We start from the raw sequence: 72,089 nt of genomic DNA on the forward strand, positions 1-72,089 counted from the left end.
GTATCTATAATTATGTGACAGCACCCATGGTGTTAATTTAACACCCTTGTTTTTGCAGTGAGGCAACCAACTGCAGTGCATGTTCCATGACCACTTTGGTAGCACATGAGTAACTTTTCAAACCAAGTCATGCGATCACCAAGAACGAAAATGTGAACATTATTATGTGAATGGATTCACTTCTTGGAAACTGGTTGCCTGTAAATTGAATTCAGTGACATGACCCTCACATTTTCGGTTGGTTTCGAAATAGGAAGATAACGACACCTGGAAAGTTAAGTTTAAAAAAAAATGGTAGATGCTGCTACATAAATCACCGTATTTTTTTTAAGTTTTGCATTTTATGCACATTTTAAAATCACTACTGTCTCAATGTCGATATTGGAGAGGTAGGTGGACACCAGTACTGGTGGACACCTTCTAACAGTTCCCATAGACGCCATCTTTACGGGCAACTTAGGGTTTGGGCTGAAAAGTGCGGGGTAAACTCCAGGAATGAAATAAATGCACACGTTGTTTTCAAATAATTTATGACTATTGACCTTCTTTTGGTGACAACAAACCGCCTTGGTTGGCATGAACGGCCGAATGTTACAAAAAACACTCAATCGTATTACCAGACAATTTTACCAAATGTAACATTTTCTGCAAATTTTCAATTATCTAAATTACCTCCCATAACTAGTTGTTTTGTTTTCAACACAATGTTTGAATATTTTTGTAACTTTGTTTTTGATTTCTTCTTATGGCTTTCCATAGTTTTCCAACCTGGGTTGGCAAAAACTCGGGCTGTGATGTTCCAAAAGAAAGGTCTGTATAATTGCCCATAAAGATGGCCGACTCAACATCGTGTGACGTCATGGGAACTATCTAAAAGATGGCGAACCAATCTCTAAGCATTACGATGACCAATGGACATCCAAACCCATTAGCTCATTCAGCTCCTTATTGTACGGCCTATAGTACTCTCGAAGTTTAGCAAGCGTCTCCTCATTTATTTCAGGGTGAAGGCGCCCTTTCGAATGTTTCATGCAATTATTCGCTATGGGTTTATTGAGACAGAAGAAGCCCTTCAGCCTGTCGAAGTAAAAGTGGTCCCTTTTAAAATGATCCCTAATATTCAAGAATTTCTCAACTGCCTTGACAGTTGGGTAAGGGTCGCTGACGAACCGGTTACCGTCCAGTGGTAGAATCCTGTCACGTTTAAAATACTTCAGGTACCGTTTGAAATCCTCCACGTAGACTCCTTTTGAAATGAGCTGATTGGACGCCAACACCTTCCCGTCCGGACCAATCACGGACTTCTCGAATGTGTCTTCAATGAAGTACCCGGAGCTCGTATAGCATATGGTTGAGTTGGTGGTAACGTTGGGGCAGTTCTTGGCGATGATGACTTTTATATGGACAAAGTCTGACACTGCTCTCTCGATAGGGTCTCGCATGATCATGATGAGCTTGGTGTTGGGTAAGGTCTCATTGATCATCGAAGGTACCTTCGGGTAGTGACAATACTCCGGTGTCTTCTCCATTGATATCTGCTTCGTGGTCGAGTAGATCATTTGACTCTTGTAGTATTCCAACCCTTTTTGGTACTCGGTACGGGATGTGAAGAACTTCAACTCTTTCTGGGTGAAGGCGATATCTGGATGGTAGCTGATGAAATCTCGCAAGGTGGTTGTCCCGCCCTTTTTAACACCAAATATCATGGCGTCGGGAAGGCGTTGTTGGCAGCCATTTTCTATAAGTGTTGATGCTGGATGCATTTTAACGATTCCTCTTTCAATTGTTGTATAACTGTAGCAGCATCTTTCGCATGAGCCATTTACTAGTGGCATAGGTGGCCTTTTCATCAGTTTGCGAACAATTTTGGTCCCGTTGCGCTCAGCTTTGTGTTTGTTTTTGATTGGTTTCTTTTTATCCGCGTGAAACAAAACTTTGTCAGTTTTGTGTGCAACGATACCCTGTTTGGAACCTTTATTTGCAGCGCCCCCATTGATAAGGTTGTTTGAAACGTCATCGTTCATCAACTTCATGGGATAAGCTTGAAAGTGTCTCTGACCAGCAAGGTTGTAGCCTGACTCCTCTGACTGGTACCCGGTACGAGGCCCCAGCCAGTTGGTAACCCGGAGCAAGGATTCACTTTTACCGTACATCCCCAATGAGAACAGCACCGTAAGTGACAGAAGACCCATGAGGAGAAAGTTCCTACGAAACAAACGACGTCTCAGTGAAACAATGGCATCCATTATTGGTTTGATAAAAGAGGGTGTGGCTATACTGCCTCGCTTCTCGAGATGTAAATCTCCTCCTGTACGTGGTCAGCTTCCAATAAGATTGTAACCTTTGGCAAGGGCGTGAATGGTTTTTCTGTCCATACCAAACCGGAATACACTGTACAGCTGATGTACTGGTATGGTTCCTCGACGAATGAGATTACACTGCTTTGCTGTGGGAGAAAGACAGGTATACATTACATTAGTTTATTTTGTTAAAACCGTAGTTTGTCTAATTTCGAGTTCCTCAAAAGCCACACCAAATGGTGATTTAGATCCAAACCGGACCTTCCTCAGAGGCATAAAACAAGTACAAACGAATACATATCCATATATATTATATTTATTGACCAAACAAACAACGGACGAGCCGCCAATTACAGGAAAGGATAATACACAAATTAAAAATATTCATATAGACTATATAAAATAATATGTATGTACAAAGATAACAATTAAAATAGAAAACATTAAAATTAAATTTAAAATGTACGTATGTTTAATAATGAAGCTATAGAGATGGTTTAGAAAATCTGAGTAGCCCTATGGCGGTCTCCCTATTTTGTCAGAAGCCATCTGTAGCAGTATGCCAATAGCAGACTGATACAAGTCTTTATTTCTCACCATGCATCACCTTACAACACGGCTGCTCACATCTTGAATAAAGCTCGACTATAGCCTCTAACATAATAAGATGTTTTATATTCTTTACATTACAACTGCTAGCTGCGGTGTAGCCAGGTATCACATCCAGATGTACGTTGCAACTGTGGTAAGACATCTGCTCTAGCAATACAAAGGTCGAGGGTTCAACTCCAAATTGCCTGTGGATTTGTTTTCCACAGAAAGGAAAGTACTAAATACATACACATCGGTGTAAGGGTAAAAACAAATACAGTTTAAGGTAACCAGCCAAAAATACAAACTCTTATGTACAATTGTGTGACTGGTGTCCTGTTGATTGGTGCTCTGCTGAGCAGTAGTAATCAATAATTCATGTACGGAGCTCGATGAAATCATAGCAGATTTGCAGTTCTAACTTACCACCGAATAAGACAAGAAATAAACATCGGACGCAAGCAGCAAATCAAATGGCAGCCAGTCTCTTCAAAGTTTGTCTGTATACTACACGATACACTACAACTCAGATTGTCGTATCCGATTCATACATCGGCAACTTAGGCCTTGTACATTGTACTTTTCCCAACATGGCGACTTGGTGTTTGTATTGCATCAAAATAAACAACTGATGACGCCAAACTATTCCCTACAATTGCCTTGGATCCACAGTAACTGATAGTGGTACATTTTTCGACGGGTGGCGACTTTGTACGTTGCAAGGTCAGGAGCTACAATTTAATATCAATGTTTTTGTATCGATTGTAAGCACTGTGTATTCAACGCACCTTATATAACGAATACGCCAAGTTGTTTTCTTTAAAGGTGAGGGTCATAAAACAACAAGAAAGTATACTCAAAAATTAATAACCATAAAAACTTACTCGAAGAGGCACGTTGACAGAATGAACTATTTTGAGAAAGGATTCCCATCAAAGTATTTGGATAATTGTTGACCCCAGGACATTTGAACTCTGAGATCTGCGACCAGGGATGCAGTTGGTACCCGCTGTTTTCACAGCAAGTAGACAGCAAGTATTCAGCGGAAACGTTCACATCTAACTCTTTATAATTTATGCCAATATCTTGGCATGAAGTTGACAAGAAAAATAAAATACGGCCTTAAAGGACCTACCTTTAAACAGTTCAAACTGTCGACAAATGCAGTGCTTCTGGTCTTCGACAATTACCAAGTGTCCAGGAGTGGATTTCTTCATATTGAGATATCGCACGAGCTACTCGCCCTAACTAACTAGCCTTAAGTTTTTAATATCTCCTTAAAATTAAGAGTAAAAGGACTGCTACTACGTTTATAAGGACAATCTTTGTTAAATCGACAACATCAGTGCCATTAAGAGGTAGGGGGTCATACTTGGGTCAGACACGGGGAAAGGTGTAGGTCTTTAGATACTGTTTGGAAGTTCACATTTTTCGTTGATGTTCACTAACACGTGAATGGATTCAACAGTCCTGGTGGATGAAAATACCCTGACTCAGCTTTTGCGGTTTTCCCAAGTAACAAGTAGCAAAGAAAAAAAACTGCAGTGCCCAAACAAAAGTATGGGGATACGTCTGTCCCGCCAACAAAGAACTAATTAATTACTTATTACATAGGCATAGTCTGCTGGCATCGGTGATGTTTTGACCTTTTCAGGAGACAGACACCTCTAACCCTCGATGATAATATTCTAAACTAACTGGCGAAGTGAACATAGAAGAAGAAACACTAAAAAGCGGTTTTAAAAAGGTTGGTTTTAATATTACATTTTAATATAGGTGAGTTTCTATTTGCTACGTATGTGAAACGGTAGCGCGCTGCCACAGAAAAAGCCCTATCACCAAGTTAACGTTTGAGTCAACCAGAAGGATAATCATCGAAAGGACCATTATTCCCTGACCTAAGTTTATATGAAGATACTTTCTGGATGGAAACAAGATCCTGTAAATACATGGAGAAAGACCATGAAGAGCTTTAAATGAACAACAGGATTTTGAAATTAATCTCAGGCAGAATTATGTTGGCAACAAACAATCTGTGACCCTACATTACACAGAACATATTTGCCAGCCCCCCTTAAAAACCCCAAACACAAAAGACACACACAAACCCAAATAAATAAATGAATGAATTAAAAACAACGAATCGAGATAAATCAAAACACGAATTAACTTTTTTTAACCGAGAGCTCATAACCAGTAGCAACCAGTAATGACCCTTGAAGAATGACGTCACAAGCTGAAAGGCGCCCTCTCTAAGGTCAGGAGATTGGCTAAATAAACAAAAATACGGGACCACAAAAACAACACACACACACAAAGAAAACCACTGATTCAAATGGTCTAACCCCGATAACCCAGATGTTTATTGATATAATGTACATTGTATTTCCTGAACCCCATTATAATACACACTGAAAGGTCTAGTGACCTGGTTGACTGTTATTTAGGGAACACGTTGCCTTGGATCGGACGAGTTGGTCTACAAAAAGCGTCTTTAACCGTTTGTTATAAAATGCATAGTTTTGGACTCCCACAAATGGACGACCGTGTTAGTTCGCAGAGTAAAAGGAAAACCACGCAATTTCGAGGCAAATTTGTTTGGATAATTGTATTCTACTTTTAAAGGATCTTTCTATCCATATGCATTTTATAACAAACGGTTACAAACGCTTTTTATAGACCAACTCGTCCGATCCAAGGCAACGTGTCCCTTTAAAAAAATAAGACAAAGTCAATGGGCAGGCCAACTGCAAGGAAAACAAAGACCATGTAACGAAAGTACACACCAGAAGGCACTTCCTATCAGACACGGAAACCAAGTTGCAAGAAAATGATTCGTATAAGAATTGGGCCTATCATTATTCAACATGGAGTTCAACATTTCTAGTTCACCAAACTCATTAGAAAGATTTGTGGGTTCTTGCAGACTGTCTGGGCCGTGACCGATCATAGTTATTGGTTCAACACAACCGCCTCCTGGCCGCTCAGGGGTTCACCTCATTAAAGGAACATTACATAATTGGTTTTTGCTAACAAAACAGGTGCTGGCAGTGTTAGCACTTTATGTAATCCATCATATACATAAACTGACAAACCTGTAGAAAGTTGAGATCGATTGGCCATCTGGGTCACGAGAAGCTAAAAATAAATCATATTTGGAATACACAATCTGAGAAACATTTCTGACCACATTTCTCAAATTCAAATTTGGGGGGATAAAAGTATTATGCTTTCCATAACCACATTACTTTGAAGTGAAATTATTCCCAAAATGCTTTATATTATCGAAAGCTGCTGTACTTCTTACAAAGTTGTTATTGCCACTAATCACTCTTCTTTTAAAATTAATGGCAATACAAACTTACTTAGTAAGAAGCACAGGAGCTTTCGCAAGTCATTTTGAGAGGGAGAGAGAAAACAAAAAGTAAAGTAAGGAGTGGTTACTTTCCCTTCAAGTTCATTAAACACACAACCACACCGTGATCGTGCATGTTAATTTCCTGTCTGCCGTTGATCTTTATTTTCCTTCATGAAAGGTTTGTGAACTCACGATCAACATTGTTGTTTGAGACAATTGTGATCGGCGCGACCGTTGTTCCAAAGTTTAGCTTTGGTATGTGTGCTCAATGTACGTGTGAATTTAATGCGAAACTCCGTGAGAAATGAATGGGAGGTCAAAGGTTAGCAGGATCCGGCCATCCGGTCAAGCTGGTATCTGGAGCTATTCATGAGCCCTGTAGTGTGACGTCAGATGTTCAGGCTTACTTTTCATTGGTTGAGAGTTCGCGTTTTAATTATTTTGACCTCAGTGATCATGGCGGCCATTGCAATGCAAGGTTGTGTTAGAGACTTATTGTGAGAGTTGCAACAACTTTTGCCCCAAAATGCATGGGTGAACATATGGTGCCAGACTAGGTTTGTACTTATTGATCTCGAGAGATCAAAGGTTGTATTGCATTTGGAGACAAAATAGCGTCCAGCAACCACGTGACAGAAGAAAACTGGTACCTCTATGTCACTCAATACAATAGCCTCGGTGCCAGACTAGTCTGCCCATTTGGTTGTACTAATTGATCTCTAGAGATCAAAGGTTACTGCATTTGGCGACCAAATGGCGTCCAGCAGCGCAACCACGTGACAGAAGAAAACTGGTACCTCCATGTCACAACTGTCTCGATACACAGCCTTGGGGTGTGTACTAAAACGAGCTTTTAACACACGTTCGCACTATTGACCCCTTGCAAGCACTGACGTCACAAGAAGCGTAGGGTATAAACGCCACGTCGCCTACAATACAAATAAAATGCAAACTGGCCCAACACATGGGGATACTAGAGAGGTTTCGCAAGCGTACGGATACAGATACAGATACGGATAAGATAACCGTATCCGTTCACGTCAGCCACATGTTGGACATTGTTTCGCAAACTATAGGTATGTTTCACTTGAGTGCGTTCGCATGTGTTTTCTGACAAACATGACCGATAGAGACACCGTGCTTTATACACTGCATTTTCTCATCGTTTTGCTTGCAAATGACTAGCAATTTTCGACATGTATCAAGCACGATACAAGTGAAAGCAATTCCGTAGGAAATGTTTTTGATCTGGGACGAAAATACAATTAAAAGTCTGCAAAACAGTATCCGTTTTTCTACGACGTGTATGAGCTCCCGTATCCGTTGGTAACGTGTATGCAAATTACTATAGTCGCGGATACGCGTCACGTGAACACACAAAGTGTCGACGTATCAGTATCTGTATCTGTATCCGACGCTTGCGAAACATCTCTATTAACTCTCCAAATGCACAACCAATGTGTGATTGTCATGATGACGTCATGTGAATTTGGGTCAATTGCAGAATACTTTTGATAAACTGCCACGTAACGTTGACCGTTTATTCGAGCTGTGTGTTATTTGGCCTTGGCCTTGACCGAGGCGTTTGAGTTTTATTTCCATTTATTTATTTGTTTTTAGATTATTTTGTTTTCCCTTGGTGCTATGCGCTGTTGCGCTACACACCGAGCTATGTGTGCAGTCCTTGTGTGCACACGACGTCTCCACAGGGATGTAACAAAAAAGAATGTGTGTAGTTACGCAGTGCGTGTGTGGTGGGCGTGTCTACTATTGATAACCGAGGACATTAACAAAAGGGATCCCGGGAAAAGTCACACCGGGGACAGTCCTCGGTAGATTTTGTGTACATAACCAATTGGGACGTCTGAAAAATAAAAACTATGTCGATACAAAGAGAAGTCCACGGTCTGCACCATAAACATGCCTGGGTGTTTGAGACGATGTACACGTGTACTCTGACGGCCATGCGGACGGACAGTAAAAGGATTTTGGAACGTTTTGTATTCCAAGACACAATGTCCACAGATTAACATTAAACTTACACGGTTTGAAGATAATGATAGTAGAAAGCTTACCTTTGAAAATATTAGTTGGAAATGAGTAAACTATGTTACGAAAATCCGTTTTACATGCTAAAATAATTTTCGTCTTCTGAGACGAAAATTAATTTCGTGACTTGTTTTACTGTTACTCATTTCTCAAAAACTACAGCACCTCAGCAAGTAGTACTTTAAGGGAAGCTTTCTTCCATCATTATCTTCAAACTGTGTGAATCTGTTGTCAACGTGTTTTGTAAAGTACCTAGCCCCTATAAATAAGAGTGCGGATGACCTAATACGCACATTGGTTGTCGTGCTGAGTGTGCTGCACAATGTACAGTGCATCAACGCCTCGTCGAGCGTCGAACGCCTTGAGCAAGACTACGAAGGTCTAGGTCCGTTAAATTCCCTGCCCCAGTACCCTTGGGTGGTAGAGTACAATGTCATCTGCATGTCATACATCTAGTCGCTACCTAATTCTAATAAAATATATTCATTATTTTTTATCCACGAATTATTTCCAAATCGATTATGCGTCTGTCGAGTGATTTATATCAAATTGGCTAAATTATCCTTTTAAAACACCCCAAATGCAGCGTTATAAATGACCCTCACATCCTCGGCTTAATTTGAGTTCGTGACATTTTTATCGCCCCGCAATGAAACGTCGGGTCAGATCGGGTCAGGTTTCACGGTTAGAGTACGAGGCACCCACCCACATGGGGTCGAGAATTCATGAATTTACCGAATAAACATTACTCACTGTTGTATGGACGCGCAAGCGCTTTACTCACTGTTGTATGGACGCGCAAGCGCTTGGCAACACTTAAGAGTATATTATCCGATTTCAACTATTTTCCAAAAACTTTGTACTTTGTCAAACGACCTTTGGTCACATTTCCATTTTGCAAAATTTTCAGGCATATTTTATAGTGCTTGCATTATAGAGTGCATGCTTTGATCGGCTTACAATTATGTGTTTACTGAAGTAAACTACTGAGCAGGAAAACGTTTTTGGAAACTGAAAATAAAACATGTTTTTAGCTGTGTTCTGCACACCATGTTACCTTTCAATTTGAAAGACAGTCATTTCAAGTTGAACTATCACTTTAGTTTATGATAAAACTACAGTCAAGTATAGATTCGTTACGAAAGTACAGTTTTAAGTGTAGATAATAAAACAAATAAAGTTTTTAAATGCCATCATTTTTTGGTTTTGTGGTATTTTTGTCTTGTATACCCAATCCCTTGTGTATGTATTTTAACTAAACAAATTAAATTGTAATATTTTTATTCTTTGTCTATGCATCCGCCCTTCGGCTTTTTGACAGCCATGTTTGCATTTTTGATAAAACGAATATAAATTGCTTAACAAAATAAATCATGCGGGCGGTGATCACGATCGAGTGCCTAAAAATTACCTCTGGGTCGCCGTACTAAAACGTCTTGTGACCCGCTGGTTTAGAGATTATTTCCGCAGTCACGAAGCCAGAACGTGTTTTCTTTAAACACAAACCCTTTCACATGGGGTGCAAACAAAGAGCACAGTTACATGTTTGGAAATGTATTGAACATAATATTACATGTACCTTACGCAGCTAAAGGTTAGCCAGAATGTTTTTCACACATGTTGAACTTTTACTCTGTGCCATTAAAGCCAACTTTGCGTGCCTCATCACAGCATGTGCTTCGACCATAAGCCAAAACCATAGAGATTAATTTATTTCCTCAAGCAGTGCGGGGAAAAAAATTCTTTAGAAAATGAAGCAGATATTAGTCAGTGCTTGCTGAGAAAAGAAAAGGTCTTAGACAGGATTTGGGTGAATGGTGGCAAATTTGCGTGAAATTTATAAAGTTTTCAATACTGTGTCTAAATTAAAAGCAGGGTGTTAAAAAGACATACAGACACCCTTCTGGCTAACACTATGCCAAGGCCCTTCATTTTGGAAGAAGTCACTAAGTTTAAAATGAAAATAAATGACGTCAGTGTTTATAAAGCGAGCTAGGCCCTTGAACATTTTTCAACACGATCTAAATGTGAGATGTCTCTCTTTCAAGCCACCGTATAACATAATTCCCATTTTGCCATGATGTCATCCTTTTGGATTGTGAAGGGCTTTAATTTGCTTTCGAATGCCTCGCAAAGGCAACAGAATCGAATGTGTTTTTCTTACGACGACGTTCGTCATAAAATTAACAACTTAATTTCCGCTGTTCTTCGTTTAACACAATTGAACCACTTCCCTTTTTACCATTCATTAGTGCATGCTTGAATTGACATCCAATAATAACAACCAACTGCCTTTCCTACGATTGTGCGCCCTTTTTTTTAAAAAGAAAGAGAAGGCCTACAATTTCTTTTACGAAAACCCACAGCTACGGTTTCATTTTGTTATCTTCATCCAATACAAATAATTAAATTGCCTTCAATATTGAGCCCCTTTCCAAAACAAAAAAGATAACGATTGTTTTCTCTGATAACTCAAAGTAGGCCTACAGTTCAGTTTGACGAAATTTCACAGTTGCAGCTTTTATTTTTTGACAGAACAGGAGTTTCAAAGATTTCTTGATGTCGAGACTGCGGGAGGTGGACTCGAGGGTTATATACAGAAGCAGCGAGTCCACGGCCAAGTCTACTTTTAAAGGCACTGGACACGTTTGGTAGTTACCAAAGACCAGTATTTTCACTTTGTGTATCCCAACATGTATAAAATGTGAAAAATTAAAGAAAAAAAACCCCACTGTTCCACAAAAAATGTGTGTGCTTCCACCTGCCAATAATAAAAGGATTTAGCTGGGGTCTTTTAATATTTGAGTGAGAAATAACCTTTTTCTCATATAAAATAACGTATCTTCAGAGGGAGCCGTTTCTCACAATGTGTTAAACTATATATCAACAGCTCTCCATTGCTCGTTATCGAGCAAGTTTGTACGCCCACAAATAATTTAAGTAATTAGCAATAGTATCCGATGCCTTTAAAGACCCATCCATATGGGGACTTATTGGCTTCTTGGTTTTGGGGTGGGGGGGGGGGGGGAGGGGTTGATTTGCCCGCAAGTTTACACAGATCAAATTAATAAAAATAGTCTCTATTATTTCGAAGCCACTACCAAAGCCGTCAAGTTGAACGTGGCCCATCATCGTTTTTTGAAATAATACTTTAGGCCATTGACGAGGATTCTCATTCGTTTTTAACGCACACTTGACGAAAATTCAAGTTAACTATATTTTTATCAACTGATCCATTACACTGCACTTTCTTTTACACTCAATTAAAAAAGCTGTAGTAAAATCCCCAAAGACAAGTTCATTATGCTAGTCGGTTAGGTCTTATTAATATTATTTTGACCAAAATAAACAAAACACATATTCGCCTAAATACAATAATGGGTTCCCTTTTTACAAAGGACCAAATACAAGATGACTAAAGAAGTAAACCAGACAAGGGTGTAGTAAACATAACAATTTGTCCAGGTAGGAATAGTAACTTAAAGACACTGGACACCTTTGGTAGTTGTCAAAGACCAGTATTCTCACTTGGTGTCTCATGGAGGTGGTGTATCTCAACGTTCAACATATGCAAAAAAAAAAAAAAAAAAGTTGTGAGCGATTAATGGATTAAGAAAAAAACACCCTTGTCTCACAAATTGTGTGCTTTCAGATGCTTGATTTCGAGACCTCAGCTGAAATCAATTAAAACATTTTAGTGAGACATGGCTACTTCTTTCTCGAAAACTACGTAACTTTAGAGGGAGCCGTTTCTAACAATGTTTTATACTCTCAACAGCACTCCATTGCTCGTTACCAAATAATGCTAATAATAATAATAATAATAATAATAAACGGTTTTTATATAGCGTCCTACACCCCAAAAGGGTCACGAGGCGCTTCACAGAGGTTAACAATATTAAGCAAAAACATACCAATTTAAGGAAAAACCAAAAACCAAAAACCAAATGCTAACATTTATTTTCAATAATTCCCAATCTAGTGCCTTAGACCAATGCACTAATATGAATACCAAGATGGGAATGTACGGAACAGGGATTTTTTTTTTTCTAGCATCGATTCCATTTAGAGGTTATAGTCACAATCCTTCATGAATGATGCATGAATAGGTTTCAATATAGAGGATTCAATAAGCCTTTGTACCTCGTCAGGGAACTATGCGCCCCAGCACGTACATTTTTAAAAGGAAAGAAGTTACAGGCTTCAAAGGTTCACTTGTTATTCCACAGTATCAACAAAACAAAGACATTATCACTCAAGACAGTAAGATATGTCAAGATGAAAATATGACACTGCAGAGGTACTCATTTTAGAAGTTGTAGGCAATGGTCCCTAAAGACATGCATCTACATTGAGACAAAATCCTTACCTCAAAAATCACAGCAAAATGACATCTATTTACACAGCTACTCAAAATGGTGGGACAATCCAGTGCGTCCTAGTAGTAGTGTGCTATGGGCTCTCTGGCCCTGTTGCATTCCTCCTTCCGAACGTGGCGGTGTTGTCTGCCGGACCAAACTGGTATGGAGGCCTGTAAATTCACAAATATTGGTGTGGCTGGACACTTCTGCTGCGGTTTTGACGTGCCAGTCGATTAATATCCAAATAACTGGGACTGGGTCACATAGGCTGGTAGGATCGTAGACTTGATTTCAAGTCTGATATCGCAGTTGAATTGTCATCATCATCATCCACTCAGAACTTACCTAAAAGGCCCATACGGAAGATAATCCACAGTTCAAGAGGGCGATAATTGGGTAGACTAAAAGCCCCTATCACGGACTTGGAACCAAGTCTAGTAGGATCGTCTCCCACCGTGACAAACATTAACGACTTGTCCACAAGTCTACTCTTATACCAGTCACACCGGGGACAAGAGTACATGTACATGTACGTGTACGTATGTATCAAATCATACAAGGAAGACGGGTTATTGGCAAGGCTCTATCGTAAGCTTGCTTTGCCAAATTAAAGGGACATACTGGCTTATTGGTATCTTTGTGATGTGGAATCACAATTATGTTGTTATAGATGAATTGTTCTTAAAAGAACCCATCATAAACTCACGGAATTAGAATGAAAGGGTGCACCCCGCTAAATAAGGAGGAAACGAGAGCGTCAAGCTCATTGTTAGATGTTTGTAGGCCCTCAGCATATTTTATATATTTTAGACAGAGTTTGAGAACCCCTCAAAGCTATAGGGCCTACATTTTGCCAAATAGTGACTGCTCTATATTCCGACACCCCTGTGTTCCGACACCCCTATGTTCCGACAACTCACCTTATTTTCAGACACCCCTATGTTCCGACATCCCTTTATTCCGGACACCCCTATGTTCCGACACCCCTGTACTCCGACAGCCCAAACACCCCTATGTTCCGACACCCCTATATTCTGACAGCCGATGTTCCGACAACCTGCACCAACATTTTGTATATTTCATTGTCAGCTTACTCGGGTAGCCATACGTGATGTTTACAACCACACAACAAAATGAAATTGATGCCTTAAAAGGCAACACATTCATGTGTGATTCGATTATCTAAACTTGATTACATTGCTATAAGAAAATAGTACAAACTCAACTTATGAATGTCCAAACTTATTCCCAGGCCGAAATTCGCCGGGAAACCTGTAATACAAGTTGTGTTTTTGTTATTGTTCAACAGAGTAATAATGTGCGAAAAAAATTTGTGGAACATAGGGGTGTCGGAATATAGGGGTGTCGGAATATAGGGGTGTCGGAATATAGGTTCAGTTGTCGGAACATAGGGGTGTCGGAATATAGGGGTGTCGGAATATAGGGGTGTCGGAATATAGGTTCAGTTGTCGGAACATAGGGGTGTCGGAATATAGGGGTGTCATAATATCATGGGTGTCGGAACATATGGATGTTGGAATATGAGCTGAGTTGTCGGAACATAGGGGTGTCGGAACATAGGGGTGTCGGAACATAGGAGTGTCGGGATATAGTTCAGTTGTCGGAACATAGGGGTGTCGGAATATAGGGGTGTCGGAATATAGGTTCAGGTGTCGGAACATAGGGGTGCGGAATATATGGGTGTCATAATATCATGGGTGTCGGAATATAGGGATGTCGGAATATGGGCTGAGTTGTCGGAACATAGGGGTGTCGGAACATAGGAGTGTCGGAACATAGGCGTGTCGGAATATAGTTCAGTTGTCGGAACATAGGGGTGTCAGAACATAGGGGTGTCGGAATATAGGGGTGTCGGAATATAGGTTCAGTTGTCGGAACATAGGGGTGTCGGAATATAGGGGTGTCATAATATCATGGGTGTCGGAACATATGGATGTTGGAATATGGGCTGAGTTGTCGGAACATAGGGGTGTCGGAACATAGGGGTGTCGGAACATAGGAGTGTCGGGATATAGTTCAGTTGTCGGAACATAGGGGTGTCGGAATATAGGGTTGTCGGAATATAGGTTCAGATGTCGGAACATAGGGGTGTCGGAATATATGGGTGTCATAATATCATGGGTGTCGGAACCTAGGGATGTCGGAATATGGGCTGAGTTGTCGGAACATAGGGGTGTCGGAACATAGGAGTGTCGGAACATAGGAGTGTCGGAACATAGGAGTGTCGGAATATAGTTCAGTTGTCGGAACATAGGGGTGTCAGAACATAGGGGTGTCGGAATATAGGGGTGTCGGAATATAGGTTCAGATATCGGAACATACGGGTGTCGGAATATAGGGGTGTCATAATATCATGGGTGTCGGAACATATGGATGTCAGAATATGGGCTGAGTTGTTGGAACATAGGGGTGTCGGAACATAGGGGTGTCCGAACATAGGAGTGTCGGGATATAGTTCAGTTGTCGGAACATAAGGGTGTCGGAATATAGGGGTGTCGGAATATAGGTTCTGATGTCGGAACATAGGGGTGTCGGAATATATGGGTGTCATAATATCATGGGTGTCGGAACATAGGTGTGGTGATTTTACATGTTATTGTAATAGCGCCCTCTCTTGGCAGACTTTAGACAGTTAAAACATGGCTACCTAGTTACAGACATGTAGCAGTTCATGAATAAATATAATCAAAGAATAATCCTTGCCATCCGTGTAATCCCACTTCTGACACCATGTTTTGATTTGAGATTACACGGATGGCAAGGATTATTCTTTGATTATATTTATTCATGAACTGCTACATGTCTGTAATCTCAAATCAAAACAATAGGGATGTCGGAATATGGGCTGAGTTGTCGGAACATAGGGGTGTCGGAACATAGGAGTGTCGGAACAAAGGAGTGTCGGAATATAGTTCAGTTGTCGGAACATAGGGGTGTCAGAACATAGGGGTGTCGGAATATAGGGGTGTCGGAATATAGGTTCAGATGCTGGAACATAGGGGTGTCGGAATATATGGGTGTCATAATATCATGGGTGTCGGAACATAGGGATGTCGGAATAAGGGCTGAGTTGTCGGAACATAGGGGTGTCGGAACATAGGAGTGTCGGAACATAGGAGTGTCGGAATATAGTTCAGTTGTCGGAACATAGGGGTGTCAGAACATAGGGGTGTCGGAATATAGGGGTGTCGGAATATAGGTTCAGATATCGGAACATACGGGTGTCGGAATATAGGGGTGTCATAATATCATGGGTGTCGGAACATAGGGATGTCGGAATATGGGCTGAGTTGTCGGAACATAGGGGTGTCGGAACATAGGAGTGTCGGAACAAAGGAGTGTCGGAATATAGTTCAGTTGTCGGAACATAGGGGTGTCAGAACATAGGGGTGTCGGAATATAGGGGTGTCGGAATATAGGTTCAGATGCTGGAACATAGGGGTGTCGGAATATATGGGTGTCATAATATCATGGGTGTCGGAACATAGGGATGTCGGAATAAGGGCTGAGTTGTCGGAACATAGGGGTGTCGGAACATAGGAGTGTCGGAACATAGGAGTGTCGGAATATAGTTCAGTTGTCGGAACATAGGGGTGTCAGAACATAGGGGTGTCGGAATATAGGGGTGTCGGAATATAGGTTCAGATATCGGAACATACGGGTGTCGGAATATAGGGGTGTCATAATATCATGGGTGTCGGAACATAGGGATGTCGGAATATGGGCTGAGTTGTTGGAACATAGGGGTGTCGGAATATAGGCGTGTAACCATAGGGATATTTTTCAAGATTGATGCTCGGACATTTGAACAAATACTGATTTAGGGCGGGTTTTTGGGGGAGGGTGAATAACTCGACGGCACTGGGACTCCCAATATTAAATCGAGCACTGGATCAAAGTTTAAGAGTCAATGAAAAATTTGCCCTTTTGTACAAAGCTGTGAGACTTCTAAGTATATTTCGTATATTAAAAAAAATATAAATTCTTTGGCATTTTACACTGCATGCTATGGGAGATTTTTTTGTATAGTGGGTGCACCCAGCAGTGCTCCGACTGGGAGTCGTGCTTGCGCCCTCTACCGGTCGATTAGCAGCCACTCCTACCATTTTATGAAGATTATTAATATTTGCAAGAAATTGCAAGAGAAATATGGAAGAAAAACACATGTTGGACAAAATGTATGCTTTCAGTTGCATAAAAAAATGCTTCAGGCCTTGGAATCTGTAAATATTTGAGGGAGAAATTACTTCTTTCTCAAAAACTACGTTCCAGAGAGCCGTTTCTCACATTGTTTGAAACTATCATTAGCTCTCCATTGCTCGTTAAATAGAAGTGTTTCTAATGTCAAAAATTATACTGATAGTCGTTATCTAATAAATGACAATAAAAACCACCCAAATCCAGCTGTTGGGACTATTCAACATGATAATGGTCTTGTAACATGAATAATTCACCGATACAAACTAAAGACGTTTTATAACGTGATGGTCAATACTTTCTGGAATATCTGTGCAACTGTTAACTTTCGGGTGCTTTTTAATGAGGTGCTGTTCATATTCTTTTGACCAACAACGTTACCCAACCTGATGGTCCAACATTTTGTAGTTAAAACAACACCCTTTTAATCTATACGAATATTCATCATGCTGAGAATTTAGTCCACCTTCTTACCGTTGGTGGCGTGCTCTCCCTTAGTCTTCCAAACTCTGGACGAAGACGGAGAAACATCATTTCATCTTGTCGTCCATCTTCTTCTATTTTCAGGTAACTGATTTGTCGTTGTATAAGTCCTACTCTTTCCCCATTTATTCATAGACGCAAATCATTTTATAATCTTAATTTAATTGATCTTATGAGAGGAGACTTTCTCTGAGTAAGTTAAAGACACTGGACACTATACGAGAAACAGTTTAGCTTTTTCAACATCGTACCACGGGGAGCTATAAACCATAAAACATGCTCCTCTCCTTGTACAAATATTACGTTTCTTAAAGAACGACAATATTTTTTTATTGTGTAAAAGTGGTAAACACAATTTATTGATTGGCTGATAAAAGAACTTTACAAAGTGTCAATACTTCGTCAGAAAGGTTAACATTAATATTCATATTCTTGATATATTTGCATGACCCGTCATATTTCAAAGAAGAATGTTTTAAAGACACTGGACACTATTGTCGAAGACCAGTACTGTCGAAGACCAGTCTTCTCACTCGGTGTATCTCAACATATTCACAAAACAACATAACTGTGAACATTTGAGCTCAATTAGTCGTCAAAGTTGCGAGACAGTAAAGGAAGAAACGTTACTTCAGAGAAAGCCGTTTCTATGTTTTGTTGAGGAAATCAATGTGTGGTGAAGAGGTTTTCAACTAGTGGTTTAATCCCAACGAGGCCTGGTTCTTGATAATTTTACCGAGACGAAGTCGAGGTAAACTATTAAGAACCAGGCCTCGGCGGGTTTAAACCACTAGTTGAAAACCGATTCAACACCCTTTGATCCCGTTCATAAATACCCTTTCGGTCAAAAAACATCAACATTTTTGCTCAAAAAGTAAAATAAATGCAAAAATTGTAATTGTTCAATGATTTCTTTTAACACAACACCCCTCCAGCTATGAAATGGTAAGGCCCTCCACCGCCCTCGGGTAAACAACTCCTTATAAGGGAATGATGTGGGCGTCGCGCGTTTCGCGTGATGTGGCACTTACTGTGTCGGCAGCATAGATATACATGTAGTATACAAATATTGACTGCTTCGAGTGCTATGGTTAAAACTATGACTCCCTCGGTGACCCCCGGAGCGTTCTATTTTCCCGAGGCGAAGCCGAGGGAAAATAGAACGCTACGGGGATCACCGAGGGAGTCATAGTTTCTAACCATTGCACGAGTAAAAGCAGTCAATATTTGTTTTATAGCACCCCAAACATTTCTAAATACTGTACTATTATTATTAAGTTACAGACCTGAATGCTACAATCCACGGACGACGCGAATACAGATTGCAAACATTTTTACTGTGGTGCATGTAGTGTCGTGCAATCCGAAATGGTTACAGACTATTAATTTATCATCCTCGTACACGCAACGGATGTCTGGGTACTGCACGCCGTGTGACATTTAGCGCGTCAAAGGCCTATCTCCCGTGTTCATTTTCCGCACGTCGCCTTTCGAACGTGACATTTTTACCGCGTCCATGGCGAACCAAAAGTTTTTCTACACAGGCAATGGCGCGTATGTACGCACGGCCGATCTAGTTATTTTAATTCTACATCTATGGTCGGCCGTTGCTCTCGACCAATATGAATGAATAAACTGTCGTATAAGCACAGGTGCAAGCAGGCGTGTTACGCCCATGTTTCAACACTTTTTACCGGTCATAAACAAAGGTTTATACACACCCACGTGACGCGCTCTCCACCAATAGGAATAGCGAAACTGTCTGAGGTATTTATGAATATACCATTAACCTCTCCCCATTACTCGTTACCAAGTAAGGTTTAATGCTTTTAATTATTTTAATACTACCAGTAGTGTCCACTGCCTTTAACTATGTTATAATGACCTGTGTTACAAAGTACAAAAGGACAAGGGCACCAAGGCATTTTCTCCTTGGTAAAGGGCACCCTATAAGGAAGTTGTAAATTTCTACCGGAGCATTTCAAGGGCACCGAGGCAATGACCAGGCGGCATGGAGGCAATCGCCTTCATTGCCTCCGTGAAGTATCAGGCCCGAGAACAAAACTGTCTATCGGAGGGTTAGACTAATGCAAGAAACTCTGCGACTCTGAGACCTTATGGCCCTCTCAGATAATGGAATGGGCCAGTAAAGGTCATCCAGGACTATTGACCCCCAAGTCATTGCACTTACGAGAAAACAGTGAAATAAATAAATTGTACCATGATTTATTATTTCTTCTTGGAAACATGAGTATCACATGGGTTAAACATTTCCAGGTAATGGTCGACATTTTCATAAAACTGAAAAAAATATATACATAATTGGATGTTAACACATTTTGAACTCCCTGGTGTACGGTTTGTACATTAAAAATAATGTTAATAATATTAAGCTAACCTATTTTAGTATCATACAAATTTACTAAATTCGACTCTCTCGGACTGGCTAAGTTGCCTCTTAAAGGAACGTTGTTATAAGAGGACAGCAAAACAAAGGAACACAAAGCAGAAATGAGATTCGGGACTTAATTTTTTAAAAGCAGGACCTCTTCTTAACAGTGCTCTTTACTTTACGAGGGTTGACTGTAATAAAACAAACAAAACACACGGCAAAGTTAACGCGCATGCGTTACTATGTGTTTTATGTGAGCAAAAAGGCCAAAGGAATTTCCCATACAGGGACAATAAAGTTTTATTATATTGTATTGCATGCACGAGGTTAGTATCCATGGTCATGGAAAGGACCGTACCCTGGGAACGGGGTTCGACAAACGCCCTCTACCAGTCGTCTTCCGTACTGTCTTCCGTATCATGAAAGAAACTGCGCCAAATAAATAATTAAACTTATTGCAAAAAATGATTCACTAGTCATACGACAACGAAAATAAATATTTATGACATGAAATTGCTGTCAATTCCAGCAAAATAAATTGTAACCAATACATGATTATATAAATAATTATTCAATTTAGAAATGCATACCCGGTGGACATCAAAACCTGAGATCGATACGCGATATAAACAAAGAAAGAAACAGGTTTCCAAACAACTGAGAACAAACAACAACAATGCGGTATAATGTTTAGAAATTATAGATTTGGTTTGCAGTAACACCATGTTAACAGATTAGTCAGCCTCCTGACGATGGCTAGAGCGAGCTAGTGAAAAAGTTGAGGGCAATTTCAGAACTCACTCCGCGTTAGTGAAGTTTCGATCCTATAAGCTAAAGAAGTAATCTACTCAGCTAGCGGTAGTAGAATATAGCAAGACAGTTCGATGAAGAACAAAATTTACCCAATTAGATACACACATAATGCTGTTACCACAAACCAAATATATATTGACTGATACCTCACCATACAATGCATCAAACAGTTTGAAAATGAAAAGCACAAAATAATTCAAAACAATAAATAGAAAAGGACTATCGAAAACTAGCATTACGATGACCAGTTAAAGTCCACATTCATCAGGTCATTCAGCGCCTTGTTATACGGCCGGTAGTACTCTCGAAGTTTAGCTAGAGTCTCTTCGCTTATATCCGGATGAGGGCGCCCTTTCGACGGGTTCATGCAATTGTTTGGTATCGGCTTTGTAAGACAGAAGAAGCCCTTCTGAACGTCGAAGTAGAAATGTTCTCTGGTGAAATAATCCCGGATGCCAAGAAAGCTCTCTACTTTCTTGACGGTGGGGTAAGGATCATTGATAAAGGCATTTCCATCCAGCGCCAGGATTTGGTCTGCTTTAAAGTACTTCAGGTAACGCCTGATGTCCTTTACGTAAACACCTTTAGAGACGAGCTGATTGGTGTATCTTATCGCACCGTCCAGGCCTATTACTGAGTTCTCAAAGGTATCAGAGATAAAGTACTTGCTGTTGTTAAAGCATGCCGCGCCTAGAGACACAGGCCCCCGGGCGTCGTTGCCAACAACTGGGTGCAGGTTTATCTCCGGACATTGTTGAGCCATAGTGACTTGCAGATGCACAAAGTCCGATACGGCTCGTTCTACTGGGTCTCTCATGATAATGATAAGTTTAACATTAGGCAGGGTTCTGCTGATAAGCGCAGGAACCTTTGGGTAGTGTGAATAGGCCGGGGTCTTCTCCATAGAGACCTGACCTGGTGTCGAGTAGACCATTTTACTCTTGTAGTACTGTAAACCTTTCTGGACCTCAGTGGTTGATGTGAAGTAGTGCAACTCGCTCTGCGTGAAGGCAATGTCAGGGTGGTAACTAATGAAGTTCTTTAGGGTAGTGGTGCCGCCCTTTTTCACGCCAAATATCAAGGCGTCTGGAAGTCTTTGCTGGCAACCCTTTTCTGCGAGTTCTTCCTCGGACGCCATTTCTACAATCCCTTTATTGATTGTGACGTAATGATAACAGCACGTGTCACACGTCTCATTGATCCTATCAGCTTTAGGATCAATTCCTGTCGCCTCCTCCTTATCTTCTAACGGAAACAAATCATCATCGAGAAACCATTGCAGTGCAGATTCTTGAGTAGAGCCACTGCTGGTATGCAGAGCGCCCCCTATCGAGTCTGCATTGGACTGTTCGTAAACTCTGCTAGACCGGTACCCGTCACCCGTTGGTGCCCGTTGCTGATCTCCGTACATCATGAACAGTACAGTAGCTGCTAGAATAATGCAACATGACAACACGGCCTTCTTCCAGCTTAGTGAGAAACCTAATTTTTCCATTGTCTGGTCGCCGCCTCCTTGGTATCTCTATAGGTGTCTGTAGATCGTCTTGCTGCCGCTCCCACTGTCACTGAATAGTAAAGACAAGAACAATCAAATTATTATTTCTTTAATAAATCTGATCATTCATGTTTTGATTGCTTCAAAGGTCCATTATGGACAAACCTCAGACATTAACTTAAAGGAACACGTTGCCTTGGATCGGTCGAATTGGTCTTTGAAAGGCGTATGCAACCGTTTGTTATAGAAGGCATATGATTTGAAAGATATTTTAAAAGTAGAATATAATGATCCACACAAGGTATCACTCGAAATTGCGTGGTTTTCCTTTTACCTCGTCGACAAACACGGTCGGCCATTTATGGGGCCGACCGTGTTAGTTCGCAAAGTAAAAGGAAAACCACGCAATTTCGAAGCAAATGTGTGTGGATCATTGTATTCTACTTTTTACACAACTTTCAAACCATATGCATTTTATAACAAACGGTTACAAACGCTTTTCAAATTCCAACTCGACCGATCCAAGGCAACGTGTTCCTTTAAAATAAAATGCAATAAACACACAAAGGGGCTCATAGTTAAAGGGCCAGTGTATACTTTTGGTAATGATTAAGAAAATCTAACACTTAAGCTTACATGAAAACAAGTACAGCAGCTTTCGATAGTATTTATTTCGAAGTGAGATTATGGAAAAGGTATCACTTTCCCCCAAACAATTTTCATCTGAGTTTGTCAGATTGTGTTTGCAATTACATGTGTGATTATAACAAACGTGCTTATTAGTAATCTCATTAAAAATCAAATCATCTCTTAAAACAAATTGTTCACAGCTCAGTTTTATGGTAGGCCTATAAAATATAAACAACTAGAACTATTTGATTAAAACAAACAGTGGTCTCCAATTAACAAACACAATCCCTACTGATATGGAGAACAAAACAAGGGTGAGATTCATAGCTGACACATTAATCTCTTAAAATGGACTGAAGTTTTAGTAATGCTATTAAAAGTTTTTTTTTCACAAGTCTTTCAGTTTAAAGTCTAAAATTTCTCATCTCTGTCACAACGAAACACAGAAAAACTAAAGTCTATAAACAGTATTTCAACCGATATAATAATGAAAGGATAAAGAAAGGGCAAGGGCACCAAGGCATTTTCTACATGGTAAAGGGCACCCTATTGAGATTCGGAAAATAGCACAATACAGTAGAGTCGAGAATGGGAAAAGCTTGTTTCTGCCTGCTGTGCAGCCGGCTGATGATGATGAGGAACTTTCTACCAGGGCATTTCAAGGGCACCAAGGCAACGACCAGTAGGCACGGAGGCAACCGCATTCGTTGCCTCCGTGAAGCATCAGGCCTGCATGCAATAGCATACAAAAATCCCCCATGCGCAAGAACATCAAGCAATCGTACACGTCATCGTTTAAAGAATACACATGAAATTTGAGGATGTAATAGGAACAGAAAGATAACAGAAAAATGAACACTTCGTCGACTCTAAAATACATTAAAAAATATTTTCAATTCAATTCAATTCAATTCAATATTTTATCAGTCAAATTAAAAAGTACACGAAATTCCTTTTACATAAAAATACGTCAAAAATATACCCCAAAAACCCATATCAGATCAAATCAGATTGTGGACATCGTTGTCATGGGATTGTTGTCCGACCACTGTTTTTTTCTCAGAACCTCCACAACTCATACACGGCGTCTCTGCAAAACCGAACCTCACCAGCCTCACTTGATTGTGCTTTCCCATACAGAGAGTCAAATCTTACAAATCTGTGATGGGTGGTGCGACCAAAACACCTGCAAACTATGAACATCTTCCTACAAAACTTTATCTTACCTTGTCGTTACCTTGTACATGTCATGGCGTCACATGAAAACGGAGTTTAGTGGAGAACATTCCAAACACGTCTATACTTCATTGTTGGGTCCCAGCACTGCACCTTCATCAGCAAAACACATGGAGCAGCGTAGCACTGCCAGAAGGCCCTGCCGTAAATGTGATTGATACGTCGGCCCAATCTGTTGCGACAGACACAGCAACCTGTAGTCCTACTCGGGTATTATTCAAGGCTGCGACATCTTCCTGTACAGATAGGAGAGATCGGAAATGGATAAAATGCTTTGTCAACTCAGGGAAATGGTTGGACGAGTCAAAGAATAACAATGACATCAAAAGCCAAAACTAGATGGTGTACATATACCTTTTTAATTTAGAAAAGAGACTTGTGTGGGAGTTCAAGGTCATAGATTTAGAACAATGTAGATCATCTGGTTTCTATAAAAATCTGTAATAAGGTTTGTGTGGTCCATTTCATGATTAAAGGGGACCGTACTACCAAAATTGTGCTAAAATTGACACAGGTTGTCACAATAGATTCTCAAAAGAATCTGATTTCATTGATTCAATTTCATTCAATACAGTGTTAAAATAACTCTAATGTATTATCTCGTTTGGCGTTACTACGAGGTTCGGCAAACTTCCACGATTTAAATGGTATTCGTTCCAACTGCGAAGGGGCAATGTTTGTGCGGTAATGTTTGAAGACCCACTTGTTTCTTAAACGATTGTACTGCCGTCCAGGTTTTAGTTACTGTTTGGTTTAAAGCCATTATTCACTTTCGGTACAGAAAAAAATAATAAAAAATCAAAGATTTACAAATAATTTACAGGGTTTACAGAAGGTAATGGTGAAAGACTTCTCTTGAAATATTGTTCCATGAAATGCTTTACTTTTTGAGAAAACATTAAAACAATATTAATTCTCGTTAGCGAGAATTACGGATTTATTTTAAACACATGTCATGACACGGCGAAACGCGCGGAAACAAGAGTGGGTTTTCCCGTTATTATTTTTCTCCCGACTCCGATGACCGATTGAGCCTAAATTTTTACAGGTTTGTTATTTTATATATAAGTTGTGATACACGAAGTGTGGGACTTGGACAATACTGTTTACCGAAAGTGTATAATGGCTTTAAGATTAAATTTACTCATTATTGTAGTTTGCTTAGAACTGCTACTGGCTTCCTTCAAAACCCTTAGACCCACTTGTTTTTTTAATGTTTGTACTGCCTTCCAGGTTTTAGTTATACTGTTTGGTGTAAGTTTACTAAATATTGTAATTTGTTTGCTTAAATCTGCTTCTGGCTGGTCCAGGTTTTAGGGTTGGTTCATTTTCAGACATTTTAGTTTTTGGTTTTTGTTTCTTAGGTTTGTTTATGATTAATTACTTAGAGTAGTGTTTTTTAGCCTTTGTTTTTTTCTTAAATTATTTCTCTGTGAACACGCGCGCACCATTTTAGATGTTTGCTTCAGCAAAAAGGAAGAAGGTGATGACAAAATGGCGGGCGAAATAAATGCGGAGTGGCGGTAAAAAAAGTCATCACCTTCTGTGTCTGATGTATTATTGTTTAATGGTTTAAAGTGCCCCTCGAAATGTTTACACACTAACTTGAAAGTAAACAAGAAGCTAATACATTGTACGAACATTTCTTTAAGGACCCTTTTTTCTTGCTTGCTTGCTTGCCGCTATAAGCAAATAACATTGCTTAATCAAGGCCATGAAATGAACAATTTGCTAGGTGCACCCGATAAGTACAAAATCGACCGTTAAGCAGCTCTATGAAATTGGGCCCTGGCCAACCGGTTAATAGAATGACTTTGGTTATTGAAATTGGAATATGGGGGTTCGTTACAAATCCATTGGTGTATGACAAACAGACACAAACAAGGAAGTAAGTAAACTACGTTTGGTACCACGCAGACAACTATAATAGAAATTGGCATTTGAATGTGTTTCGTAATGTGGAGACTTATATGAACGCTGTGTGGCAGCAAACTTATATTTCCATCGTTTACGTAGTTCTGAGCATGCGCGTGCCTGAGAACAATGGATTTACCTGTTTGCTGCCACCAAACGGCTCATAAGTCTCACATACGAAAGTTAAGAAAAGCCAAATTAACGGTAGTGTCCGTCAAAGTAACGTTGATAGGCCAATTTATCAATAAAGATGAGAATAAAAGTCAATGTGAACGTTTCAGTTTCTGACTGCATGCATTCACAATTACAAACAGACACAACAGGGATTTGAATCTCCACAAGTCACATTCATGCGTTTTGATGATAACAAGTGGGCTTTCGGACAAAAAATACACAGTTTTGTTTCAGGAATATAGACAAACATTTTATTTCACAGAAACTTAAACAAACATTAACAAAAGGATGCAGTGGACAACAACAAAAACCACAGTTAAAGACACTGGACACTATTGGTAATTGTCAAAGACCAGTCTTCTCACTTGATGTATCTAATCATAATGAAATAGCAAACCTGTGAACATTTGAGCTCAATCGGCCATCAAAGTTGGGAGATAATAATGAGAAGAAAAAACACCCCTGTCACACGAAGTTGTGTGCTTTCTGATGCTTGATTTCGAGACCTCAAATTCTAAATCTGAGGTCTCGAAACCAAATTCGATGAAAATTACTTCTTTCTCGAAAACTACGTGTTTTCAGAGGGAGCTGTTTCTAACAATGTTTTATACTATCAACCTCTCCCCATTACTCGTAATCAAGAAAGTTTTATGCTAATAATTATTTTGAGTAATTATATCAATAGTGTCCACTGCCTTTATAAGCATCCACAATATACTACAAAGCACATTCTACGATGCGATGACTTTACATAAGCGATTTCACAAAACATTTCCAGTTTTAAAATGGAACAATGAAGCAAAAAGCAGACGAATGTTATAACCATAAGGACATTATGTGTTTACATGTTGACAAATTGTTCATGCCCCCTCCTCATAATTGCCTTCCGCTCGAGTTACGCAATGGATTAAGCCCAAATTGTCACAGGTTTGTCGGTTGATCCAAAGGGTAAGGACAGTATAGATCAAACCATTGAGTCAAACGAAAGATGAACAGTCTTTAACTTGTTCAGCTCTAACATAACAATCATGTATATAAAACCTTGATGGCGTGTCGACGACAGTTGTACTGATCAACAGTGAGGCAAATTCACACTGCGTTCTCCTTCATGGTATTAAAGGGACACACCGGCCGAATTGGGCTATTTGGGCTACAAAATAGACTAAGAAATGAATTCAGCAGTCTTCCAGGAATGAAGAAGAACAGTCCATAAAAAAACCCATCAAATTTGGCCGTTTTTGAGCATTTTAAAACAAAAACTTAGGTCGCGTGATTTGGTCTAAATAATTTTGTATAAAAGGTTGAAAAAAAAGTTCAACAAAATTCTCTCAAAGCATAATTTTGTCAAAAAATATATTGTTTAATTCTGTGAATGAAGTGTTATTTTTGAGATTGTTGAGGTAATATTTGGTTACGTTCCAAGCTACGCAGCTGCTCAGCTACGCTTGCGTTCCTTCAAGTTACGCTATAATATCAAAAGGTACGTTTTCAACCCGAGTCAAGCTACGCTTACGTTCCATATGCAGCTATGTTTACGTTGCAAGATATCAAGCTAGACTTACATTCCAAGTTTTTGCTTACGTTCCTTCTCAAGTTATGCTGTAATTACAAAAGGTATGCTTTCAATCCTGAGTAAGGTTACGCATACCTTCCATACGCAGCTACATTTACGTTCCAAGATACCTAGCTACGCTTACGTTCCAAGACATGCTTACGTTCCAAAACATAAGGTTACGAAGCTACACAGCTTCTCATCTATGCTTACATTACAAGATACTCTTACGTTTCGTCAAGTTACGCTATAATAACAAAAGGTACGCTTTCAATCCTGAGTCAAGTTACGCTTACGTTCCATACGCAGCTACGTTTACGTTCCAAGATATCCAGCTACGCTTACCTTCCAAGATATGACGTTCCAAGATACGCCTACATTCCAAGTTTTTGCTTACGTTCCTTCTCAAGTTACGCTATATTTACAAAAGGTACGCTTCAATCCTGAGTCAAGTTACGCTTACGCTCCATACGCAGCTACGTTTACGTTCCAAGATACCTAGCTACGCTTACGTTTCAAGATATGCTTACGTTCCAAAAGGTATGGTTACGTTCCAAGCTACGCAGCTACTATACTATCATATACATTTTTTAGATTTGTTACGCTATAATCAAAAATTACGCTTTCAATCCCGAGTCAAGCTAGGCTTACGTTTCAAGATTTGCAGCTACGCTTACGTTTCAAAATACATTTCACAAGGACGTTTTTGAATCCCTCACGCTTCCCTCCCCCCTCCCCTCCCGACCCCCAGCCCCCGAGATTACAAAATGTTTCACTGTGAATAACAGGGCCCATTTATCCGTCAGTTTCATCTGTTTAGCAAAAAATACTGCTTACAAAATTTCTTTCTATTCAAAAATTTAGTTGGGCACTAGCCACAAGTTCACATCATTTCAAATTTTAAAATTTGGCTGGTATCTGCTATGCAATACTATTTTGTGCTAAGCAAATTTCTGTGCCTCTGTAGACGCCTACAGGCATTGAATGGGTCCTGGCACGTCGGTACTCCTAGAACTATTTCGGTTTCAGCCGGACGAAACTGAAATAGTTCTAGGAGTAGCACGTCGGGAGCATGATTGTACGCCACGATCGCATTCCAAACTGCATCATGCCTATGCACTGCAGTAGTATGTCTAGTTTGTGCCAGGAATGCTTTATTTACTTGTCACTGTCCCATCATTTTCTGGATTAGTTTTTTGTGTTCTTCGTGACGATCTTTGGATGTACGTCGAAGCACGACTACCTCCACCGTCGAAGGATTTGCCTGATCCGTATATGGGTCATTCCATGTCAAACCAACGCACTTTTTTACCTCATGTCTTCCGATTTTGATAAAAATTGCTGTGCTTGTAGGTCCTAATGAGCAATGAATGCACACCAATTTTCAGCCCGATAGGATTTTCCATGTGGTCAGGGCAGAAACCACTAAAATCTGACATTTTTAGGGTAAAATACCACCTTTTTGGTAAAAATATGTCATAACCATGTCAATTTTTATCACATATATGCAAATTTGGTATCAAATTGATGAGAATTGAATGCTTAAATCAATTCTTTCATCAAAAATAAATTTTCTGAAATGTAGCTCACTGTAATCTTTAATATGTTATCGTGACCTTTGACCCAATTTTTGAAATAACGCATCATTCCAAAAGTCAATGAAATGAAAATCACTTGATAGAGCATGTCATCCTCTATCAGAATCCACTAAGAAACAACTGGGCTCTTCAAAATGTACAACTTTAAGACCATTTTTGTACAGTTGGTAGGTTACAAATTAGTAAATTTATACATGTACTTTACTTTATAAATAAATAAAAATAAAAAACTTTCCAAAGTTTCTAAAAATTTTATTGGTTTGGGATTTTTTTCATGTTGAGGGCTGATGTGGTCTAACCAGAATCATACTTTAAAATACCAGCAGTGACGCACCCAGGATTTAATTTGGGTTGTGAGTGGAGGGGGGTGGGGGGGGGAGGGCATTTTTCCGAAACAAAATTCTTTCCAAGATGGTAAACAAAATATTGCAGCATGCTGAACAAATTGTTCTTGAGGATTTTTCAGAAAGTTACTATGCATTAATTTGTTGTTCAAGATTCATCACAGGGAGTTAAAGTAAGACTGCATAAGTTTGTGATCTACTGAAGAAAGGCAGACAGCTTCTCCATCTCAACCTTGATGTAATCTCTAACTGGGATCACTAATAATCACAGTGTTGCACCCGAAAGGGGGGGGGGGGGTGTGGGGGACGATGGGTCTGGGGGATTGATCCCAGCCCCTCCAAGGTATTCAATTTGTTTGTTTGTTGTTTTGATTTTTTGTTTTACAATCTTCGAAAGAAATTTTTGGGGAAAATATGGCCCACCCCCAAAAAATAATAAATCCTGGGTGTGTCACTGCTGATAGTTTAAATTCTGATTCTGGTTAAACCACATCAGCCGTCAACAAGAAACAAATCGCAAACCATGAACACTTTAAGTAACTTTAGAAACAGAAGAGTGAGGTTTGTTGGTGGATTTATTATGTGAAGTATATCAATTGACTAGTTTGTGACCTAACAACTGTACAAAAATGGTAATAAAATTGTAAATTTTGAAGAGCCCAGTTGTTTCTTGGTTGATTGTGATAGAGGAAAACATGTTCTATCAAGTGATTTTTATTTTGTTGATTTTTGGAATGATGCATTGTTTCACAAATTGGGTCAAAGGTCACGATAACATATTAACGATCACGGTACTTGTACAAAAATAGTCATAAAGTTGTAAATTTTGAAGAACCCAACTGTTTCTTAGTGGATTCGGATAGAGGAAGACATGCTCTATCAACAGATTTTTATTTCATTCATTTTTGGAACGATACATTATTTCAAAAACTGGGTCAAAGGTCACGATAACATATTAAAGATTACAGTGACCTACATTTCAGAAAATTTATTTTTGACAAAAGAACTGATTTGAGCATGCAATTCTCATCATTTTGATACCAAATTTGCATATATGTGATGAGAATTGACATGGTTATGACATATTTTTTACCAAAAAGGTGGTATTTTACCCTAAAAATGTCAGATTTTAGTGGTTTCTGCCCTGACCACATGGTAAGTCCGATCGGGCTAAAAATTGCTGTGCATTCATTGCTCATAAGGACCTACAATCATAGCAATTTTTATCAAAATCGGAAGACATGAGGTAAAAAAGTGCGTTGGTCTGACATGGAATGACCCATATGCTGGTTGTTTATAATCTATGGATAGACTGGATCCTTATGCTGCGTCGTAGTAAAATGTTGCTATAAACAAAGCACCAGTCTACTTACAACATTGTGCGACAATGTCACGAAGATTTGACAGTTGCAACGGCTGGAAACACGTACACGCTGGCCTTTTGCCGCTTTTGGGTTTTTTAAACATTTTTCGCTAATTACGTGACATTTTGATGATTTTTTTTACAGCAACCATCTATAAAAACATTATTGATGATTCTACAGCCCTAAATTGCGTAAACGGTGAGCCGGTGTGTCCCTTTAAACTGAAATATAAAGCTACCTAAGTTAACTTCTACCTCCATAACATACCATTAATTTGTTCGTTTAATGAGTTAGAACAATATTACCATTACCTTCCTTGTTTTGTCAATCTGACCATTCCTTTTCTCCCCCAAAATTAAATCTCAGACGAAAATGTTGGCGATTGTTTTGAATACGAGGTAGATACTTCAAGACCTTTCCACCACATCGACTTTGTTTTAGAAAGGTCACTATCCACAACGTGTGTGTACTGTGTGTGGCAACGTAGCCGAGGCCTCATGTTCTACAACTTTAGACAATGCTTATAAAAAACTGCTTGCTCAGCATTGACCATAAAGTAATGACCAGACTGACCAGAGCAAGGACTTTGCTCCATGGGAACCCACCCCATTCATTCACATCATTCATGGTTGATAACATATTTTAATAATTACCACCTTCACGTACAAACACTATACACTAATATCCGTATATCTGTCGTCACCTGCTCTGTGTGTCTGGTCGTCGGACCCGGCTGGTCAGCAAATAATGTACACCAATGGGTCAACTGCATGGATCTATGCACAGTACATATACATCAACAGTCAACACGTGTACATAGCAACCCCTTGACCTCCATGTAACGTTGAAGGAATTTTGTATAGAGCATAGAGAGAGATATCAAAAAGTACAAACTACTTCAAAACATGTTCAAACTTTCTTACCAACACTATCTTGTAGGCTACATCGCAGGTGAATTCATACCAAAAGACAACTTAACTCTCTAGTAATAACAGAGTACAGTCAGAGAAATAGAGTCCATAGGAGTGTTGTTATTGTGTCGATGAATGAACAACCCTTCCCAACCCAGCTTACTTTGTCGTCTGCCTTCCTGTAGGTTGCACAATGATTTCAATGACGGCAGGCTAACAGCGGCTAACAGCCCTTGTGGTGGTGGTGTCCGAGTCGCTCTGATAACCCGGGATAATAATGTTGCGTAAGCTGGAAAGGTCATCGCCTTTTTGTTAATCGGGCGGGGGTAATTCCTAGCGCCTGCGGTTATTGTTTTTAAAGACTATATTGCAGCAGTCACAACGGTTTTCCCTTTGACCATAGAAATAGAACGTTTACAGGAACACGTTGCCTTGGATCGGACGAGTTGCTCTTTGAAAAGCGTTTGAAACCGTTTGTTGTGACCAAGATATATTTTAAAAGTATAATACAAAATAATGATCCACACAAATATCACTCGAAATTGGACGGCTTTCCTTTTATTACGCCGCGAACTAACACGGTTGGCCATTCGTGTTAGTCGACGAGGAGTTAATACTCGAGATATGTTTGTGTGGATCATTGTATTCTACTTTTAAAATATCTTTCTAACCATATGCATTTGATAACAAACGGTAACAAACGCTTTTCAAAGACCAACTCGACCGATCCAAGGCAACGTGTTCCTCTTTGATTAGTAGGGTTTGAAACTTTGCAGGTTGGAGTATAGTTAGGTGAGGTTTGTGTTATGAAGCACAGTGTGTAAATCTCTGTTTATTATTAACTGACAAAGAGGTCTTGTTAAGCCTTATTTCAATCAAATCCTTGCTCTATGATCAACTCAACTACCTGCATGTTCGTCATGGTCACTTTTAATTATCCTCATTTAACTGAATATGAAACGTCCGTCAACATTTTTACTCGGCCATATTTTAACAGTATTATTTCAAAATTTTCATTTGCGCAAGACCCGTGTAAGTTGAGTATCAATTTTTTGCTTCTAGTGTTTGAAAACAAATAAAAATCAGAAGGGTTTTGTAAACATAAAAATAATACCCTAATCTGTGGGTTGTTCTGCACTTTAAATTTGAACAATTAATCAGATTTCCATTTACTGAAGCGTCATTTTAATAAAAATTATTAAACAGCATCATACATAAAACACGTGACCCATGTTCGGAACAGCTACATACAATTCCTAATTTTAAGTTTTCGACAGGTTCTTGAAGTATTGGGAACAAACAAGCCTTACCACAGTATTGAAACTACCATGCTACCTCCATGGTTGAACCCTTCCTCCATTAGCTTATTTGGACACTGGAATTCTGATTGGCATTTGATGTCAAGCCAGCCTTTGGCCAGCGGGCTAGGGCCATCTTTAAAGGCCACTGGGCAATACTGGCAGTTACTCATAATAGTCATTAGCATAACAACTGACTTGGTAGCGAGCATGCACTGGAGAGCTGCATGATAGTATAAAACATGATGAGAAACGGCTCCCTCTGAAATAATGTTGTTTTTGTAAGAAAGAGGTAATTTTTCACTCAAATTTGAATCTGAGGAAGACTTCAGGCCTGAAGCATTCAGAGGCATTTGAAGGCATTATGTCTGTATATATTTTGTATTAAAAGCCATTGGACACTTTCGGTAAACAGTATTGTCCAAGTCCCACACTTCGTGTATCACAACTTATATATAAAATAACAAACCTGTGAAAATTTAGGCTCAATCGGTCATCGGAGTCGGGAGAAATAAACGGGAAAACCCACCCTTGGTTTCCGCACGTTTCGCCGTGTCATGACATGTGTTTAAAATAAATCCGTAATTCTCGCTATCGAGAATTGATATTGTTTTAATGTTTTCTCAAAAAGTAAAGCATTTCATGGAATAATATTTCAAGATAAGTCTTTCACCATTACCTTCTGTAAACCCTGTAAATTATTTGTAAATATAGGAACTTTTTTGTTCTGCACCGAAAGTGTCTAATGGCTTTAAACAAGGGTGTTTTTTTATTTATTATTTTTTTTCTCATGCAGGCCTACTGCAACTTCGATGACCAATTGAGAATTTTGTTCACAGATTTGATATTTTAAGTGATAAAACTAGTCTCTAACATTAACCAAAGGTGTCCAGTAGTGCAAAACTGGACTAGTCTGAATGGAAAACTATTGCACAACCCATGCGCACTAAGTAATGGTATACGCAACAGAAGAGCATCGATTACCTACATTAAAATGGGTTGCATTTATAATTGGAAAGCGATTTCCATCGACTCAAATTGAAACTATTCAATGCCCACCTATTGGACAGCCATTTCTTTATCATTGGAAGACGATTTTCATTGAGCTGACAATCAAATGCCTACCTATTTTATTGGACAGCCATCCTGTGTATTGTGTGACCACATTGAGATCGAGTATCCTTGATTTAAGCATTATTGCTACCAAATTATATGGAGATACGGTTTGACAATTATTGCTATGGTTTGACCATGGAGCTATAAAAAGGATGGTTTGACCAAAGAGTTGACCATGGTTTGACAATAACAAAATTAAACTTAGACCATGGAAACATAATTACCATGCAGCCGAGCAGTCACGCAGAAAAACCAATATCAGGTAAAGAATATTGAACGAAGTATGAGCTTGTCCTTGCTCTTTAGTAGGAATAACTTCACATTCAAATTTTACAGTGGGCAGTGGGATTGAGTTAAACCATGGAGGATCCGTCGTTCATGAAAAACTGTAGCAATTCGCTTTCTTCGGGAAGGTGTGATCAGTGAGGAGGCGGGGGAAGGGGGGACAAACCAAAATGTTATTTCTAAGCTCGATTCGACCTCTGGTCGGTGTAGGGTAATTTGAGTGCCAAAGAATACATCATACATTATGAGAATAAACTTGTGGAATGTGTTTGCAACTTCACGCACGGCTCGATCCATTGTGTTGAATCATGTAGGTAGAAATGGTCTCAATGGTTGGGCAAACTTCACAGCTTCTCGGTCTCTTCAAAGGACGTGTATTTTTATAAGTAGTTGACACTTCTGGAATGTTTGAGGTTTATTAGTGCGTGATATGATACCCCTAGAACGAAAATCCAGAGTAGTTTCATTCTCAAATTGTTACGAATGTCAACATTTTTGCACACCATGGAAAAATGATCCCCACTCATTCACACTATAGGAAGGTAACACCTTTGACCTCGCTTCCATTTCACATGGAGAATTGCAGTCAAATCCTACGTATATTCAAACGCGTGGGGGAATAAATGTATTGGATTCAGTTGAGGCATGACTTCAAATAATTCACACAAACACCATAGATAAAAATAACACAAAATAATGACGATATAATTTGATACAAATTATACACTCGTTAAAAAAATATTATTAATTAATAACCATGACTGCAAATGATTGTGCAACAATGGTTTACTATCACATCATGCGACCCTCTCTAAACTGACGTCACATGCGACGAATTTCTGACCAAAGGGCATTAGGGGAGAATAGCCATTATGTTATGGTGCTTTGGAAGCAGAAACACAGTACCAACCAAAGTACCAGGTTATGTTTATCGCCTGTGACTGTATCCCTGGTTTTGTTTTTGCTTAGCGTGATTTCCTTCTCAAAAACTAAATGAAATTGTACCTTGTCAGGTTAAAAAAAAAAAACAAAAAAAAAACCGCAAGCTCAGAACAGTCTTTTCGCAATTAATACCCATTGCGCAAATGCTTAATGTTAAATGAGGTGCATGCTTGTATAGCTAGGGATCAACATTGACCGCTATATAGCTAGACCAGCATGCACCCCATTCAACGTCTACAGTGCACGTCCACCGAGTAATTGCGATAAGGTTTATCTGCTGCCACCTAGCGTTCCAACAACTCACATTCAATGTAATTAATTTGTTTGTGAACAAAATTAACCAATCGGACGAATCAAAGCCAATGTTAAACATGTCGAGAAAGTTTCAAAAGGTAAAATAATTTAGTATATCTCGCTCACAGAGCAAATAAAATACCAATGTATTAATAGGAATGAGAAACAAAATTAAAGTGAATAATATAAACCGTTTTTAAAACAAATTATAAACAAATATTTCCAGCATACCTGCCTTACATACAAAACAGTGTGTTTAAAGGCACTTGACACTGTTGGTAATTATTACTCAAAATAATTGTTAGCACAAAAAACTTACAAGGTAAAGAGCAATGGCTTATTTTTTATGTATAAAGCATTGTGAGAAACGGCTCCTGGTAGGCCTTATGTAGTTTTTGAGAAAGAGGTAATTTCTCACTCAAATATTAAGACTTAATTCTCGAAGCCTTTTTAAGCATCTGAAAACACACATTGGCAACATTGTTATCTCGCAACATAGATGACCGATTGAGTCCAAATTTGCACAGATTTGTTATAATTTTTATATGTGTTTCATGCAAATTCATTCATAATTTTGTGTGGTTTTCACAATCTTAATACGCAAAAGCTTGCCCCTAATCATGTGACGTAGCAACTGTCTCAATAGTCTGAGGATATCAAATTTAAGCAGTACCTTGTGATCAAGCAAGTCAATGTACGAGACAAGAATTGGGTTCTTTAAATTAGTGCAATTAACAAAAGTATATTTTAGCCTTTAAGACAACAGTCAATAAAAGCAGCATCCTCAGTAAATAATATTTTGAATATTAAACAAACCAAACCAAAGAGAGTGAAATGTGTATAACTAACCAAAATTTTTCTGCACATTGTGAACAGAATGATTTACTATGGCCCTTTTCGAAACCACGGCTTTTAGCTCCAGATTCAGCTCAGACTAGCTTGGTCCGCGGTTGTCATGAAAATTATGCGCAGGGCTTCAAACAAGATGCCGGAGCCTGAAGCCGAAGCCCAAGCCAAAGCCAATAGCGACGTCCGCCGCCGCCATCTTTGATTTCAAAAACCCACCACGGAAGTTATCCAGTTGAACTCGAATGTGATCCGAAACAAACTCGAAATAAATTGAGATCTGGGTCTCTGTCAAACAAATTAATCCGTTTTATGTCTGGCAAAAGACCCCTGTATAAAACGTGTCATAGTGCACTGCACAAGTGAACTTTTTGTATTGGCTGAGGTCGCTAGCATGCACTCTTCTTTGTTTTTCATCAAAGATGGCGACCAATGACGTCATGTGCACTCCATCTTTGAACTTACTTTTTAATCGGTGAAATGGTGGGTGAAGAATCGGTGGGGACAATAATTGACTGATCTGTACATGGAAGAAACTCGCAGAATAGGTGGAAATTTGCGTTGGGGTTAAAGAATATTAATGTTGGTTTTACCCACCCTACACTATACCGATGTGTGTAACCACTGTATACTTTATAGTCAGTACTTTCTTGAGCTCTGTCAACAACAATATCACAGGCATATTACACGGGTGGGATTCGAACCCACGACCTTTGCAATAATATAGAGTAGTGTCTTACCAACTTTGTACAATGTATACCCTTAGTGTTACCCAATAAATAAGGTCTTACAATTTAATAGTGTTTTGCGTAGAAAGTTTTCTCATTAAGAAGACCACTGCAGATCAACACCCATGAGCAGAGCTAAGGCCTTATTGTATGGCCGGTAATAATCCTTGAGTTTCTCCAAAACGGCGTCTTGTATTTCCGGATGAGGGCGCCCTTTCGACGCGCTCATGCAGTTGTTTGGTATCGGCTCGGTGAGACAGAAGAAACCCTTCTGAACGTCGAAGTAGAAATATTCTCTGGTGAAGTAATCCCTGATGCCAAGAAAGCTCTCTACTTTCTTGACGGTGGGGTAAGGATCATTTATAAAGGCCTCTCCATCAAGCGCAAGTATCTGCTCTTTCTTAAAGTACTTTAGATACCTCCGTATGTCTCTGACGTACACACCCTTAGCGATGAGCTGATTGGATGACCTGATCTCACCGTCCGAGTTAATGATCGACTTCTCAAAGGTATCAGCCATGAAATAGCCGCTGTTCTTTGTACATCCATTAATAAGGTCAAGGAGTTCCATGCCAGTGGCGTTTGAGGACAGTAAATATGGGCACTTCTTGGCAATGGTGACTTGTAAGTGGACAAAGTCTGACACGGCTCTCTCAATGGGATCCCGCATGATAAGTATCAACTTGACGTTCGGTAGCGTCTTGCTTATCAGCGAAGGGGTTTTAGGGTAATGGTAGTAAGCCGGGGTCTTCTCCATTGAGATCTGCTCTGGCGTCGAGTAGGTCATCTGACTTCTGTAATACTCCAATCCTTTTTTGAATTCAGTGCTCGACGTGAAAAACTTCAACTCTTTAGGGGTGAACGCGATATCCGGATGGTAGCTAACAAAGTTTTTTAAAGTGGTGGTGCCGCCTTTTTTAACGCCAAATATCATAGCGTCTGGTAGTCTTTTTTCGCAGCCTTTCTCTTTAAGGGCATAGTCTGGAAACACTTCTGCAATTCCTTTCTCGATAGGGGTGTAGCTGTAGCAGCATTTAGCGCATTGCTCATTGACTGCCTTTCGAGGTATTACTGTGGCATTTGTTTGATTGGCGTATGAAGCATTGCTCGCGTTATGTGGCTCAATATCAGAGTATGCTTGTTCTGGTAACGTCACATCCCCGTGGAGCCAATTCAGCTCCTGCGTAGCGACCTCTATCGGCGAAGTGCGTTTAGCTCCTGTAATGTTCTGCAAAAAGGTAATGACGTTTTCAGTGTACAAATTGATGACGTCATTCTTACCCTTAGGCGACTCTGGAGTTGGCTTGTACCTGGCGCCGGACTCCAACGATTTGTGTATTTTGTACAACCCTTGCGGCCGCTGTCCCCCGAGCATAATTAATCCTAACGTTAAGGTCACGGCTACCAGACTAAATGAAAACAGTCTTTTCCGTGAGCGGAAAATGCCACTCCTCGACAAAATGCTTGTGCTATCCATATCGTATGTCTAGCCACAGCCTCTTAGCACATCCAATAGAATCAGGAACAATGTTTTTAATCCAAATCACCTACTCCACTCGAAACACATGTCAACAAAAACAGATTTTGAAGTGAAGATTCCGGACTCTACTTGGCTTCACCACAGATGTATTGCTACACTCAACCTCGTTCTCACGTGCATTGATGTTGACGTTTACAGCACCACACGGTACATGAATCACCTCCATCCCATCCTTCTGACGTGGTTCAAGTTCAACAGCTCATCGTTTCTGTTGTAGAAAGGATGGCAGGAGAGGAGAAGGGGCGTGGCGATAGACAGACAAGTAGGGTGGAAGAATAGGTTGAAGAGAACGGAGGGGAATGATAAAAACGAAGACATAATTAGTATACAATCGAGATAGTACAGAAACTGCTTACGCGAAATGTAAAAAGGAAGACCATTATATCTTAACCAATCTGCAGGAAATGTGTTCATTGTTGGTTGCTCTTACTCTTATTCTTAGCATAGTGTTACCAGACATTGGTATTAGCGGTGGGGTGAGGCAAGCACGGGCAAATACATAATTATATGAGGGTTTTTAATGTATGGAACTATCACTTGTGCAATATTGTTTGTTTCTTGTTGATGTTGTTGTTATGTAGTGGTTTTTGTTCAAAGGTAATTATTCCACGCAGTCACCAAGTAATTACAACAAAATATTCACATTTTAAAGTTCACATTTATTTGTCTCCTGACATTAAATGAAGAATGCCTCATGTGTATAGCCCCGTTGCATGCATGCATCGCAGTTGGTTTGTTCTTTCTCTATGGTTACTCCGAGCTGCCTGTAAAATGGCCTCGTGCCACCAGGCCCCAAGAGGACCACATGTTATTGCCATTTCAGCAGAAGCTATCGATAAAAGGGGCTGCGACTGGTACCTCATTTCTTGCATAGCTAAGAAATTTGCTAAGCAGAATTTTCTGCTTCACAACTTAAAGAAATTGGACCATGGCCTGTTGCTGTCGGCCTGAAATAAATGAACTCTCACCCAGTTATTACACGCGCACTGCATATAAAAACGCACGGGGGTAGGGGGGGGGGGGCGGGCTATAAATAAAACTTTGTTAGATAACTCCATGTAGAGCCACTGCCGGCAGCCTGCTTTGATAATTTGAATTTAATTTAAATTGAAAAATTTCAAGTTACCCGAAGGTCAAATTACAGAGTCACTACAATATCAGCAGGCTAGGACGCACAGCTACTTGAAATATTCAAGCGAAGAGTAACTTACTATTTGAGTGAGAAATTACCTCTTTCTTAAAAAAACAACTATACGCTACTTCAGAGGGAGCCATTTCTCACACACGGTCTATCGCTAGACCAAGAGCTTATACAAGATAATGTTATGGTGCAGAGATAAGTTAATCCTTAGGGGGAGGGGTCACTGATTCCTGAACCACTTTCCCTCACATGCCAAGAAACAAATTTCCATTTTTAGTGCTGCCAGGAAATTGCTTCTTGTCAAAGGCTATCGTTGAAGCTTCCCAGTGGGAAGTGGGTCAGAACCTGAGGTATACTGTCTCTATGGACGAACCAAAGACGTCACTTTAAATGATGTCTAATGGTTGACATTAAACATATTAATACCAAACCCCTTAAAGGCTTTAGAGTAAGTATACATGTCAGTGAATTCTTTTGCGGAAAATTGATGGAGGAGAAGGGTGGGGAACTACCTTCGTCAAGACCAAAGCATGGCTAAATTTAATGGAAAACGATGCTTGGAAGTTCCCTCCTATGCCAAAATGAGCAGGATACCAGTCACAAACTGTACATGTCTTCAGACACGAAGTGCAATTTGTAAAATCCCACAACCATGCTTTTAAAATCATTTCTACCTCCATGCTCAAATTAAGCAAGGTTCCATGCTAAAAGGATTTAGGTGTAAGAAAAGGGCTAAGTGAAAGAAAGGCCCCACACATAATGCCACCGTTATTGGTATTACACGTTTTTGGCCCGATGCCACCAGTCAAGTTGCTGCCCATCACACGTGTGCTGGTGATAACCCTTGGAGCAGGTCACTGTACAAATAGACATGGACTTAACTCATGAAGGAATTCAACCCCATCAGGTTTTAATCCTATGGGAACTCAGTGATAACCCGAGCCTGGATCAACACAACCCGGGTCAATGTTGAGTGATACAGAATCAACATGGAAATATAACACGTACTCTCACAGTAGCCTACCCGTTGAAATTTAAAAAAAAAAAGAAGATGAAACGGACAGTTCGGAAAAAAACACAACGGTCTTCAGTCTTACATCTTTACCACTTTTGCACGAACGTTTCCAAAAGGCTGTTTGTTTGCATGCCTGACAAACTGCTTCAAATTGGGGTTGCACGATATTTCGCGCAGCACAAGCTCGCCCGATGCAGTAGAGATTCGCCATGCTCAACAATTTTTTTATTTTCAAGAGTTGTAAAAATCACAGATGCCTAAATTTTTCTTCCGGACAAAAGTTGTCATGATCTAAACAAACCAATCGTCAATTTATGACTTGATGGTATTCTTCCATTGGGTCGCGTATACAAATCATGACTGCGGGAAATCCAGGGTCTGTGGCTCTTTTGTAGATAAACACGTGATATAACAGGTTATGCCTACACTGTCTAGTACAGACATTTTCCAGGCCCCGTCAATGGTAAAAACTTAAAGGAACACTACAGAATTGGTAAAGAAAAACTTGTCTAAGATCACAGATTAACATAAAACTTACACGGTCTAATGATGATGATAGAAGAAAACATCTCTTGAAATATTCATGTCTGATCGCTCAGAGAGCGTTTTATTCATTTTCTATTTTAAACGATGTCATGCAAAATGTGTATCTCGTAACACAGTTCAGATGGCTGATCGATCTCAAACTTCTACAGGTTTGACTGATTATGTAGGCCTATTTGGTGGATTACATGAAGTGCTTACAATGCAAGCAAATGCTGTGTAAGCACTGCAATGTTCCTTTAACGCATACTCATGACCTGACGTTCCTAAAACTGACAAACTGACAAACGGCAAAGACAATTTATTACACGTCTCGACCGTTTCATGTCATCAAGACGTCAAACATTTGGCTCCAGACTAAACAAAGTCGGCATGTGCGTCGAGTAAAACCACATCATCCATGTATACACACTGCATGAAATCCCATGGGCAAACGATAATGGGTGCACTGCAAAAACTAGGCCGTTAAAATTAACGCCTTGGGTTGGTGTTGTCACCTCAAGATATCCATGAGAGAATAAAATCCCTAAACATCTCACCAGTCTCATCAAGGTTTACCACCCCATACGACCTGGGCCCAATTTCATAGAGCTGCTAAGCACAACAATTTGCTAAACATGAAATTTCTTCCTTGATAAAAACAGGATTACCAACCAAATTTCCATTTGTTGCATATTGCTTGGTACTGGTATAGCTGTTGTTTGCTCATCCCGAAAATCACGTGGAAATCTGTTATGGCAATCTTGTTTTTATCAAGGAAGAAATATCATGCTTAGCAAATTTTTGTGCTCAGCAGCTCTATGAAATTGGGCCCAGTCCTTGACTTTGGTTCAGACAGTACACTCTTGGCAGTTCTGAAGGTACTTTCTGCTGCTGGGGATCGTGTTTCTTCCGCACACATGCCCCAGTCCTTCACTTTGGTTCAGACAGTACACTCTTGGCAGTTCTGACTGTACTTTCTGCTGCTGGGGATCGTGTTTCTTCCGCACACATGCCCCAGTCCTTCACTTTGGTTCAGACAGTACACTCTTGGCAGTTCTGGAGGTACTTTCTGCTGCTGGGGATCGTGTTTCTTCCGCACACATGCCCCAGTCCTTGACTTTGGTTCAGACAGTACACTCTTGGCAGTTCTGGAGGTACTTTCTGCTGCTGGGGATCGTGTTTCTTCCGCACACATGCCCCAGTTCTTGACTTTGGTTCAGACAGTACACTCTTGGCAGTTCTGAAGGTACTTTCTGCTGCTGGGGATCGTGTTTCTTCCGCACACATGCCCCAGTCCTTCACTTTGGTTCAGACAGTACACTCTTGGCAGTTCTGAATGTACTTTCTGCTGCTGGGGATCGTGTTTCTTCCGCACACATGCCCCAGTCCTTGACTTTGGTTCAGACAGTACACTCTTGGCAGTTCTGGAGGTACTTTCTGCTGCTGGGGATCGTGTTTCTTCCGCACACATGCCCCAGTCCTTGACTTTGGTTCAGACAGTACACTCTTGGCAGTTCTGAAGGTACTTTCTGCTGCTGGGGATCGTGTTTCTTCCGCACACATGCCCCATACCTATGGAACTGTCTCCTTTAACCAATTCGGTCACTTAAAGTTTTCACGAAACATCTAAAATCTTCCCTGCTCATCGATTGATTGCTACAGACCATTATCACGACTTGTCCACACTCCACAGACCATTATAACGAGTTGTCCAAACCATTAATGATTATAACGACTTGGCACGAGTCTAGTTTGCACGAAGCCGTGACTCTAAGTGTGAAGGTCGAGTTGACTAACCGGTGTTACACACGGTCACACGTTGTCATTGCTGAATATTACCAACATAATCTACAAATAGTTCTTGCAGTCAAAACGTGGCACCGAATCAGGAATAGGGTGTAATGACACGAAGTACCAACTGACAACAATGACACGCCGTCATTTTCGACGAAAGAAACAGGTGATAGTCTAGTTCCGAAGTAATAAGAAAGAATCAAATATCAGGGTAAGATGTGTCATTCCAGCACGTGATTCATGCCCTTTCCATTTAGTTATAAATAAACACACCGACGGTCAACCAGTGAAAAAGTCACCGCCTAATGAAGTTCGATGGTCACGTTTTCACAACACTCTAAATACTAAATACTTCATAATTTTATTTAGTCATAAGAGGTATACTGTAGCTAAGTCCAATTTAAATGGTGGTCTTTAAATCCAATTTATTCCAAGGGCGAGCAGTTCAACAAGATTATCAATAGTATGGGGCCACCATTGCTGAAGTGCAATCTGGGGGAAAGCTGTGCTGGGCAAAACAGTGTTTCAATTTGCTAAGAGTATGCTGGGTAAAATGAGTTGGTTCTGGACAGGACCGCTGTTTACCACCCACCGTGGCCAGTGGTCTGCTGACCAAAAGCACCCGAGGACAACTCAGAATCACATCCAGAAGTCCTGCTGGCAAGTTTATTGCTGAAGTCCCATTAACAAATTAAACCACTTCACAAGTCAAAATTACAGGTCACGTGCTTATATTACAACGTTGGTAGAAAACCTTACAATCTGGACCAGTAAAAAAAATGGTGGACCAATAACAGTAATGAATGCTCATTGCGCATGGCACCTGACTATTATTTCGTCCAGCCTCAGTTTGGTTACAATGAGTTGGAATAGAGTAAAATCAAAATGACGGCCCATAGTCTTGGTTCCAACTTCCAAGACGTTCGCATGCAGCTAGCTAGCGCGCCGAATCGCCCATGCAGCTCTTAAATCTTTGATCGATTTCTTACTAAAGGCAATCGTCAACCGAAAAGCGTGCCCTCTGTCAGGTAATCGCTTTACGTTGCGTTACGTTACGTTTCGCTACGTTAGGTTACGTTACGTTACGAGTATGATATAGTGGCCTACCAGTGTATAATCTGTGAAACTGAACTGTACAATACGAAATAAATCCGTAGTGTTAGCTACACGCAAGGTTTACCATATCTTAAGATCGGGTTTGGAGCAGTCGGCTTGGGGCGAGTTGGGAAGGGTGGGATGAAAAGATTAGATAGAGCGGAGGTTTGTAAGTAGCCGGTGTTTTTACTGAAGGGGGAGAGGATGGGTGCAGTATTTGGGTTGAAATGCTTTGGATTTGTTGGTTAACTGGCGAGGCTGCGGTATTCTCTATTTCGTGGAGTCAAGGAGATGTCATGGGAAAAGTTGTAGGTAGACCATGTTTGGTGTGTGGTGCGTTGGTTTTGAGGAATGCCAGGAAGTGTTTTGGGTGCACAGTTGTTTTCAACCTTGTTGTACGTGAGAACAAGCAGCTTAAAGGGGCACTGTGGTTATGATTAAAGCAGCTGTATACATGGAAATACTTTCATGAACTCTCACCCGGAACATCTGACATCACACTTTGAGACACGTGGATAACGCCAGATACCATGGGTCGAGTGCCTGGTGGGATTCTGTCAGATGTATCTTTGAAACCACATCAATTTCATGGAGATTCGCTGTAAATTCACACGTACATGTACTTTCATATTACACAAAAATCGCATGCATATATGTAAACTACAAACAAATATTAAATTGTACAAAATTACCTCGGACCCATCATAACGCAGATATGTACCTAACGGTCACTGCATGTTAATATCCAATGATGAAATTATTGCACTAATTGACCAGAGAGCCAGCTCTCCATAGCTCGTTACCAAGTAAGTTTGTATGCGTCAAATAATATGTTGAGTAATCACCAATAGTGTCCACTGCCTTTAAACGATTCCCGGCAACTTTGAAAACATATAGCCAAGAATCAACAACTCAACAAATAATGATCCAGGCCGCGCCATCTTAGAATAAGTACAACACCCGTCCCGTTCGAACCGTTGGACTGGAATGTTCGCTCTGATTGAATTAGAGTTGTGGGTCCACATGTATTACGGTATGTGGGATTCTATAATGAACATCACAGCAGAAATCTAGGCATATAGGCCAATACATGAATGCTTATGCGTACAACAGTCACCCGTACCTTTGTCTACAAATAGAGTAACATTTCTCGATGGCCTTTCTGTTTTAATAAGGCCTCTTACTGACAGGCAAGACACTACACAGTGGTAATTCCCCTATAAACAATATCTATATATGCGACGTGCCTATAAAATCCTGTAGGATTTAAAGATTCTTAAAGGCTTTTTTATCTTGAGAAATATTCCTTGTGTTAAGTTCCAAATCATTTCAATCATGATAAAAATAAGTTTTGAGAGGTGCCCTCTCAAAAATTTAAGATTTTATGCTTTCTTATATTTATGTGGCTTCTTAGTTAGCGCACATGTCCGCCACTCAGTGACGCTCCTTCCCTGTAACATACAGTATTTTCTGCAAGATGTGGGACTAAGTTTTTGAATTATGAGACCTAATCCTTAGATAGCACCATGTAATGGTTTACAAGGTGCTGTGGTGCAATATGCTGCCAATCAAACCAGGAACACCAGGGCGAACCCCTTATCTTTTCGATAAGTGCACTGGGTTCTTTTACATGTGAACATACCACATGGTACCAACGGCTTAACGTCCCATCCGAAGGACGAAGCAATGGGGAAATGTCTTGCTTAAGGACACAAGTGTCACGGCGGATGGGGATTCGAACCCACACTCTACTGACCAGAAACACCAGAGTTTGAATTCGGTGCACATGTGATGTGACATGGTCTGCAGAGATGCCAACATTGAATTGTAAAAAAGAGTAGCATCTCCCAAAAGTTAAAGGCGAGCGCAGCTTGGGCTCCCTAAACCGATCTTTCTATAACTCTCTACAATGCTAATTAGCTCATTTTCAGGCATTGTTGTGAAATAACAATTACCTCTGTATACACTAACAGAACAGCTACAAATCTTTATAATGGCCAGTGAAAAAAAAAAAAAAAAAAAAAAAAAAAAATCCCTCATCTTCTGACTTTGTTTCAAAAATAAATGTAACATAACAAAGGGTAGCCTTACGTAAATGTTTTTGTTTTAATGATCAGAAATGCAACAACAAACTATTGGTAGAGAGGAGGAAAAAAAAAAGGAAAAAAAAGAAAAGAAAAAAACGTGTCCGGATTTTGGGCAAAAAATACGTGTCCGTATTTTGGGCATTGTCTGGACATCGGCGCTACAATTACTAGTAAGAAAACATGGAAACTGTCTAGCTTAGATCTCACAGGCCACTCAGTTGAAGGTATTTTTGTTCAGAAGGTCTCCTTTTTTGTCGCCATTATTTCATACTTTTTGTGCCACGCTTCGCTAATTTATTCCTCCATGGATGAAGTACATGTACAGACAGCGTGGGCACAATAATAGTGGATACGTGAGGAATGAGGTTACTGTGACACGTTAGCTCACACACAACCTCATTCCCCACGCACGTGTGCACTATTCCCCCATCGTGAAATAGAGATCAATGGGTACGAACTTGCAGCAATGCACTAGCGTAAAGATACTCATCCGGCCAGCCAGCGGGGGATCAGAGGGCACGCAACGACCATGTTCGAGTGAATTCGCCGCTATTATTCAACACTGCTTTCTAAAATTAAAAGTGTTTTTTCTTTTCTGTTACAATTATTTGGATATTTTTCTTAATTTTTATTTCCACTTAATAGTTGATTCGTTGTTTGCATGTATTGTACGATTTAATAAAATTATATTGGGCGGCTTGTTTAGCGTGTTTTATTGAGTATTATCGTAGCATCGTAGTCACGGCTCGAAATCGTATTTGCTACGCCCAAATCGTGTATGTTGGTATCTCTGGGTCTGTAAGAATACAGAACCGTTACCTATTAGTGTCAAAAAGTGAACATCACGATCAATGGCTAACAATGGTAAGGCCACAATGTTCCGACACCCCCAGTGTATTTTCTTCCTGATCCTAAACCTATAACCCAACCATGTTCCAACTATTTTCATAATCCTGATCCTAATCCTAACCATGTTCCGACTACCTCCGTAATCCTAACCGTCATCCTAACCTTAATCCTAACCCTAACCATAACCACTGCCCGACACCCTCGGATGTTTTTAACACAGGGGTGTCGGAAGAGCAGTCACCCACAAACCAAGTAGCATTTTCTCAAAATGTCTTACACAAACAAACAAAAACCGAAAAAGCATCCCTTTTTTGGTGTTCAGTGTTTATGCTCCTTTAAGATCTCACAGTAATATGCACGTTGGGAGAAGTAATGGAATGGCGATAAATACTAAAACAAGCACAGGTTTGGTTATTTATCTACCTTTAAAACATCGAGTTGACTTGTTATTCGACAACAAATAGTACAGCTGTTTCAAGTTATCTAAATACAGAATCGTGTCATTGAAACTTACACAATAGGAAGTATCACTTTACATTACAAAGTGGCAATCTTCAACTCCAAACTTCTACACAACCCACTGGAGCAGTTCTCGATGTATGTCACATGGGTTGACACTACACACTTCTTTCAAAGTATAGACACACAACGTGGCAACTCCCATACACAGTACATGCATGGCGCATAGAGCACGGACATAGAGCTAGTGATACATGCATGTCAAGTTGAACACAATCCGCCATTTTTGTACATGAACTCCCAACTTCTAGAACACAGCCAAAAGTTGAAAACTTGAAAAGTGTCGTGTGTTTACACTACACGTTTGTCTTTCAAACCATTTAAGCTAACTCAAGAGGTAAAGGCAACAGCAGATTTCAAGTGGCAACACATACTCACTAGCTCCATGATCACAAGCATGTTGTCAAGTTGAACAACAACCCACCATCTTTATACAAGAACTCACAAGTACACAGCCCGTCCGGCCCAGTTATCTTTGCATTGACAAAAGAGGTAACGACAATAACACATAAAGTGCTAAGCACATACTCACATCATGTGAGTATGTGCTTAGCACTTTGCGTGTTATTCTCCATGCTCAAAGTCAAGTTGAACACCTGCCAGTATATCTTTGAACGGTTACACACCTATATTCCAACACCCCTATGTTCCGACACAGGGGTGTCGGATTATAGGTTGAGTTGTCGGAACATAGGGGTGTCGGAACATATGGGTGTCGGAACATGATGTGTCGGAACATAGGGATGTCGGAATATAGAGCAGTCACCCTTTGGACATACTATGCTTCCAACTTCTACTACTCAGAACCTACTGGCCCAGTTCTCTCATTGGCAAGTGCCGTGTGTTATGTTCAAACATAACAAAAGAGATTAAAGACAGTGGACACTATTGGTGATTGTCAAAGACTAGCCTTCACAGTTGGTGTATCTCAACATAGGCATAAAATAATAAACCTGTGAAAATTTGAGCTCAAACGGCCATCGAAGTTGCAGAGATAATAATGAAAGAAAAATAACCCTTGCAACACGAAGTTGTGGGCGTTTAGATGGTTGATTTCGAGACCTCAAGTTCCAATAGTGCCACTGCCTTTAAGACAATAACACACAAAGTGGCATCGTAATATACTCACACATCTCCATGCTCACCGCAAGTTGAACACCAAAATAATCCAAAATTTAGTGCATAATTATTATACACCCCTAGTCATGACATAACCTACTGGCCCAGTTCTCTGTGCATTGACAAGTGTGTGTCTATACCTTGTCTTTCAAATCAAACTAACAGAAAAGGTTATAAAGCAATAACAAACTTTAATTTGCCACACATACTCACATATCCATGCTCACGTGCATGTCAAATTTAACACCAGTGAGTCCACCATCTTTGTGAATAATTTTACTCCCAACTTCAAGTACACAGAGCCTATATAGCTGTCCCAGTTCTCTGCATTGACAAGTGTTGTGTGTTTACACTTTCCATAGTGGGTTCAGCGGTGACAATCTGCCATTCCCTCACACACATCCCCCATTCATGGTACCGTCAGCAATACTTTACAAGTACACGTGCACGCTGTGCAGCCGATCCTCGTAAACCAAGATTGTTAGGGTGCTGCTTCATGAGGTCAAGGGCACATGCAAGTTTATTGATTGATTACCGCCATTCAACCCCTGAGAAGAACCATGAACATGAACCAAAACTGTGCTAGTTTGTTGGCGCAGTGTTTCCGCCTCTCTCCATGAGTGGTCCACGTCCTACACTGTGACAACACGGCCGGTGCGTGTGGATCTCTTCTAACCCCGATTCTCTCACGCTCAAAAACAAAAGAGGCACTTCACTATCTTTAATCCAGACGTTTGTGTAAAATAGATATCTCTTCTCCGGTAATTTGAGGCTCATACAGTAAAACTGTTGTGGTATCGGCAACACGTGAACAAAATGAAAGTCGCACAAACCAAAAAGCTACTCTATGCAGTGAAAACATGGACGTGCATATAATACTATAGAGCTATAGTATAAGGTATCCCAGATGTGCTTAGTGAGTCATGGTTTTCAACGAATGTTCTGACTATTCCTTGCATAGGCAATAACAGTACAATACCAAGATATATATATATATACATTGAGTATGATGTTAAAGCCATTATACACTTTCGGAACAGAAAACAAAAGTTCACAGACTTACAAATAACTTACAGGGTTTACAGAAGGTAATGGTAAAAGACTTCTCTTCAAATATTATTCCATGATATGCTTTACTTTTTGAGAAAACATTAAAACAAATATAAATTCTCGACATCGAGAATTACGGATTATAGTAAACACATGTCACGTGCGAAACGTGCGGAAACAAGGGTGGGTTTTCCTGTTATTTTCTCCCGACTCCGATGACCGATTGAGCCTTAAATTTTACAGGTTTGTTATTTTATATAAGTTGTGATGCACGAAGTATCGGCCTTTGGACAATAGTGTTTACCGAAAGTGTCCAATCCCTTGGTTTAGGGATAGAATGAAAGTTTGATATATCTCGGCGATTTTTCAATAACATTCAAACATTTAAGCTTTCAAAAGCATGTTTTTACTTAATGTGACTACTACAGGTTTGTAATATAGCGACCCAACCCTATGTGGAATAGCCTTCCTCTTAGAATGATCTGGCACGGCTCACTCAAAAAAGCTATAGACAAATAAAAAAATAAATCATAAATTATCCTGCTTTTCAAACGTCCAACTGAATATGGCCTTTGCTATTTTTTGAAGCGCCAGGGGCACTTTTTATTGGGTGGATGTGTTCGGATTACTAGTGACTGTTCACAATCACTGTTATTACGTTCCCAATGGGAGACTTTTGAACACTAGGTGGCGGCAGACTTACCAGGTAAATTTCCATAGTTTACGTAGTTCTGAGCATGCTCACATTACAGAGAACAATGGATTTTACCTGGTAAGTCTGCTGCCACCAAGCGTCCAACACCATAATGATCAAACTTTGCTGTGTATGTTCTTTTGAACTCTTGTCTTGCTATTTTAGGGTACTGCCGCGGAGTACATTTTTGGAATTCGGGACATTTCTCATTAAAAATAATTGTCCTGCTTATTAACTACTACCCGGCCGGAAGGTTGGAAGCCGGGACTACCACTTTCGCTTTGTACCACCACACAGACATGTAGTGCACACGGGTACACCGCAAACCCAAAATACATGAAACCTCACCACGCATGAGCCTCAAAAATCAACATAATCATAAAATCAAAAGGCGTCAGTGAAAGAGTTTGATGTAGGGCTCAAAGTGTCACTATCTGTAACCAAGATGTTACACAAGTAATATTCAAACATTGTGTTGAATTTGTTGGAAACAAGGTAACCAATTCATAGGAGGTATGTTGTTATTGAAAGTTTGCAGAACATGTTGAATCAGAAACGGGGTAAACAATTCTGATAACACGATGGAGTGTTTTACTAAAAATCGGCGGTCCATCATGCCTAGAGTAGAGGTCTGCTAGACTCCGCGAGAATCAAATTTTGGCAAGAATCCAGGATTCTCCGTCCATGCCGTTACCGTCCATGCCAACCAGCACGGTTTGTTTTTATCAACAATGGAAAGATCTAATTATAATAACCATCCACATCATGCGAACAGGAAACATTAGTACAGTCTGTAGATACACATGAGCCCTATACCTCTTACCTAAAAACAACACCACTTCTGAAAAGACTATTTATTAGAGAGAAAACATGATTCAAACATTGCAATATAAGAGAAAGCTCGGAAGACCCCTTACTCCTTTTGTTAAAACCGGAAGCAGTTAATAACTTCCAAATGGGCTGTGTCAACAATACATATGGCAGACAACTGTTGAACTTTTCACAATAGTTGAAGGGTGGATTTATTTCAAGTCACTTTACATGATTGTTGATTAGTAACTGAGAGAAAAACAAAATAACTTGGTATGTTTCAGAAGAGATTAGGCCAAATACAAATATAAACATGTTTAGCGTCCCTGCCCACTTCCTTATTAGAGGCCGTTTTTTTTTTTTTTTTTTTTTTTTCAACATGAGGATGACGCTAAAATTCTTTTTAGTTGGCCTCATGTGGTTGATGAGTATTCATGGCTAATCCATGGCCTTTGACTCATGTGACTGTCATTAGCCTTGACCGTGGAGCTTGCACGCTTTTGGATTGCATTTCCATCAACGTGCTAAGTTGTTTATCTCAGAGTAATTGGCACACTATGCTCTGTTTTAGTATCACATGGAAAAATCAAAGAGGAACAAAACCAGCCTCCGAGATCATTGGCACAGTCATTGGCGGTTGCTTTGGGACGTGACACGTTTGGTAAATTAATGTCAAAGACCAGGGCCCAATTTCATGGCTCTGCTTACCGCCGAATTCTGCGCTTACGATGACGATTCCCTGCATACGTGCAAGCGCCGAATTTCTGCGCTAGCCTTGTAAGCGTAGAATGCCTAGTAACGTGGAGTACGCACGCGCAGAATCCAAAATTCGCAGCTAACCCATGAAATACGCTTGCCGTAAAAAGCACAGAATTCCCTGCTTCCGTAAGCGCCGATTCTTTGCTTACGGTAAGCAGAGCAATGACATTGGGCCCTGTACTCTCATTTTGGTGTATCCTAACTTGTGCATAAATTTAATTGACAAAACCACAACTGATAAGCACAATATTGACAGCATAAGCAGTTAAGCACAAAGCGCAATCCAATTGATTTTCCAACCCACTCTCTCCAGGACAGCAGCAATGCTTTTAGGAGAGTACAACAATTCAAGATTCAAGAACAAAAGATGTCTCCACTGGGATGCTAAAAATAGAATGGCTGTACTGTACAGTTTGTGACGTCATCTTAAATATACCCCAATTTCCTTAAGGGGAGCACCCAGGCCTTTAGAATTCCCCTATGTGGATCTTTTGTTTTCACTTGTTTGATTTATCCTTGGTTTCTATCTCCATAAGGTAACGATCAATGAGCCCAAAGACACCTGCAACATGGCATTACATTGTATCAACGCAGTAGTACACAGCTGTGTGACGTCACCCTAATTGATGGGGATGTGTATATATATGATGACTCCGGGTGTACACTCATCGTGTCTTTCCGTTCATTAAGATTTACTGATTAGCACCAACAGGAAAAAACCACTTCATTTTGCCCGCAGTCTAAATCATCATGCTACTACTGATGGTCAGACAGATCGCTAGGTGACCTCCACATTAAGGTCAAACTACTGTCTTAGGACGACACGAAAGGTTGCGTACCAGTATGCTTTTTTATTTGTAAACTATTTATCTGGTATTATAAGCACACGTCTTGAAACAAGGCCACTATGATTCTCTTCAACCTTATGACCACATGAAACATCAACCTGTACAGCGTTCAAAGTTAGTCTTTACTCAAGGCTCTGTTTTAGTACTTTGATAGTCTGCTGCAGAGTCAGCAATAAGGTGTCATAACTATGTAAATCGAGGCAGCGCCCAGACAACGACTTATTTAACTACACTGGTTCAAACGTGTACGCGAATCAAACGGTAACACACGAAGATCAAATCCAAGACTACACACCAATCACTTGAAAAGCACAAACAGCTGTTGAGGTCAGGCTTGAGGTCAAGGCACTGTTCGCCCTTTCCCACCCACTTGCCTTTAAATAACCCACAGAGGTTCCCACCACCGACCCTGGACTAATCTGGGTCTGATTAATCTTCCAGCTAGTCCAGTTACATCAACCCACTCCCAGAACAGGTGCTACATTTAAAGGATACCAAATGAAGGTGAACTATACCTTTAATGTTTTGAAGCGTTCAATTGTTTCAATCCTATATAATGTAGTTGTATACAAATAAATTAACCTGCGCAACATTCAGTTCAAAAGGTAGTCGCGTGTGTGAGATATCGCCGAAACTCCGGAGTGAATAAAAGATTAACTCCTATTTGTGCAATCTAGAAGCGTTACCCGAGATGCGGCTCTCCCTCCGCTACAACAGACTGCTTTCGCAAGATCACGGGTCCCCCGCAAAGCTGCTGGCCCTCTCGCGAGATAATTGCCGCATGCGCAACAGACAACGACTTGCAAATGTCAAAGCATAATCTTTGTTTCAAGACGCCCCAGATTTGGAGTCAAGAATAGCGGCGACAACGTTTTTTTTTTCTCGTGACTACATCCTTTTCACGTCAAACTTAACTTGAGCATCTTGGAATTAAGACTAGCTTTAATCTAGATAACTAGGTTAAAGGTCGATAACTTTATGGGTCGGCAACATAATTCCGCAAATCTCAAGGGATCTAGGGTTGAACTGACGGACACGCAAAGAAGACGCGTGTTTTAGTGGTGCAAGATGCTTTAAGTAATAATCAATCTTTTTATAGTGATGTGAGCGTGATATGCAAATAGTTGAACTTTACCCTGCTGGGGTGGGATCACACACAACCATCAGTGTGGCCACCGTTGCATGGCATGGACATGACCATTGAGACACTTTTAGACGCTGGTGGCAGCAGACATACCAAGTCAATTTCAATTGTCGGAGCACGTATGGATATGCGCGAGGGTGGTTTTGACTTTCAATAACTGTGAAAAACAATTCAGCCCAAATGTTCACAGGTTTGTTATTTTAAGCATATCTTTGGATACACAATTGAAGATACTGGTCTTTGAGACAATACTATCAAAACTAATAATAATAATAATAATAATAATAATAATGAGAACTTATAAAGCGCACAAATCCATCAAAGTGCTCATGGCGCTAAATACAAAGAATAATATTTACATGTACAATAACCAAAATTGAAACGTAAGCCTAAGCTAAGAAGAAATCCAGAACATGTTGAAGAGAAATACAGTACAAATGCAATATCAAAGAAAACATCGAAGGGTAGAAATCAAACCATTTTCTCAAATACTTGGTTGAAAAGATGTGTCTTAAGGTTTTTCTTAAATTGTGTTAAAGAAACAGATGATTTTACTAGTGCTGGCAATTTGTTCCAAAGGCGTGGGGCAGCATGTGAGAAAGATCGGTCTCCCCATGAATGATTGGATATGGGCTCAATAAGGAGACTAGAATTGTAAGACCGGAGTTTGCGAGGAGGATTGTATGGTTTGAGTAAATCATCAATATATGCAGGGGCATTGTTGGTGAGTGATTTATACACAAAAAGCAGAAGTTTATACTTAACTCTACTGCTTACGGGTAACCAGTGTAATTCTTTCAAAATCGGAGTTATATGACAGGACTTTTTATTTAAGGTGATAACACGAGCAGCATAGTTCTGAATACGCTGAAGTCGTTCAATTTGAGTATTAGGAAGACCATATAGAAGTGAGTTACACATGTCAAGTCTGGAAACGACGACGGAGTGGACTATTTGCTCAGTTGCTTTTTGTGTTAAATATTTCCTCACTTTGCCTATATTACGAATGTGAAATGTTGTAGAACGTGCAATACTAGAAATATGTGAATTAAGTGTCATGGAAGAGTCGAAGACCACACCAAGATTACGAGCTTTGGTAACAGCGGTAACTTCGGAGTCACCTATATTAATATGGGGAATAGTAACTTTAGAGAGTTGTTGGCGTGAACCAAGTATCATAAATTCAGTCTTGTTATCATTAAGTTTAAGGAAATTGTCTTGCATCCAAACACGAATTTCACCAACACACGTTTCAATACGACTGATGCTCTCATCAGCAAAATGTTTGGATGGTTTAAAAGAGAAATACAACTGGGTGTCATCAGCATATACATGATAGTTCAGTTTGTGTTTCAGGATGATGCTATGAACTGGGTAGGTGTACACCGTGAACCACAGCGGTCCAAGAACCGACCCCTGAGGGACTGAAAAATCATGAACAACTGGGTCCGATGTGGAATTGCCAATGCGTACATGTTGTGGTCTGTTTTGCAAATAGGATTGGCACCATTTAAGGGCATTGCCCTGTAAACCAATAATATCACGTAGTCTCTTGAGCAAAATAGTGTGATCCACGGTGTCAAAAGCCGCACTTAAATCAAGCATTGCCTTTAAACTGAGATTTCAGATTTCAGCATTCGACAGTGAGTCGCAATTGATGGCACCAACTACTACCTGCTGATCAGCCACAACTCATCAGGGAGTAATTGGAGATTCATATCCATTAAGAGCCAATTAATTTTGAGACTGGAATGACAAGACGTAATTAAAAGCGGAACGCCAGACTGAACATTTTCTAAGATGTTTTGGAATTTGAAGAAAGAAACATTATGCTAGAGCGAGTGTTGAACCAACGCCTACCGGTGTGCAGGAGACTGTGACCCCCTGAGATTTTTGGTTGGTAAAACCATGGAGCTATGAGGTAAAACATTCCGGCCTACGTGCATCGCGATAGTTGAGTGTGAATAACAACGTATTGCACCAAGAAACCATCCCTGCCTACTGGACCAAACTGCAAGGTATCACAATGTAATCATGTGTGGTATGTGACAGTAGTCAGCTCAGCTGCTGGTTTATGTCGCCTGTAGCCTTGAGGTTACGGCCCAACAGCGCGGATACCAGGCGATCACATTCTTCCGCTCCGCAACATTATAGGGGTTTTGAGAAAGAGGTAATTTTTCACTAAATAAAATATTTGAATCTGAGAAAGACTAATACTATTAGTAATAGCTCATCACAATGTTTTATACTATTAACAGCTCTCCATTGCTCTTTCCAAGAATACTGGTCTTTCACAAATATAATTAAACGTGTCCAAAAGCCTTTTATCACATTGTGTTAACTATGCCATGCTTACCTTGACCCGTGTTGTATACAAGTTGTCTAATCCTAGATAAGATAGTCGATCTTGCAGTCGAAAAACCTTTTTGTATCTGCACCTTTCTCTGTCTCTGAGTCAGTCTTGAACTTGACCTCTTGTACTTGTTGAAGGTAGTTTCCCACCATGTTCCAGGAAATGTTGAAGTTTAGGTCAACCATTTATGACATTTTCAGCTGTTGTTAGCGCCTGGGTTGGGGGGGGGGGGGGGTGTCGAACGCGATTCTAACCACCTCCTTCCTCCATGTTCCACCACCAAGAAAACAACTTATGTTGCAATGAATAAATGTCGTGCAAACAAAATGTGGAAAGGTGCGAGGAGTTCTAAAACAACATGGTGACTGACTCGGCCCAACCAATACAAACTCAAGAAACACCTCAGGATCTCCACTAAACCGGACAGCACGGTAAAGCACCATAGGGTTTATACCACCGAGCGAAGCCAAGCTGCTTTCTACGTATATTAGTTCATAGTTCAATCTAAACTAAGAAGCCACAAATGAAACCCAATCTGTTTGTAGATCGTTGCCAAAGATTTAGTCCAGACTAGTATCCGTCATGGTGTGTGTGTAGGTGGTAGATTTGTCCGCGTTACCATCCACAATAAACCAGAAATAAAAGCATAATCGGCGATTTCAGTCTCGTTTACTGTTTTTCAAGTTACCACCGTATGTACAAGTGTGTACCATACTTAAACGCACGTATATACATGTACAGTACATGATACAAGTTCGCTCCAATTACAGCATGGTTCCGTGTACTACAACGCATTGTGAAACCACTAAAGTTTTATGAGGAACTAGACTTCAGTCCCGTCAAATAAGAAACTACGTTATTTCCTACATTTAAAGGGCAGGGTTAACCCTCAATAAAATTAAAAGTGGATTGCAGAGATTGTTCCTGCTTACACTTTGAGGACATACTTTGAGGATATACTTATTGATAGACAAGTTGATGTACTAAGCAAAATCACAGCGTTACTTCCTCTTTCGGCACTCGAGGGCACTCTTCTCAGTAGTGTCAAGATTCCTCTTGTAAGTTAGTTCGTTTGGACTTGCACTGCTTGTTTATGCAGGCAAATAAACCACTTATAGACCACTTATAGACCACTTATAGACCACTTTATAGTTTTCCCCAATGGCCCTTTTCGATTCCAAGGAAGTGGCTTTGGCTTCGGCGGTGTGGGCACCGGCTAGCTTCGGCTTAGGATTGGGCTTAAGATTTGACTCGGACGTCGGCTTGGGCTCCAGCTCAGATCGGCTTGGGCTCGTCCAGTAACTTCAGTAAGGCTGATGGTTCCGAGATAATAATACAGACGCCTCAACAGGCGCAAGTCCACCACCACTTGCAGTGGCTGCGCCTATATGGCCTCGGCTTGGGAAAAAAATTGTGACGTACTCAAGCATAAATAACACCAGAGAGGCGTATTATTGCCATATTTAAAAAAAGAAATCCAATTGGTGTTTGAAATTCTAACTTGCTAGAAGATGTGCCCAAAAACAAACTTTTGGTATCATGATGGGGATAATTCGTCCTGGGTAGACGTAATATATAACCGCTCCGTACTTTCGGCGATCTCAACAATGCGAATACCTTTTGAAATGAGACCTTCATATGTTATTCTCTGATTAAAACAACCGAACGGTTCCAAAAACCAAAGGTATAAACTGGTAGGGCACTGGGCAATAGTTGGTAGTTCTCAAAATAATGGTTTTAACCATTTATTATGATATTAAAACATAAAAACTTACTTGGTAACGAGCAAAAGAGCTGCAGTTAAAACATTGTGAGAAACAGCTTTATCTTATAAAAACGTATTTTTTGAGGAAGAGGTAACTTCTCACTCAAATATTGAAAGACTTCAACTGAAGCCTTTCATTTCGGAGTGCCTGAAAGCACGAACGTTTGTACAACCACGGTATGTTTTCTTCCATTCCTTTCTCGCAACTTCGATGACCAATTTAGTGCAAATTTTCACAGGTTTGTTATTTCATGCACATGTTGGAATACACTAAGTGGGAATACTGGTCTTTGACAATTACCAAATGTGTTCAGTGCCTTTAAGCTGAACACACGTCGTCCTCTTAGCGTGACCTAGTCAGACCATGAACTGGGCCTTCTGTAAATCCCTCTCTCTCTTATTGTGTTCTTCCGTGATTGACTCACTCAGTAAGCAACCGCGGTTTCCGGAAAGTGCAACTAGGAACTGGAGCCGCGTAATTGGAGTGGCGTCGTCAGTAAATCGAAGAAAAAATATTGGAGTAATTTGAGGACAATTTTTGTGACTACATTAATGGATTGTATACCATGTAATGAATTTTTAGCTGGTATACCAATTTGAAGTACATGGCAATATTATATTAACCATCCTTATAACTTGTTTTAACAAGTTTACAGAAAACACAATGAATAGGTACATATTCATTGTCTTTTCTGTAAATTGTTTTAAATAAATTGTTTTCAATAAAATATTCAGTTGTGCACTATTACACAATAACTGTCTTCATCTTTGTCATAAAGACTGGGGACCAGTCGAGTCTGAATAAGTTCAATACGAGTTACCAGATAGAGGGCGCAACATCAACCAGCTCGGAGGGCATAACAGGTTTGGATACCACAAAGTGTCGCCACAGCACCCGTTCTTATCACGGGCAACATTTGCACGCCGACGTCGACAATTTCATACTTATTAGGTTTATGAGAATGCATAGGTTAACCTTTATGACCCCATATCCAATTTCTTTCCAATAATATGCATCAATTTGGTTCTTAAATAAATCCAATTTCTTTCCAATATGCATCAATTTGGTTCTTAAACATCATGTTGGTTGAGGTTGTGTCCACTACTATGTGAAGGGAGGTTGTTCCATTCTGAAATAACTCAGATGGAGTAGAATAGAAGTTTGTCCAGCTTTTCAGCCCTTGATTTGGTCCTGCATGGTTTGTGTAAAGCTTTGTGTTATGACCTCTAACCTGCAATTTACTCCTTGCTTATTTTATGTCCATTCTTTAACATATCGTATAATTGTTGTATTGAGCACGTACGCAGAGTGAAGGCCGTGTCCAAATTGGTGGCTACAGCTACAGCTACGGCTATAAATGTTCACGTCATCATGCGTTGAAGCATAGGACGTACTAAGCAACACCCTTGGCAACAGCCGTAGCCGTAGCTGTAGACGCCAATTTGATTACGGTGTATGTCCCAGGAGGATGATTTAAAGGAGGGCGCTGTAATAAGTAGTTTTTACACAGTTCGCCGTATTGACGGGGGGGGGGGGGGCAAATATCCGGGGGACAGAATTAAGCCCTGCCACACACAGTGTCGATGGGTAGTTGCATGGAGTCTCTACTCTACCTTGTTATCTCGTTGCATTTACACTAAGCTTCTTTGTTCAGCAACTGGTGTCATAGCTAAATCAACAAGATTGTTATGTAAAATAATGTTGACATGAATAATATACAATGGATGCCGTCTAATTGATAACACGCTTTTCTTGAGGTCAGTTTAGATTTGATTACAGCGGGGAAAGGATTATTCTAAAAACAACTTTTTGTTCGTTTTATTTAAAGGCACTGGGCACTGGTGATTAGGCCTACTCAAAATAATAATTATTGTTGGCATAAAAATTTGTGGTAACGAGCAAAATGGAGAGATGATAATTATAATAGCAGTGCAAAATTTTGTGAGAAACTGCTCCCTCTGAATATAGAGCAAGTCTATGCTCTGAAGTTAAGTAGTTTTGAGAAAGGGGTAACTTCTCACTCAAATAAGCTGAAGCCTTTTTAAAGTAATGCAACAATGATGTTTTTTTCTGTCATTAATCTCTTGCAACTTCGATCACCACTGAGCCCAAATTTTCACAGGTGTGTTATTTTACGCACAATATTGGGATATGCCAAGGGAGAAAACTTGATACCATTATATACTTTTCGATTTTTTTTAAAATATTAAATACACATGTGCCAAAGTTTAATCCTTGTGATATTAAATTGCAAGGCTTTCCACAATAAATGGCCGCCTGTTTGTAAAAATCACTTCTTTGCGATTAAGCCTTCAAAATTTAGTTCTCTGTTTTTAGAATCGGACAGAAGCACTAAAGGGGAGACCCTCATGATCCTTCAGAATATTTCTTATTGATTGCATTATTGTACTTTATAGGTATACGTACACTGCATCATTCATTAAACAACTCTATAGCTGCATTATCTGATAATATTGCAATGTCAAACATTCTATATCGTGGATTCAGTGTGTGCAATGAGCAACCTTTAGGCTATCTGATGACCCGAAAAGAATAAAGCCACATCAAATCACACACTCGATAATCACGATCTTGGTTAAATATTGAATGGATTCGTGTTTACATTTCCAACCCAAACTCGTGTGCTAGCAATCAGAGCACCCGTCTCACTTAAAACCCTCTTCACAGTCAGTGGTAACCCGGGCATCATCGGCATAGTGCTTCTAGAATTCCAAACATGTTCAGTTTGTGGCGCTGGATGCGACTGTGTACCACAAGAGTTCTTGCACTGAAAAACACACCCGTAAATGTCTATACTCTGAAGACCGTTTTGCTCTTGCCACAGGTGCGATTGACAGCTTCAAGGTGGAATTTGGATTGTATTATAACGAACAACGTTGTAATCGGTTGGATTCTGTCACCGATTACATTGAACAAATTATTTAATTTGATGCATTCGTTTAGTTTGGCGTTGTTTTGCAAAGGTCACAGCTTCGTCAACGTAGTTATTTTTGGGTTTGGAATAATTAACGACACTATCGTTGGCAGAGTTAACTGAACTTCAGTAGCATTGAAGCGGTTTGTGCTGGATGAGCCATTTTGGTATATTATGAGCCAAGACGTATTCGTCGAGTAAACCATGAACCCAAAGCAACCACAAGCAAGACAACAATTATACCTATCGAAACTCACACAAAATGGTCAACGTTTAGTAGCCCCACGTAAAAAAGCAAACATCCAATCTGGTGACATGCATCCTGCGTTGAGAAAGAACATCATCAAGGTAAATGGTAGCGTCTATCGGTACAGCCACGGTAAAAGCAGCACACCACAAAACACCACATCACCGAGAACGGTCCACACGGAACCTATCGTACTACCGTCAATCCGGAGGAAAGTCCAGGAGTACCTGGAGCGAGATTTGAAAGACGGAACGGCGTTACCAAACCGTCACCATCACAATGAAACCGTTAGTATTGCAACAGGGGTTGAGTTTCTGGAGCAGAAACCAGTAGCGCTCATCAAGTCAGAACCGGAATATCCCGGAGCTGGTGACTTGCAACCGTTCCCCAAACGAGCTTTACCTCAGTGGACGAGTACACGAGGAGGAACCAACGGAAAGAATAACAAGACCCATCGGCTACAACCACTCGCCAAACAGGGTCATGAAACCGGTCATTCTACTCACAGACAAGACTTACCAACTCTACATCAAATGAGCTCATTGCATGCTTTTAACAGTGCTAAGATTGAAGAGTTCAAATGGTGGCATGAGAGGATGCGGAATCTGAGTGACGAAGAGAGATTACTTGCTCCGCCTAACTCAGCCCTGGTACCCACGCCCAAGCAGTTACCAGCAGTTCATGAACACGGTCTTGACAATCCCATTGCGAGGCCGACTATAGCCTCGACAAGGAAGAACTCAAAACGAAACACAAAGAAGCAAAAGACAACGAGATCAACAAGCTATGGAGTTACCTCTGATGGCAAATCGAAACACTTGAATCAACCGGGTATGATAGTCATCCATCAGACCCAACAATCTATCCCTCGAGACCCACACCTTAATCACCACGAGGAGGAACAAAGGAACGTGCAGATCGTGCAACAGAAGAACAATCAAAATGCATTCAAGGCTAACTTGATTGAAGTACATGTTCCTGACACATTAACTGACTCATCGGGTTCCCTCAAAGATCTAAGAAAACGGGAGCGAGTGAAGCAGTGGTTAGCGGATTGCGAACACGCCGTGGATGGCACTGCAGTTAACCACTGGTTCCGGTTACCGGAACGCGACTCTGCCGGATCACGTTGTAGTACGTGCGAGAGGGAATTCACTAGGTCGAAGAGAGAGAATACCGGAATATCAGCAAGGCCGAGTGTGGACTTCACCAAAGCGAGGAGTGCACGAGATGACGGGAATTGAAAACTGTTGCCAAACTCTTGGAGTCCGATGAGCGTGTTATCAATTGAAGACCCTGGACACGTTTGGTAATAGTCTCACTTGGTGTATATGCCAACATAATAACAAACATGGGAAAATATATTGGTAATCGAAGTTGCAATAGAAAAGAATGAAAGACAAAAACACACTTGTTTGCACAATTAATTTGTGTGCTTTCAGATGCCTCAAAAAGGCTTCTGATGTCTTTTAATTTTAGTGAAAAATTACCCGTTTCAACCATGTTACTTCGGATGGAGCCGTTTCTCACAATGCTTTACACTACCAACAGCTCTTCATTGCTCGTTACCAATTAAGATTTTATGCTTAACCAACTATTTTTACTAGCAATGTCAACAGCCTCTAACAACTTGCAACTTGTTAGGTTATGCCTGTCCAAAAATATTGTTGGTGCGTTGTTCATGACATAAAGGTTTATGCCAAGTTGACAGTGGACTAGTATTATAGTTGTTGATTAATATTTACATCAAGCAATTAAATATCTCTCAAAATCAATTATTATTGCGTTCATTGTCTTTAACATCGAAAGAGATTAATTTTACATTAAATTAAGCTGTTATCATTGAAATGTTGTTGTATAAACAATCTCCGTTCACCGTCCCCAAACCTCAAGAGAAAATTAATTGTGTTTTATTTCAATGTGGGACTTTTGGGACGCTTGGTGGCAGCAGACTTACCAGGTAAAATCCATTGTTCTCAGCAATAATATGAGCATGCTCAGAACTACGTACGCAATGGAAATTTAACCTGGTCAGTCTGCCGCCACCTAGCGTTCAAAAGTCTCCTGTTGAAAGGATATTTTGTGATTTTCCCTATTTCAGAATCCTTTTTTTTTTTTTTTTTTTGGGGGGGGAGGGAGGGGGATTTATTTATTTATTATTATTTATTTTTTTCGCATTCATTTTTGTTTGTTATTCATTGCCATTATTATTATTTTTGTTGTATGGGGCGGGGTTCTTTCGGTCTCCAAACGAAGTTTAAAAATTTCTAAATTTGTTGCTCAAGTAATGTTTCAACTGGAAACCAAGTTTGCCCGAAGGGATTACAAACATTTGTTATTGAAACCCACTGTTTGTTTCAATGATAAATCTAACATGTGGTAGAGATTAATGGACTGCCTGAAATCCAGAGAGATTATAAGTCCACGCAAGAAGATCAATCTGTGAATGGAACACAAAATCTGAGAAACGTTACAGTCAGTTACGCTTCTCATATTCAAATATTTGGGGATAAAAAGTGATATCGTTTTCCATAACTGTAACGAGGTACACTTCGAAGTGAAAACATCAAAATACGATATACAATCAAAAGGTGCTATTTTACCAATACGTTTTTATTGCCACTACTTTTCAGAGTCATTACCAAACGTACAGATACTTTAAAACTTACAAAAACACTGCAACAATTAAACAAAGTAATGTTAAACTAACCCAACTGTGGGCTACGAATCTTTGAGTCAATGTCCACGGTCGGCATTTTCTTGTACGGAGGTCATTTCAATATTTTTACTCAATGCATCACAAGTCTCGTTGGCAGATTTGTTGTGTAACATTACATAATTGGTTTTTCCTAACAAAACACTGAGTTGCTGGCAGTGTAAGCACTTAATGTAATCCATTCACAAATTGACAATTCTGTAGAAGTTTGAGATCGATCGGGCATCGCGAGAAAATAGTGAAAAACCGTTTACACATTTCTTTGCATGACATCTATTTTTTTTTTAAATGAAGGAAACGCTCACTGAGCGATGAACTCCAAATCAGAATTGTGTTTAGCTAGCTCTCATCAAACATGATATTTCAGACAGGGGATGTTTTCTACTATCAACGACCATGTAAGTTTTATGTAAATTTGTGAACAGAGTTTTTTTCTCACCAATAATTATGTAACGTTCCTCTTGGTTTTTCTGTCAGAGAACGAAACTGAACTAGAAGTTGTTTTGTTTAACTGAAAATGTATACAATTTAACATAAGTAGTCACGACTTTGGGCTACGAATATTTGAGTAAAAGTCCACGATCGGCTGTTGCATGCTTGCACTTGAGCGTCATTTCAATGTTTTTACTCATTGTGACTTAACATTGTTCATTGAATTATCTCTCTCCGTAAATACACGTATAAGTTTTCTTGGACTTCACAAACTGGGTGTGGTCGGACTCGTAGCGGGTGCTATTGTTGAGTTGGCAATTTCGATCCCCTGTCCCATAATGCTGCACGTTGAAGGAGTGACACCTGGGGTCGTATTGGCACTCAGCGGCGCAGGCACGAATGTTACTGGTCGGTATCTCTCGTAAGGTGTGTCCGGTCAGACACGACGCAAGCAGGCGCCATTGCTTCAACTTGACTTCCTCGCCTTTGAGTTTGCAGAAAACTTGATTGATATTTGAGCATCTATGATCTACCCATTTACCGACATATGGGGATTGGGGTACAAGCTCAGCACAGTTTGTATCAGTTAAGCCGTATGGCGCTTCCCCGTACCAGTTCATAAACCCGCTGTCTGAAGTGCATTTCCACTGCCCTTCAATCTCTATATCATTGCAACCAATCCAAATATGACCGAAAAGTAACACAGCTTTACTCAGTATATAGTTATTTTTCTCCAACGATGAAGGCGCAACCATCTCCCCTCCGATCTCCAGACATTTCAATCTCCCTGCTTGCCAAGTTATTTTGTCCTTCTTCAATATTTTTGTAGCAAGAGCCGCCCCATGACTCCCAGCCGAACGGACACATCATCTGATGAGGCTTACACGAATAAGCAGAACTCATACCAATGGTGAAGAGAAGCAACAAAACAGAAGCAAACACAATCCTCCCATTATTTCAATAACGAAAAATCTGTTAGTTTGGGATCGACAAAGTCTAATAACAGCACTTTTGCACACACCGATCGAGTGGTTAAAATTGCAGCTCGCACCCACTTCAATGTGTCTAAATCTTATAAAGTTCAAACGATGTATTGATGTTTTCTTCCTCAGTGGTTGTTGCTTTTTCAGCGAAGCATGAAAACATCAGAGAGTAGAACTCAGGCTGGCTCTGGTGTGGTCGAGGTTTGGTCAGAAAGCTCAGTGATAAATATCGTGTGTGCCGTTGGCTTTAAATAGGCACCTTGCTTTTGGAACAAAAAAGGAACACTTTCCTAGGTGATTTCAAGCTCAATTGCACAATGAGCCAAAAAGAAAACGAAGGGAGGAAACGTTCAAGCGAGGAAACGGGTCTAATTCCAACAACCAACCAATTAAACACGGTGGCATAGTGGAGCCTCGGGAAAATAGAACGCTCCGGGGATAACCTCGGGAGTCATAGTTTTAACCATTGCACGAGTAAAAGCAGTCAATATTTGTTTTATAACACCCCAAACATTTCTAAATACTGTACTATTATTATTAAGTTACAGACCTGAATGCTACAATCCACGGACGACGCGAATACAGATTGCAAACACTTTTACTTGTTGCATGTAGTGTCGTGCAATCCGAAATGGTTACAGACTATTAATTTATCATCCTCGTACACGCAACGGACGTATGGGTACTGCACCCCGTGTGCTAGTCTGTCGGACTAGCGCACGGCGCCGTGTGCTAGTCTTCGGACTAGCGCATGGCAAACCGACGCACTATCACACGGCCGTCGTCTAGCGAAACTAAGACATGTCATGTGACGCGCTCTAAACCAATGAGCAGGCAGAATACTTGCAAGGGGTGTTATAAATGAAATTAGTTTATAACAGACACGTTCGGCCAAGGTGAGTAAAATTTAATTATTTAATTAACAAAACGAAGCACGGTCTGCATGAATATGAAGCCAATTTACTTATTGGGAAGATGAGCATTTAACGGTGTATTGCAACGATAATTATCGACCAAGGTGACTACAAATTGACCGACAATACACTTGTTGTTAAAAGTTTAAAATATATCTCTTGATTCTGTACCCCTCAGTTGCTTCTTCAGCAAATCATTGCATGAAAACATTAGAGGGTATATAGTACTTAGGTTGGTTAGAAATTATTTTAAAATGAGGAATATTGTGTGATGCCGTTGACACTTAAAGCCAGTGGATAATTTCGGTAAACAGATTGTCCAACGCCCACACTTCGTGTATCACAACTTATATATAAAATAACAAACCTGTGAAAATTTAGGCTCAATCGGTCATCGGAGTCGGGAGAAAATAACGGGTAAACCCACCCTTGTTTTCGCACGTTTCGCCGTGTCATGACATGGGTTTAAAATAAATCCGTAATTCTCTATGTCGAGAATTGATCATTGTTTTAATGTTTTCTCCTCAAAAAGTAAAGCATTTCATGAAATAATATTTCAAGAGAAGTATTTTACCATTACCTTCTGTAAACCCTGTAAGTTATTTGTAAATCTGTGAACTTTTTTTTCTGTTCCGAAAGTGTATAATGGCTTTAACCACTGCTTTTGTGGGGGTAAAGTTTCCAAGGTTTCCTGGAAGACCGTTGAAGTCATATTATCTTAGGCCGTGTCCGAAACGGCGACTTCGGCTACAGCTACGGCTAGATCACGCACGTCTGCCTATTCTTCAACACTGGTAGACGCGCTGATCTAGACGTAGCTGTAGCCGAAGTCGTCGTTTCGGACACGGCCTTAGTCTATTGTGTAGCCCAAATAGCCCAATTCAGCCGGTGTGCCCCTTGAAGCTCAATTGGACTATAGGGGTGCACCCCACCCACCAAATAGTCTCCCATAGCACACAGTGCAAAATGCTAAATATTCAAAAATACACGAAAAATACTTGAAAGTCTCATTGCTTTTAACTTGAAAGAGAAAATTATTGATTGACTCTTGAACTTTTATTCTCTGCTCAATTTTATATGGGGAGTCCCTGAGCCCGTCGAGTTATTCTCCCTCCAAGTTAAAAACACCCCTTCACAGGTCTAATTTTCAAAACGTCCGAGCATCAATCTTGAAAAATGTCCCTACACCTCTCAGCAAATAGGACCATTTATTTCAGGGCCTTATGTCATCCAAAATACCTCAAGCTGGAAGTCAACAAACCCCCAGGTCACATTTGGACAACATTTTTACACTGAAACACTTTCTGGGGGCTCTCTCCTATTTGGTTGGGTGCACCCATAAAGACACGGGAACGAATATGGTCCTCTACTAAGACCGACTGCGCTACCAACGTCACGTGACCTGGGATGGGTATTACACGGCGTCCGTACCAACTTGTAGTCTCCAAGACCATTTTTGGTGTTGCGCGGTCAACGTTCCGATCTAACGCACGGCAAAAACATGTACACGATTGATAATGAACCAACCTAGCGGGCGCTTTGTTCTTTCTTCTGGATCTCACAAATCCACCACAAATCAGAGAAAAAGAGCGCCCGCTAGGTTCGTTCATGAATACAATCGTGTACAGTTTTTGCCGTGCATAGATCGAAACGTTGGTGTGACCGCGCAACACAATGGTCTTGGAACCAAGACTCACCAACTTGCGTCAAAAGGTCTATGGATATGAGCCAAAACCAAACAGCCGGCCATGAGGGAGGAAACGTTCAAGCGAGGACGATTTCCAACAACAACCAATTAAAAACTGTGGATAGTGGAGCTGTGAGAAATTAATGAAATTAGTTTAAAACAAACACGTTCGACCAAGGTGACCAAAATTTGAATATTTAATTAACAAAATAAAGCATGTCGAATCATGTAAAGCATGTAAAACTTGGTCGAATCCATCCCAAACTTTTTAAAATAAAAAGGTATACGGCTATACCTCCACGAACTATATGCCTTAGACCATAACATGTAATATTTAAAAATTTTGACTGGTGTGTTTGAAAACATTGTCTTTAGTTATGTAAAAAACAAATTACCTGACGTTTCGACTCTAGTTGAGTCTTTCTCGAAGGTTAAAGAGAAATAAGTAATAGGAAAAACATAAAATATGTTGAACAGAACTACATGAAGGCATATATGCTAAGTAATGGCAACTAACGCACTGGTTCTGAATGAAGATGCCTGACAGAAGGTTTGGATACAACAAGGACCGTTAGAAGAAGATGAGGGTAGATTGGGTAAGGCCAGGAAATACGGTGAGGAAGGGAAGAGCAGGTCGGGAACTATGGGACTCCAGAGACAACCCATTTCAAGCTGGCCGGGATTACAAAATATAATTTTTGTGAGTGTAGGCTAGGGACATTTTTGTTGATGCTCGTACGTTTGGAAAAATTATACAGGCTTCATGTGTGTAGGGATGTTTTTACTTGGGTCCAGGACTCCAGGGAATCCCACTGAGCCAGGGAAACATTGAGCAAGGATTAAGTTCAAGAAAAAACTGTGCGCGCGCGCGCGCGTACCACCAGTAACTGAGTGACGGTCGTGTTCGGTATTTGACTGAATTGCAATTCAGATTGGTGCACACGGTTTGGTGTCTGGTTGCTTGACTTCTCTTATTTCTACGGTCAATTCTACTGCACGAAACAATATTTGGACGAATTCGTTTAAATATCTCAATTTTGTTTAATAAATCAGATTATGTAATTAACTAATACTTAACATTTCTGTGCTGATGGACAGTTAGTATCCAGATGTCTGAGTTTTGCACGATGTATTGACTGTTTTGTTCTTGGGTGTCACTGTCAATGCAACGTCGTCAACTAACTATGATTGAATTGTGACAACACAGAGTCGGAATTTGAAACCGAAACAGGCAGTCAGAAAGAATTATTTTATGATGGATAGCAACGGGCTCAGAAAGACAATTCGTGTCAAAATCATCAGTATGGGAAATGCAGAAACTGGCAAAGTGAGTAATAGTGTAGGTAATGGACATGGTAAAACAATTTGGAAAACTTTTTGTATCCTGCTACTACTACTAGAGTGTAGCCCACCTTGTTGAGCTGTTAATGGCTCCGCTTTTAACATCGGTCTCATCACTGTCGTCACCATTACAGCCCACCTTCAATACATGTCTTAAACGCTAAGGAGAATCATTAAAACACGTCTGGACAAAGTCATCATTTAGTAAGCCCTGTTATGTGTCATAGTAATTCCACAAATGTAAGGAATAAAATGAGGTATGTTGGAGTAGTAAAGGACTTTTTTAAATGGGAGAAAATTGCAATCAAACTACCTCGCATTTTGCGACCTTTGAAAACTTAGCATTTAAGACATGTATCGAAGGTTGAGACCGATGTTAAAAGCGGAGCCATTAACAGCTCAACAAGGTGGGCTACTACTAGTGCTACAGGTTTTACACAAAGTTTTACTAACTGTAAGAATAGATTATCATTCATTAGTATGTAAACATGTTGTTCAAAGTGGTGGCAGGATTTGGAAACTTTGTGCAGTCGCCTTGGGCGATAATTATCATCATTTATAATACACTGTTAACATGGTTTATTGCCTCACTTCCTGAGGAGTAAATTGGTTTCACTTTCCCGCTTAAGTTTACCCTTTTAAGTTTACCCTTTTTTATTATTTTTATTAAAACGTTTAATCAAATTTTGAGTCCTTGACCGAACGTGTCTGTTATAAACTAATTTCATTGTATCCTCGCTTTGACATTTCCTCCCTGTTTGGCTCATGATTGTGTGCAATTGAGTTTAAAATCACCATGGATACTTGTACGTTTGTGGTTTTACTAACACTAACAGTCTTGACCAGTTTTGAATTACTTTTAACTTTGCAACAACCACATCAGTCAAGTCATAGTTTTTTTATTATGAATATGACTCTATGAGGCCATTATTATTGCTCAAGCGCAAGCTTTAACTTTTACATGTAGGCATGATGCCAGGTTTAATACTGTTCCTGTGTAGAGTCATCCAAGGTCAGCTACTTTGAAAGTGACTATTTGTCGCTATTGGCTTTCCCTGCCAGGTTTCTCAGTAACTTGCTTAGTGTTTTCACATATTTGTATTCTTATTATAACCATTGTATTGCATGTTCTTGTAAATCTTTGTTGTGCACTTTTTTAATACATGTGTTTTATCATGTTTGCTGGCAAATAAAATGAAATGAAATGAAATCATGCACTAAGTTTGAATAGCCTTGTGACTGTGGGTTCTTTCTCTGTGACATTTGATACTTCTTATCATTAAAGGCAGTGGACACTATTGGTAATTACTCAAAATAATTATTGGCATAAAACCTTTCTTGGGGACGAGTAATGGGGAGAGGTTGATGGTATAAAACATTGTGAGAAACGGCTCCCTCTGAAGTGCCATAGTTTTTGAGAAAGAAGTAATTTTCCACGGATTTTATTTCAAGACCTCAGATTTAGAACTTGAGGTCTCGAAATCAACCATCTAAACGTACACAACTTCGTGTGACAATGGTTATTTTTCTTTCTTTATTATCTCGCAACTTCGATGACAGATTGAGCTCAAATTTTCACAGGTTTATTGAGATACACCAACTGTGAAGGCTAGTCTTTGACAATTACCAATATTGTCCACTGCCTTTAAGCTGTGTCTCGGATAAATGCACAGTGGACAGTAATTTGATTTATTCTATGGTCGTACAAATGTTTAAATTCCTTTTTACATTTGGAATAGTATATTTTTTTCCCTTCTGTTTCAGAGTTGCATCATAAAGAGATATTGTGAGAAGAGATTTGTCAACAAGTATCTAGCAACAATAGGCATTGACTATGGTGTTACAAAGTAAGTTGAAAAATCGTTGTGGCTATTGGTTGATCAATCAATAATATTCCAATTCATAAAATGCCCATAAGACGTTTGTGGTATTAGCAAGAAGGCAAAGGCCCTGGAGGCCACAGCCTCTTTTGCCCTGGTCTCAGTCTTGATACCTCTTCAGAAGTTTCCATAGACTTTAAAATAATGTTAATTTTACTAAACAATAAAGACTTCTAATGCACACATATCCTTGAAGTCTAAGATTGCGGTTGTTCTTCTGCATCTCAGCCAAGAAAAACGCCTGTACATTATTAGCCCTTGCGTCCTAACTTGATCGTAGGCGTAATGACAGAGGTTGATTACAAGAGGGCGCTGTTTGTAGCGACTATCAGGGCGACTAAAAAGCCATGATCAAAGACTTGGAACCAAGTCTAATCCACCCAGGGTGTTCAATGCACAGTAACCCTCTAACCCCCCCCCCCCCCCCCCCCCCCCAACCCCTAAAAAAAAAAAAAAAAAAAAAAAAAAAAAAAAAAAAAAACAGTCACAACAAAATTAGTCCTTGAAAACCTGTGTGATATGCGTTAAGTTTTGAGAGATTTCAATTTTATGGT

At 40.0% G+C, this 72,089-nt stretch overlaps 5 protein-coding genes across 10 annotated transcripts in view; 2 read left to right on the forward strand and 3 right to left on the reverse strand.

Moving 5' to 3' along the window:
- Positions 1-723: 723 nt before the first annotated feature.
- LOC117300914 (heparan sulfate glucosamine 3-O-sulfotransferase 1-like) lies at positions 724-13,174 on the reverse strand. Its single transcript, XM_033784782.1, has 2 exons — positions 12,668-13,174; positions 724-2,446 (listed from the first exon to the last, which is right to left on the reverse strand). The coding sequence occupies exon 2, from the start codon at positions 2,244-2,246 to the stop codon at positions 900-902; it is 1,347 nt and encodes a 448-aa protein (XP_033640673.1). The 5' UTR covers positions 2,247-2,446; positions 12,668-13,174; the 3' UTR covers positions 724-899.
- A 7,527-nt stretch (positions 13,175-20,701) lies between these two features.
- LOC117300719 (heparan sulfate glucosamine 3-O-sulfotransferase 1-like) lies at positions 20,702-34,445 on the reverse strand. 3 transcript variants are annotated; one of them, XM_033784481.1, is made up of 3 exons: positions 34,422-34,445; positions 23,917-24,162; positions 20,702-22,130 (listed from the first exon to the last, which is right to left on the reverse strand). In XM_033784481.1, exon 3 carries the CDS (start codon positions 22,058-22,060, stop codon positions 20,801-20,803), a length of 1,260 nt encoding a protein of 419 aa, XP_033640372.1. In that variant the 5' UTR covers positions 22,061-22,130; positions 23,917-24,162; positions 34,422-34,445; the 3' UTR covers positions 20,702-20,800. The 3 variants fall into 3 exon arrangements, with proteins under 3 accessions (XP_033640372.1, XP_033640371.1, XP_033640370.1); XM_033784480.1 differs by lacking the exon at positions 34,422-34,445 and adding an exon at positions 33,094-33,117; XM_033784479.1 differs by lacking the exon at positions 34,422-34,445 and adding an exon at positions 31,796-31,969.
- Positions 34,446-36,187: 1,742 nt separating this feature from the next.
- LOC117300718 (heparan sulfate glucosamine 3-O-sulfotransferase 1-like) lies at positions 36,188-57,336 on the reverse strand. Of its 4 annotated transcripts, none has more exons than XM_033784474.1 (2): positions 56,638-57,336; positions 36,188-39,040 (listed from the first exon to the last, which is right to left on the reverse strand). In XM_033784474.1, exon 2 carries the CDS (start codon positions 38,767-38,769, stop codon positions 37,390-37,392), a length of 1,380 nt encoding a protein of 459 aa, XP_033640365.1. In that variant the 5' UTR covers positions 38,770-39,040; positions 56,638-57,336; the 3' UTR covers positions 36,188-37,389. The 4 variants fall into 4 exon arrangements, with proteins under 4 accessions (XP_033640365.1, XP_033640366.1, XP_033640367.1 ...); XM_033784475.1 differs by lacking the exon at positions 56,638-57,336 and adding an exon at positions 49,190-49,577; XM_033784476.1 differs by lacking the exon at positions 56,638-57,336 and adding an exon at positions 47,853-47,924.
- Positions 57,337-61,539: 4,203 nt separating this feature from the next.
- LOC117301087 lies at positions 61,540-62,826 on the forward strand. Its single transcript, XM_033784969.1, has one exon. The coding sequence runs from the start codon at positions 61,540-61,542 to the stop codon at positions 62,824-62,826; it is 1,287 nt and encodes a 428-aa protein (XP_033640860.1).
- Positions 62,827-69,288: 6,462 nt separating this feature from the next.
- LOC117300567 (dnaJ homolog subfamily C member 27-like) overlaps positions 69,289-72,089 on the forward strand; it is a 10,500-nt gene continuing 7,699 nt past the window's right edge. Inside the window, exons 1-2 of the mRNA XM_033784225.1 lie at positions 69,289-69,641; positions 71,420-71,502. Of these exons, the coding sequence (XP_033640116.1) occupies positions 69,567-69,641; positions 71,420-71,502 (158 nt within the window). The 5' untranslated portion in view covers positions 69,289-69,566. The remainder of the gene's footprint in view (positions 69,642-71,419; positions 71,503-72,089) is intronic.

The sequence above is a fragment of the Asterias rubens genome, chromosome 16 (genome assembly GCF_902459465.1).
Source record: "Asterias rubens chromosome 16, eAstRub1.3, whole genome shotgun sequence".
Classification (NCBI taxonomy): domain Eukaryota; kingdom Metazoa; phylum Echinodermata; class Asteroidea; order Forcipulatida; family Asteriidae; genus Asterias; species Asterias rubens.

What these genes read in the sequence shown, in the direction of transcription:
- LOC117300914 (XM_033784782.1), bottom strand. Translation starts at nt 2,246, where the DNA reads ATGGATGCCATTGTTTCACTGAGACGTCGTTTGTTTCGTAGGAACTTT.
- LOC117300719 (XM_033784481.1), bottom strand. Translation starts at nt 22,060, where the DNA reads ATGGAAAAATTAGGTTTCTCACTAAGCTGGAAGAAGGCCGTGTTGTCA.
- LOC117300718 (XM_033784474.1), bottom strand. Translation starts at nt 38,769, where the DNA reads ATGGATAGCACAAGCATTTTGTCGAGGAGTGGCATTTTCCGCTCACGG.
- LOC117301087 (XM_033784969.1), top strand. Translation starts at nt 61,540, where the DNA reads ATGAACCCAAAGCAACCACAAGCAAGACAACAATTATACCTATCGAAA.